The sequence below is a fragment of the Salvia splendens genome, chromosome 12, assembly GCF_004379255.2.
Source record: "Salvia splendens isolate huo1 chromosome 12, SspV2, whole genome shotgun sequence".
Taxonomy (NCBI): Eukaryota; Viridiplantae; Streptophyta; class Magnoliopsida; order Lamiales; family Lamiaceae; genus Salvia; species Salvia splendens.
This window is the reverse complement of record NC_056043.1, coordinates 5539279-5611367: the sequence shown is the minus strand read 5'-3', so window position 1 is coordinate 5611367 and position 72089 is coordinate 5539279. Positions and strand designations below refer to the sequence as shown.

Genomic DNA, 72089 nt, shown 5'->3' with positions numbered 1-72089 from the left:
AATTCTATAGAGTGGGAACCTAACTTATATTTTAAACATCAAAAAACTCAAACAAACAAACAAAATCTCATCATAAACTAAAATCCAACTTATTCACCAAAGCATCCTTTTCAATTATAGCCTTAATCATGAAATATCTCCCAACCACTATCCATTTCATCCCAATCTTCACAACTCATCAAATTCATCACAACATTTCCAATTTGATTCAATTTCATAATTAAACATGAACTAATTACAACTAACTAAAACTAAATTCAATGAAAACAAGCATACCTTGAAGCTCGAGGTCGGAAGCATGGGTTGATTTCTTGGCGTAGAGATGAGAAACGACGCAATCGGCGGCCATGGTCATCAAGTATCCGGCGCAGGTGAGCATGAATGCGAAGGGGTACTCGCTTTCCGTCAATTCGGCGAAAGTCTCGTTGGAATCGCTGAGGAAATGCATCAGGGCGGTGCCGAGGAAGACGCCGGCGGCGAACTGCGTCCCCATTATCAGAAAACCCTCGTTCCATTTCATGAAATACGGCGACATTCCGCCGGCGAATGTCGCCGCGAACACCAGTATCAGGCACCATAGCTTCGCTGAGATCAGAGAGCGAGACCTCAGGCTCGGCTTCTCCGACGGCGAGTCGGAGTCGCCGTGGGCGGAGGCGGCGAGGACGAGGAGGAGGAAGAAGAAGAAGAAGAATGGGAGGGAACGAGACATGAGAGTGATTTTGTGTGTATTATTCTGGCTTTGGTGTATAAATTAAATTTCTTTTAAGAATAAAAAATTAAATATGGAAGAATTATGAGTTATCAACATGTCATTGTGACGTTGTCAGCGTGAAGGAGACTTTGATTAGAGCATCTCCAGCGGTGCTCTTCCGCAAGGACGGCGTCCGTGCCGTAGGCACGGCACACCCATGTCCGCCACTGTGCTCTTGCCAACGGCACGGCTCGGCTCTGCTCGATACATCAAGCACGTCTGTGCCGCTGAGCAGGGTGACGTGGCCTGTTTCTATTGGTTGTTGACATTTTCTTTTTCTTTTTTTTAAAAAATCAAAAATAATACCAAAAATTTAAAAAGAAATATTTTCGGATTCCCAAAAATATAGCCGTTTTATTATCATTTTTTTGAATTTTTTTTGAAATTAAAAAAAAATAATCCAAAAATCATCTATAAATACACACATTCATCATCCATTTGGGAGAAATTCGGCCACGAGTAGTGGTTTTTTTAATTTTATGAATTTAATTATGTAATTTTTATTTTTTAGGATTTTAATTAGGTAATTTTTTATTTTTGTAATTTGTAATAGTATTCCGGGTATTTTTAATGCATTTTAATATTATGAAAATGTTTTTAGTAATTGAAGTATTTAAATTAAATAATGGAATGGTGGGACCCTTTAGCATGTCCTTGCGAAAGAGTATGGATGTGGGTGTTGTGCTCTTGGGGAAGAGTAGGGAGTAAAAAAGTAATAAAGGTGGGTCTGGGCCCACATCCGTGCTCTTTGGCAAGAGCACGGATGGACATGCTCTTAGTGAGATAAGAGAGACAATATGGGAAGTTTAGAATAACAATTCAGTAGTCCGGACATATTGTTACACGACACAATTGCAGCTGAGACTGGTTTTTTTTGTTCCGAAAGTTTCTAATAATTATTTTTTGCAAGGAAATTTACACATAAAAAGAAGAGGATGGAAATGGAAGATGAGGAACATAGGAGTAGTATCAAATGACAAAATGTTCAGACTATTGAACTTTTATTCGAGAAGTTTGTAATATACATTTTTTGCAAGGAAATTTACATATAAAAAGAAGAGGACAGAAATGGAAGATGGAGCACGTAATTCATATCACATGACAATATGTCTAGACTATTGAAATAGACCACAAAATAGATAGAGATTTATGGTCCAAGCATATTGTCACGGGAGGTAAACAATATGAGAAATCCGAATAATTCTGGACATACTGTTAGGTGATGTATGAGTTAATTATAATTGCAGTAATCACTGGATTTTTGTTAGGAAAGTTAGTAATATTCATTTTTTACAAGAAAATTTACAGATGAAAAGAAGACGACGAAAATGGAAGATGGAGGCATGGAGCACAGGATTCTGTATAGGTAAGGCTTTGAAGGGAATCATAAAAATATTGACCAAATAATGTATATATATAACCAATAATGTGTTCGAAGCATAAGATACCCAGACACTAAAATAGAGTATGAAAATAACGGATATCCGATGTCATTATCTCATTATATGTCTTTTTAAATTCGATTCGGATTTTAAAAAAGGTTTCAATGATACTATAACTACTAGTTTTTTATTTGTAGCTAGTTCCATACCTCCATTTTTTTAATCTTAAAATATCATTTCAATTTTTAACTCCAATGGCAATTCTGGTGAAGAAAATTGGGTTTTTTTATACATAAAAATGATACTACTATATGGTTATCCTATTATTTTCCCAACAGAAATTCAAAAAAAAACTACCTAAGTAGGGAATTTGAATATAAGTACAGTAAATGAAATTGGATACGCATACAAATTAATTGAGTGATTGAATATGAGTCTATAAGAGCATATCCAGTGGTTGGCGAGCGAGCGGCTCGCCGATTTTTGGCGCTCGCCGAACTATTGCAGCCGGCGAGCGCCAAATCGTCGAGAATTTCGGCGAGGGTACGCCGATTCCCGGGCGCTCGCCGATTCTCTCGTCGATCGGCTCGCCGCTATTGCAGCCTCCCGATCGGCGAGGAACCGGCGAGCGATTTTTTTTAAAAATTTTCGAAACACTATATATACGCGATTTGCACGACATTTTCATTTGCACCACTTGTTTTAACGAGTACTCTCTCTATCTTAATTTCTGTACAAGATCAACAACAACGCGAAATGAGTAACGCTGGTGGTAGTAGTAGTGGTAGTGGTGGGGATGCTGAGGAGTACGAACGGCGTTTGAACGAACATTTGGATACCTATACGTCCCGAGAGATAGACCGGCTGCTACAACGGGCCTCGCAGCCGGCGGTACCTCAACCTCGACCCGTTGTCCACCGCCGAGCAGTGATTGACCGGGATCACGTAGCTGCACATCAGCGGCTATACGAAGACTACTTCGCACCGGAGCTGTGGTTTAACGCCAACCTTTTCAGGCGGCGTTTTAGGATGACCAGGGCCATGTTTATGCGTATTGTCGACGCTTTGGAGCGTCGATATCTGTGTTTCCGCTTCAGGCATGATGCGGCTGGCAGACCCGACCACACACCTATTCAAAAGTGCACTGCGGCAATCAGGCAGCTGCCCTATGGAGGCGCGGCAGACATGTGGGACGAGTACCTCCACATCGGCGAGACGACTGCCCTTGAATGTATGAAGTATTTTTGTCAGAGCGTGGTTGAAATATTCGGTGAGTAGTACCTTCGAAGCCCAACCCCCGAAGACTGCCAGGAGCTGATGCAGATGCACGGGGAGAAGCATGGGTTCCCCGGTATGTTAGGCAGCATAGATTGTATGCATTGGGAGTGGAAGAACTGCCCTGCTGCCTGGAAAGGGTTCTACACGACCGGCTACAAGGGAAAGAATCCCACGATGATCCTCGAGGCCATAGCTGATTACCGGCTGTGGATTTGGCATGTGTATTTTGGGGTAGCCAGTTCGAACAACGACCTCAACGTCCTCAACTCGTCGCCCCTTTTCAACGAGCAGTGCCGGGGCATCGGTCCGGCCATCAGTTTTGTCGCCAACGGCAACCAACATGATATGGGCTACTACTTGGCGGATGGGATATACCCTAGGTGGCCCGTCTTTGTGAAGACGATCCGATGCGCATCAGATGAGAGGAAGGCCTACTTTGCGGCACGACAAGAGTCGACGCGTAAGGACGTGGAGCGCGCATTTGGTGTGCTCTAGTCTCGATGGGCGGCAGTTAGGGGTCCAATGCGTTTGTGGCATGTAGGGGTGAGTAAAAAAACCAGAAACCGAATATCCGAACTGAACCAAACCAAAATTTTGAAATTCGGTTCGGTTTTTTCGGTTTTTCGGTTCGGTTCGGTTTTAAAAATAAAAAAAATTTCGGTTTTTCGGTTCGGTTCGGTTCGGTTCGGGTGAAGAAAAAAACCGAAAAACCGAATTATATATATTCTATTAATTTAATATATTATATTATATATAATATATATTCTTTTAATATATTCTACTATATAATATATATTATATGTATTATTAATTTTATATTATATATAAATATTCTATTAGTATATATAAAATAAAATAAAATAAAATACACATATATAAATATATATTTATATTATATTTATTTTTTCAGGTTTTTAGGTTTTTTTCGGGTTTTTCAGTTTTGTTCGGATTTTTCAGTTTTTTAAGTTCGGTTTTCGGTTTCAGTTTTTCGGGTTCGGTTCGGTTTGGATTTTGAACTAAATTCGGTTTTTCAGTTTTGGTTCTGTTTTGGCAAAAAACCGAACCGAAACCTGAATGCACACCCCTAGTGGCATGTCGACTGCATTGCTGATATAATGTACGCCTGTATTATCATGCACAACATGATTGTCGAAGATGAAGGTGTACAACTGACTAGTTGGGCCAACGACGATAATGAAGCCGGTCCAAGCCACGACGCGGCCGCCCCCAACGTACGAAGTGAGGTACCTCACGATGAAGCCGACCGCCTCCAGGCACATGCCGACATGCGCCAAGTGGATGTTCATATTCGACTCCAAAAGGATTTAATTGAAGAGTTGTGGGTGCGGAGGACTGCACGACGATAGGTTTTTTTTAATTATGTAATTTTGTTAAATTATGTAATTTTTTTATTATGTCATTTTGTTAAATTATGTACCTTTTTTTAATTTAAATGAAATTATCGAATTTTCCCGTATATGTGGCGTGAATTTAATTCCGTATTTTGTGTGATTGTTAATTATTTATTTTTAGTGCTGATGATGTGGCAAGGCTGTGGTTGGGCTATTGCTTGTCCAGTTGCTTGTCCAGCTGATGTGGCAGGAGGAATTTAGTGCTGCTGATGTGGCATGGCCGGGCTATTGCTTGTCCGCCGACCACTGTGGATGCTCTAATGAGGACGAATTTCTTAGTCCTCATCCCGACCGAGTGAATGGGACCACACTCATCTATTATGTGATAAAGATCGCGATGAAGATCAAACTATGAAGCCACCTGCTCAGACAATTTATCGAACACTTGCTATGCAGCAACCAAACAATCAAGAACAGAGTACAAGAGGGTTTACGTGGAGGTTATATTGATCATGGTTTTGGAATAGATACAAGGCAACACTCAAGCTCAAGAACGAGCTGCACACTCTCACCAACACTAGCTAATCCTCACGCAATCTATTCTATGAAAACTCAATCAAGAAAGATGCAATTTCAGCTAGATGATACAAATGTTTCTCTCAACTCTCTCAATTCACTCAAAGAAGAAAACTCGACTTCTCTTGATGAATCCTTCTCTTGAATTCTCTCTGTGTGTTGTTTATCCGATGAGTAGCCCTTTTATATCTAAGCTTCTCAACTCCAATTCAGCTCTTATAACTAATTCTCCTTAACCGTTTCTGCTTTCAAGGACTTGAAGCTTCATTGAGTGTGGCTGATTCTTGGTCATCAAAACCAGCCTCATTTCCAACATGTTACCCACCCATTTTGTTCTTTGGCTTTCAATTCTTCAACATCAATCTCATCTGTTTTTTGGGTTATACATTAAATTTACACAATTACACATAAACTTGATATGAAATGCAAAGTTTGAATGCTGAGTTTTATTAGTATGATAATGAGGAAACAATTTTGATTGATTTGTGAATAATCGGATGGTACAAGAAAAATAATCTTGATAGGACTATCAATTCACGAGCTTAATATTATGAGTACATCTATAGTAGGAGTAATTCAAGATTATTAATGGGCCCTTTTAAATGGTGGGTCTTGGGCCGTCATTCATGCTAGCCCACTCTCAAGCCCCGCCTCTACAAAAGGATACAATCTCGATTCAATAATCCATTACATGTTAAAAATAATAAACTTTTTCCTCTTTGGGTCTCATTAAAAATGTAGAGTAGTTAGTATCATTTATTTTAATCATAGACGTGTATATATCTATACAAACTTCGTTACTTGAAAATCTAGCGAGATATAGCCTCAAGTCACTCTTGTTTAATAATTTAATGGAAATGAATTTGATCTAATCCAATACAATTAAAGGTGATTAGTATAGTACGTGTAATGGATTACTGATTCTTATAGCAACTATAATTTGCTAAAATAAATTCATAAAATAATCAATATTTGTTCAATTATTTAGGTCCTACTAAAAAAATTTGCTACGACTATTTGTTTAAATTTCACCATGAAATAATTTGTATGAAATCTATTCGATTTGTTTATACTTGCATTCAAACTTCAAATCTATCTTTTGCACAAAAAGATGGAATATGAAAATCCTACCATAAATATCCTTCCACTTTACGTCCAATGTCGCAATCTGGGGGCATATCTGTAAAACAACCTTCCAACTCTTCACCTATAAAAAGGCGCCATTTTCCTGTGTATAAATCACCATGCTTCTTAAAAAATTAATCCCCAAACACACACAATTGGATCAACCCTTAAGAAATGGACCAAAAATATCACCCCACCGGATCTCAACCGTCGAAGAAGATGATCTCTCACCTCCTAATCTCCGTCTCACTCTTCTCCTTCCTAGTTTCCTACTCCTCCTCTCTGCTCCACCCCTCCCCCAAATTCCACCCCTACTTCTCCTTCCACCTCCTCACCCACGCGCTCAGCAAAAACTGCCTCTTCCTCGTCTGCAACGGCCTCCTAGTCTTCCTCGCCAAGACCTCCGGCTTAATTCGGCCTCCCGCCGACGCCTTGATTCAGACGGCTCTCGACCGATTTCAATTGGAAGAGACCGCCGATGCGGATCGCAATCGCGATTGCGCCAGAGACGACGAAGGAGATCAGATCGGAAAAGAAGTCTCCATTTTCATCGCGGAGAGCGAGGAGGAAAGAGGAGAAGATGAGCGTGAATCTTCCACCGACGGAAATCGACCGGATTCGGCGAGTTGCTGGCTTTTCCAGGACGATGTGGAGGAGCTGTACGGACTCGACACCGAGGAAGGAGAAGATGATGATGATGAAGTGGAGAAGAAAGAGGAGATCATGAGTACGGAGGAGCTGAATCGGAAATTTGAAGATTTCATAAGGAAGATGAAAGAGGAGATTATAATTAGTGAAGCAAGGCACAAGGTGCTCATGCTTAATTCACCTAATTAAATTTAATATATTTATTTAAATATATATAAACACACATATATATCGAATTTAATAATTAGTAATGTATATTTTGAATTTCTTGTATAGACTACTAATTAGTAGAAGCCACTTTGTTTGTATAGGCTTTTGAGCTGCTTTTCTTCTTTATTGGATATAATTGTTGTTATTATTTATTTTGTAGGAGTATTAAAAATATATAAAACCGCCATTCTTCGTTATATTCAACTTTTATAATTCATACTACATAAATTGGGACACCAAATTTGCTACACTGAATTTGAAGTAACGAAAATGACAATTAATAATTTCAGTACAAAATATTTTAGTTATTGTTCAAACATATAATTTGTCTGTAGAAAATTAGATTTTTGAACGCAACTCAACTCCCAAACTTTTGATCTTGCTACATGGATATGAACAATTTTTTTTTGATAACCATAAAAGTTTAGGGTTTAAAATTCTACAGTTTCATCTCTACCAAGTTAAACTAATACTACTAGTTGTAGTAATATTTAAGGTATTTAAAATATACTGATGGTTAATACGATGTCATTACTTTGTAATCGATTTTACCTTAACTATGTGATTATAATTAAATTAAGTTTTCGTAGTGGTTAACTTGTCATATTACACAACCATGCCTAAAATGCAACTATAATAGCTAGCACTATCACAATCATAGAGAAAGCGAACGGTATTTTTCTTTAAATTACATGTTTAGTTTTGATCATACACTATAATAAAATTATATTTTTCATTATAATTTTAGAGTTTTTATATACTCCATCTGCCCACAAATTTAAAGATCTATTTTACTCCACGATTTAAGATTGATTTACTTTTTTCCACTTTGGTATACATACCCTACATTACATATACTTTTTTTTACTCACAATTCATCATATCAAAAAATGAGAATGACATTCCACTAATTTTTTTCGTTACAAAATTAATGAATTTTTTAAAACGTATGTTAAGTCAAATTACTTTTAAAATAGTGGACAGAGAGAATAAAAAATTGTGTGTCATCTTATATGTAAACATAACCTAGTAGCTACCTTATTAAAATTGATTCCACATAGCACAGAGATTAGTTATTAGCAAACAAATGAGATTATAAAAGTGAAATTGCCAAAGCTCAAAATAGAAATTGAATATCGGGAGTAAAAAATTGCGTTAGTAGTCATCTTATAGTATTATATTGTAGTAGCATTTATAATTTTGCATTTTAGTGCTACGTAATAGCACGAAGTTGAAAGTATAATTATAACTTTAAAATATATACTTATAAGTTATCACACAATTATTAATTACACAAGTAATTAATTTTTATCTGTAATCTACATTTGCATTATATATCCGCGTCGACCCATCTCCTGCATGGATCATCATGAAGATTCGAACACGCCATGCATGCATAGTCCATGGACCCATTTATTTATCCGATTATTGTTAGGGATATTCTTTTGAAATGAATATTGATGGGGTGCGTACTAAACAAGCCCAACAGCAATGACGGCCCATCAGCCCAAAGCCCAAGGAAGAGTATGAGTTCGGCATTACCAAAGAGTTCGGCCTCAGCCTACAGCTCGGTAAAAGCCAACCTATCAAGCTCTGCTCTCAGGTCGGCATCAAGCTCTACTCTCAGATCGGCAACCAAAGCAGGAGTATGAGTTCGGCATTACCAAAGAGTTCGGCCTCAGCCTACAGCTCGGTAAAAGCCATCCAATCAAGCTCTGCTCTCAGGTCGGCATCAAGCTCTACTCTCAGATCGGCAACCAAAGCAGTTCGGTCTCAGTATTCGACCGAACAAGGAGTTAGTGGACCCATACAGGATGTCCAACACACCCACTACCACGTGGTGTCAACTCAGGCCACGATCGTAGGCCATGACCTACGCTACATCCACGATCTTAGGCCATGACCTACACGACATCCACGACTTAGGGTGGTGATGCAAGCCACGATCTTAGTTCAAGATATAAATAGAACTTAGATCAGATAGAAGAAGGTTAAGCTCTCTAGAGATAAAATCATATAGCAAGTCTGTGTTGTAAGCTGTAATCCCAGATCAAGCAATACAATCTTGCCCTCCCTTCTTCCCGTGGACGTAGATTTACTTCAGTAAATCGAACCACGTAAATTCTGTGTGTTGTAGTTTTCATTCTCTACCAGTTTTTACTAACATCAGAAATTCGCGGATCCATCACTGGCGCCGTCTGTGGGAATGCCCTGACTTCAGCCTCCCCCGTACCCTTTTCCAGAATGCCGAAGTGACTCGCTTCGCCGAAGTGATTCACTTCGCTTTTCGGGGGGGGTAGTGATGGGGTGCGTGCCCTGCGCGTGACTGCATTAAATGCGGCATTAAATGCGACAGTAAAATCCGGCCGTCGAATCCTGAAAAGGTGGAATATGAAACGGTGCGATGATTTGAAATCTTTTCCAAATCTGATAAATACCGCCTTTCTTCATCATTTGAACACCTTTGCTATTGGCTTCTTCTGCACTCTCTATCTTTTGCGTGAAAAATTTCCTTCCGCTTTCAAAAATTCCCTCAGGATTTCTTCAAACTTTCAAAGAGTAAGAACCATGTCTGCTTCTTCTTCGTCTGAGTCTGGTAGCGGTAGAAAAGGGGGTAAGGGGTCTTCTAGCCGGAAAGAATCCGGGGAGAAGACCGTAGAGTATTTTCACAGTATCTTGAGTAAGGATACTGTGATATCCCTTTACGAAAAATACTCTTTTCCTGGGGGGAAGGCGGTGGTACCTGACGGTGATCATAGGGCTGACTCCCCGCCGGAGGGTTACGCCACCGTGTACGAGGCCTACTTAGAATGCGGGCTTCGTTTCCCCCTCCCTTCTGCCTTTATAGATTTACTAGATTTTTTTCAGCTTCCTTTAGGCCAGGTGACTCCGAACTCTTGGAGGCACTTGTCGGCCTTCGCTGTCGAACTCCGTAGGTTAGGAAGGGATTTGTCTTTGAAGGCGATCCTTAAATTCTTTCAATTTAAGAGGAAGGGGTCTTGGTTTTACTTGATCCCTGTACAGCCCTTTAGGGCCTTTTGTAAAACGAAGTGGCCGAAGTGGCAAAACCGCTTCTTCTACTATGATAGGACCGCGGCTCCTAGTTTTCCCTGGAGAGGGCCGAAGTCCGTTATCCGTCATCCTCGGCCTGAACCGTTGGACGAGCTCGATGGCGAGCTCAACAAGATTCCCATAGTTAGGAAACAATACACGGAGTCTGAGCTCGTCAAGGGCGACGTCGTGTTCGACATCTCGTCTTCGGACGAAGAGGCCGAGGGTGAGGATTTCTCTTTATCTTTATGCTCTACTGCTTTAACGAAGAAAACTAACCTTGCTTTCTTGCTTTTTGGCAGTGTACATGCTGAATAAAGCTATCCGAAAGTCCTCCGAGCTTGCGGAGCCGGAGAGGCAGAGAGCCCCTCGCTCGGCGTCTGAAGCCGAGAAGAATCCGAAGAGGCAAAAAAACCTCTTCTTCGGATCCGAAAGAGCCGGAGCCGTCTTCGGCTAAAGGGAAGGGGAAATTTCATGAGTCCCCAAAAGTGCCGGGGAAAGAGCTGGTCATCTCCGAGGTGGTTGCAGACATCCCGGAACACGTCCCTGAGCCTTTTCAATGGCCGACGAATTTTGTGGAGGTAAGCTTTCTGACTCGGCTTCTTTTCCACATTTTTTGATGGCCATTCTGTTGAGTTTTTTTTCCTTGTTCATCTTCAGAGAGCCAAGCTCGTCTCCGTGGAGCTCTCCAAAGCATCCCACGACTACGAGGAGATGCAGAAGGAGTTGCATCTTGCTCGTAGTCTGGCCGAACAGGCTGAGGCCAAATTTGAGAGGGCCCGAGCTGCTAGGATCTCGGCTCAGGATGAAGCTCGGTCAGCCAAAAACCAGCTCATCATCCTGCGAGAGCAGACGAAGCTCCGGGAGGCTCAGAAGGAGGCAGCCGATGTGGCTGCCCAGGGGGAGGCTCTCCGTGTTTACACGGAGAAACTCTTTTTGAGCAGCCAGTTCTCGGCCTTTGTTGGTAGTCTGGTAAGGCTAATTACCGATAAGGGCGAGCAGGGGGCCGACGTCGTGCTGCCTCTGTACAGCCGAGAGATAGCAGCTCGGCTTCAGAATCTGCCGCTCCTTGAGGAGCTCGCTTCATCCTCGGTCCTGCTTTCTGCAGACCGAGTCCGGAGTTGTCGAGCTGATCGGGACGAGAACCTGGAGGCTATCTTTGCCTCCGTGGGACCCGTTTCACCCGCTTCGACTTACAACGGAGAGGGTGAGGCCGAGCCGCTGGAGCGGGAGGCCGAAGTCGATCAGGCCGGGCATCCGGAGAAGGAAGCCGATCAGGAGGCGGAGGCGAGGCCGGCAGGAGGCGAGGCTGAGGCTGAGGTAGCCCAGGAGAAAGAAGCTGTACCAGACCGAGGAGCCGGAGACGAAGCTGGCGGAGTATGATTTCGTCTCCCTTCTCTTAGTCTAGTTTCTTCCTTGTAAAATGGCCTTGAAGCCCTAGTGTAAAAAATTTTCCTTGTGAATGAAAAATTCTCTACACTTGTCTTCGTATAGCTTTTCGTACTCGCCTTTATTCCTGTTGTATTTTACTATCTGCTCGGTACAGCTGCCGAACTAATATAGCTGCTTTGTACCCAAGGAGATGGAGATACTTCACTGGAAACGGCTGTACTCTTCGGCTTTGGACGAAGCTGAGAGAAGAGCTATAGCCGATCAGACGAAGAATGACGAGCTTCTGGCTCGTTTAGTGAAGCTGGAGGCCGATATCAAGGACTTAGAGTCCGATAAGAAAGATCTGGAGGCCGAGCTGAATACGGCCATTGCTGAGAGGACTGCGTATGAGGATTACATCCGTGTGCGCGGGGGAATGACCATATCAGATGTTCAGAGTCGAGTTGACGAACTGTGGGAGGAATATCATGTACTCCGTATGAACAATGTGCTGGAGAGCCCGGCTTGCCAACAAGTTGTGACATCACTGCGGCGTTGGGCTTCTCGGTACAACATTGTTCTTTCTCGGCGCCCCTCCATAGAAAGATTCCTTCGGCATATCGCGCCAACAGATGCTCGCACTCCAGATCAAACCTCTGGTTCCCTTGTTCAAAATCCTACTTCCAGTCAACAACGAACTCCGGAACAGCCGGAAACGTCAAGACGAGAACGGGCTCAGGAGCAACCGGAATCGTCAAGACAGGGACGGACTGAAATTCGCCGAGGAGTTGTGACTATGAGCGAGCAAGATCAGCAGATGCTTATTGCAGAGACTCTTCATCGCCGAGGTGTTAGGACTTCTCGGGCTCGGGGAAGAGGCGTTGGGTCGAGGATAGCATCTCGTCGACCTGCTTATTCTTCATCTGCTCGGAACAACCGAACTCGGCTTCCAGAGGATTTTGCAGATAGGTGGCTTAACTTCAGCAACTCTGGACAGTAGAATAGTCCTTTGTAATAGCGTAACGCCATTTTGTAGGGTAGCTGAGTTGTATGCCGAACAAGATTTGAAAAATGAAATTTTGTTTTCGCTTCTAACACTGTATTTACAGCTTAGCGAAAAAATTTCATCGTACTCGTCCTCGGTCTTATGAAGTAAACTTCTTTGACCGGACTTGGTCCTTGGTCTTATGAAGTAAACTTCTTTGACCGGACTTGGTCCTTGGTCTGATGAAATAAACATCTTTGACCGGACTCGTCTTTGGTCTGATGAAATAAACATCTTTGACCGGACTCGTCTTTGGTCCGATGAAATAAACATCTTTGACCGGACTTGGTTTGTGTTCTAATTTGGCGATTTTTGTCGCCGGGATCGAACTTTCCCTTGTCCTAATTCGGCGAGTTTTATCGCGTGGATCGGACTTTCCCTGTTAACCGAAGTGGTCTTATGCAGTAAACCTCTTTGACTAGACATGGTCGTCCCCGGTCTTATGAGGTAAACTTCTTTGACCGACCTTGGTCGTCCTAATTCGGCGAGGTTTATCGCGTGGATCGGACTTTCCCTTATTGCAGTTCGTTTCAGACGAAGTGCTTATTAAGCTGAATTGCGGTCTTGTATCCTCCTTGGAAGCTTGGACTCACAATCGTTGGCTTATTGCAGTTCGTTTCAGACGGACCGCTTGTTAAGCTGAATTGTGGTCTTATATCCTCCTTAGAAGCTTGGACTCACAATAGTCTTTAATAATCGATCTAAAAAGGGGATCAGTCTTTAAAGAACGATATACCTTGGTACCATTTGTAAGAGACGACAAGCACATAGAGACAAAACACATAGAGAAAAAATGAAAAAGACGAAGGAAAAAAACTTTAAACATTTTTTTTTTAAAAAACGACAAGTAAAAGGTACAAGTAAAAAACAAACAAATAAAAACACATACCCCTATGACCGAACTAGACACGAGACGGACTGACCGGACTTTTGTCTCTTACAAGTGGAACTTCTTGAGGTTGGAGACGTGCCATGTTCGGGGTACTTGTTCTCCTGACATGTGAGTCAATTTATAAGACCCTTTGCCGAGGACTTCTGACACCCGATATGGACCCTCCCATGTGGGTTCGAGTTTGCCCAGCTTTTCTGCTCGGCTTACTTCGTTGTTTCTCAAGACGAGATCTCCCACTTGAAATTGAAGCTTTTTTACCCTTTGGTTATAATACCGGGCTACTTGCTCCTTATACTTGGCTGCTTTTATGCACGCCAATTCTCTTCTTTCTTCGGCGAGATCTAGTTCTGCTCTCAGTCCGTCGTCATTCATTTCTGAGGAGAAATTTAGAGTTCGGGGACTGGGTACGCCGATCTCCACTGGAATTACGGCTTCAGTGCCGTACACCAGACTATACGGAGTTTCACCGTTGGAGGTTTTGGGTGTAGTTCGGTAGGACCATAGGACTTGAGGGAGATTTTCTACCCATTGTCCTTTGGCTTGTTCTAACCGAGCTTTTAACCCTTTCACCAGAATCCGGTTCGTTACTTCCGTTTGTCCGTTTGCTTGGGGATGGGAGACCGAAGTGAACCGCTGTTGAATGTTCAGCTCTTGGCACCAATTCTTGAACGTCTTGTCGGTGAACTGAGTCCCATTATCCGAGATGAGGATGTGGGGTATGCCAAATCGGCACACTATGTTCTTCCAGACGAAGTCCAATGCCTTTGAGCTCGTTATTGTAGCTAATGGTTCAGCCTCCACCCACTTCGTGAAGTAGTCCACGGCAACGATAAGGAATTTCATTTGCCGAGGAGCTTGAGGAAGTGGTCCCACTATGTCTATGCCCCATTGCATGAAAGGCCAAGGGCTTTGCATAGTGTATAGATCGGTCTGCGGCATCCTTGGGACATTTGCATGAATTTGGCACTTCGTACACTTCTTGACGAGCTGCACTGCCTCTTGTACCATGGTTGGCCAATAATATCCCCATCTCAGAACTTTTTTAGCTAAAGCTCTGGCTCCGATGTGGCTACCGCACGATCCTTCATGAACTTCTCTGAGGATGTAGTCCGTCTCTTCTGGTCCTACGCACCGCAATAACGGCTGGAGGTAAGACTTTCTAAAGAGGACTCCTTCATGAAGTTCGTACCGAAGTGCTCGGCACGTGATCTTCCGAGCTTCTCTCTTATCCTCGGGCAATTGTCCTTGATCCAGATACTGCAAGATCGGCGTCATCCAGTTCGGCGAGCTGGATACTGAATGTACCTCGGCTTCATCAATGCTTCGATGCATTAATTCTTCCGCCTTTGAGCTCGGATCTGAGGCCAACTTACTTAAGGTATCTGCTCGGCTATTTTCCGCTCTGGGAATGCGGATTATCCGAAAATAGGAGAAACTTCGGCTGATGCTTCGCGCTTTGTCCAAATACTTCTTCATTCTCTCGTCACGAGCTTCACTTGTACCCAACATGTGATTTACTATGACTTGTGAATCACAATGGACTTTGAGAGATTTGACGAGCAGACTTTGCGCTAACTGGAGTCCGGCCAGGAGGGCTTCGTACTCGGCTTCATTATTAGTAATGGGGAATAGGAAACGAAGTGAGTAGGTTACCTCGTGTCCGTCGGGAGCGACAAGTAAAATACCAGCTCCACTTCCCATCTTGTTTGAAGCTCCATCTACGAATCCGCTCCAGCAGTCCGGCGGCTCTACTTCGGATTCCAAGGGCTGTGCTAGTTCGGCATTGGCAGAATTCTTCTGTTCGGCAATAACAGGAATTGCTTGATCGAACTTCGCTTCTGCAAGAAAATCCGCCAAGGCTTGTCCCTTGATGGCTTTCCGAGGTAGATATTCAATTGTGTGCTCTCCCAACTCTATAGCCCACTTGGCGATTCTGCCTGATGCTTCTGGTTTGGTCAACACTTGCCGAAGTGGCAGATCAGTTAAGACGCATACCTTGTGAGCATAGAAGTATGGCCGCAGTCTCCTTGCTGCATTTACTAATGCCAGAGCAATCTTTTCCAGAGGTTGATACCTGGTTTCTGGACCTCTTAATGCTCGGCTTGTAAAATAGATGGGAAGCTGCTTTGGGCCTTCTTCTCGTACAAGCACCGCGCTGATGGTTTGATCCGATGCCGCTAAGTATAAGAATAGTACTTCGGCTTCGGTTGGAGCAGAGAGAATAGGAAGCTCGGCTAGATAACTTTTGAGCTCGTCAAAGGCCTTTTTCTGCTCGGCTCCCCACTCGAACTTTGGTGCCTTTTTCAACACCTTGAAGAACGGCAGTTGCTTTTCGGCTGCTTGGGAAAGGAATCGATTCAGTGCGGCTAGACATCCGGTTAGCCTTTGCACGTCATGTATGGACTTCGGCATAGCCATGTTCTGAACGACTTGAACTTTTGAGGGGTTTGCCTTGAGTCCGTCCTTTGAAACCCAACAACCCAGAAACTTTCCCGAATCTACCAAAAAGGTACACTTTTGGGGATTAAGTTTGAGGTTGGCTTTCTTGAGCACGTTGAGAGTGGACTTGAGGTTGTGCTCGTAATCCGAGGTGCTTTTGCTCTTGACGACTATATCGTCAACATACACTTCGACCTCCTTTCCAATCAGGTGCCGAAAAAGCTTGTCTACCATCCTTTGATAAGTGGCTCCGGCATTCTTTAAACCGAATGGCATCTTTTTATAAGCGAAAATGCCGAAATCAGTAATGAAGGCCGTTTTTGAAGCGTCAATCTCATCCATTAAAACCTGATGGTATCCTTTGTATAGATCAAGAAAACAAAAAATTTCAAAGCCTATCAGAGCTTCTACTTTTTTATCTATGTTCGGAAGGGGATAGCAATCTTTGGGACAGTGCTTATTTAGATCGGTGAAATCTATGCACATCCGCCATCCTCCTTCCTTTTTCTTGATCATGACAGGATTGGCCACCCACGAAGGATACTTCACTTCGAATAACACATCCGCCTTCAATAATTGACGGACTTCGTCATGGATGACTTGACTTCGTTCTGCCGCAAAGAGTCTTTGCTTCTGTTTTATCGGCCGGACCGAAGGATCAATATTTAAACGATGAGTGATTACCTCGGGGGGCACTCCGGTCATGTCCAACGGAGACCATGCAAAGACGTCTTTGTACTCCTTGAGGAGCTGGATGGTTTTTTTCCCGAAGTAGAGGCGTTCCCGCGAAGCCGATCTTAACCGTTCTGGATGGATCGTCTTCGTACAGCTGAACTGTCATCGAATTCGGCTCCGGTATGACTTCGGTCATTGCCTCTGACTCCGGCTGCTGTGATTGCTATGCTTGGTGGTGCCGATCTGACTGCTCGGCACTTCTAAGCGCAATTTGCAGACATTCCTTTGCTCTCTTTTGGTCACCTCGGATGACCGCTATCCCTCCTTTAGTAGGGATCTTGATGGTGAGGTGATAAGTGGAGCAAATGGCCCGAACTGTGTTGAGCCAGTCTCTTCCCAGGATGACGTTGTACGGGGACCGAGCTTTCACCACGAAAAACTCAATCATCGTACTGGAGCTAGTAGGCGCTTTCCCCACCGTGATCGGAAGGCTGATAATACCTTCAGGGCGGGTGTCCTCCTGGGCGAAGCTCTTCAGGGGAAGCGGAGCCGGGCTGAGCCGAGCTGGGTCCACTTCTAGTTTGTCGAAGCACTCTTTAAAAAGAATGCTGACTGACGCTCCTGTATCCACAAACACCCTGTGGATCAGTTTGTTTGCCACTCCGGCTTGGATGACAATGGCGTCTTGGTGAGGAGAGATGGCCGGGACGGGATCAGCATCCGAGAACGTAATCACTTCGTCCTGCTTCAGCCTTTTATGCGTTGGCTCTTCTCGATTGGAGCCTCTGCGCTCTGACTTCAGGGACGACTTGGTCTTCCCAGCAGGGAGAGCGTCAATAGTCAGGATTACTCCATCATATTGCGGCTCGTCATCGTCTTCGGGATCCGGCTGCCTTTTCGGATCCTGAGGAGCGCAGTTCGCACCTCTCTGCTTCTTATTCTTCTTTGACTGCTTGCTTTGGTATTTTTTCAATGTCCCTGCCCTCACAAGAACATCGATACCTGCAGCCAAGTTTCTGCACTCCTCGGTATCGTGACCGTGGTCTTGATGGTAGGAGCAGTAGTTATCCTGGGGTCGGCGCGCGGCAGATTTCGTCATCCGCTTTGGCTTTTCGAACAGGTCAGAGTGTAGTTCGAAAATTTCCGCTCTCGGCTTGTTCAGCGGTACGAACTGAGCGGGCGGCTTCTCGGGATTGAGACGGGGTCCCAATCTGTCTTGCACCGGAGTCCTTTGAATCCTTTCAAAAGGAGTTCGGCGAGGATGTCCCTGATCGCCAAAAGGAGTCCGGCGAGGATGCCCCTGATCGCTATGATCGGGCTTCCTCCTGTCTCCTCGGGACGATGAGCTGTCTAACGACCGTTTGCGACGGTCTGCCTCATCGGCCCGGGAGTACTGGTCCGCAATGTCCCACATTTCCTGAGCTGTCTGCGGACCGCACTCAACGAGCTTCCTGTAGAGAGCTCCGGGCAAGATTCCATTTTGGAATGCCGAGATGACAAGCAGATCGTTGAGATCGTCTACTTGCAGGCATTCCTTGTGGAATCTTGTCATAAAGTCGCTGATTTTTTCGTCGCGACCTTGACGAATGGAAAGCAGCTGAGCCGAAGTGATTCGGGCTTCCGCTTTCTGAAAGAACCTCCTGTGGAAGGCATCCATTAGATCTCGGTAAGATCTGATGCTGCCCTGGGGGAGGCTATCGAACCACCTTCTCGCGTTCCCGATGAGCAGCTCGGGAAACAGCTTGCACATGTGGACCTCGTTGAGACCCTGGTTCGCCATGTTATACTGATAGCGCCCCAAGAAATCGTGAGGGTCCACGAGCCCGTCGTAAGTCATCGACGGAGTTCGGTAGTTCTGTGGTAGGGGAGTTCGGGTGATGTCGTCCGAGAACGGAGTCTTCAGTGCTCCGTACACGGCGAATCCGATATCTCGTCGGTATGGAGGAGATTGAGTTCTCCTGTGATTCCGGTACCGAGGAAGAACAGGAATATGTCGGGGTTGAGGATTCTTCTTCCTGGAAGACACGGCACTACTGCGGTAGTGACTTTCATGTCTGGATGAGGAAGGAGAATCCTCCGTTTTCGTCTTCGGCTCTTGGCTCTTTTGCAGGAAGGCTAAGAACTCATCCTGCTTCTCAGCCAAGAACAGCTTGACAGCCTCATTCAAATCAGGCTGCTGGGAAGACTCAGTGGGACGATTTTTGGAGCGGCCTGTTCCTTCGCCATGAGAACTGGTGGTGGATTTATCCCTAGGCTGTTTTCCAGACCTATGGGATGGATTGGCTTCCTCCTGGTTCTCACGGGCAGGAATACGGGTACTCTGAGATCTGGTATGCATTTTTTGGGTGAAAAAAAAAATGGATCAAAAATTCGCTTTATCACAAATTTTGTTCTCTGCTTCCCACAGACGGCGCCAGTGATGGATCCGCGAATTTCTGATGTTAGTAAAAACTGGTAGAGAATGAAAACTACAACACACAGAATTTACGTGGTTCGATTTACTGAAGTAAATCTACGTCCACGGGAAGAAGGGAGGGCAAGATTGTATTGCTTGATCTGGGATTACCTGGCGCCGTCTGTGGGAATGTACTAAACAAGCCCAACAGCAATGACGGTGCGTAGTGATGGGGGGGGTAGTGATGGGGTGCGTACTAAACAAGCCCAACAGCAATGACGGCCCATCAGCCCAAAGCCCAAGGAAGAGTATGAGTTCGGCATTACCAAAGAGTTCGGCCTCAGCCTACAGCTCGGTAAAAGCCAACCTATCAAGCTCTGCTCTCAGGTCGGCATCAAGCTCTACTCTCAGATCGGCAACCAAAGCAGGAGTATGAGTTCGGCATTACCAAAGAGTTCGGCCTCAGCCTACAGCTCGGTAAAAGCCATCCAATCAAGCTCTGCTCTCAGGTCGGCATCAAGCTCTACTCTCAGATCGGCAACCAAAGCAGTTCGGTCTCAGTATTCGACCGAACAAGGAGTTAGTGGACCCATACAGGATGTCCAACACACCCACTACCACGTGGTGTCAACTCAGGCCACGATCGTAGGCCATGACCTACGCTACATCCACGATGTAGTGATGGGGGGGGTAGTGATGGGGTGCGTACTAAACAAGCCCAACAGGAATGACGGCCCATCAGCCCAAAGCCCAAGGAAGAGTATGAGTTCGGCATTACCAAAGAGTTCGGCCTCAGCCTACAGCTCGGTAAAAGCCAACCTATCAAGCTCTGCTCTCAGGTCGGCATCAAGCTCTACTCTCAGATCGGCAACCAAAGCAGGAGTATGAGTTCGGCATTACCAAAGAGTTCGGCCTCAGCCTACAGCTCGGTAAAAGCCATCCAATCAAGCTCTGCTCTCAGGTCGGCATCAAGCTCTACTCTCAGATCGGCAACCAAAGCAGTTCGGTCTCAGTATTCGACCGAACAAGGAGTTAGTGGACCCATACAGGATGTCCAACACACCCACTACCACGTGGTGTCAACTCAGGCCACGATCGTAGGCCATGACCTACGCTACATCCACGATCTTAGGCCATGACCTACACGACATCCACGACTTAGGGTGGTGATGCAAGCCACGATCTTAGTTCAAGATATAAATAGAACTTAGATCAGATAGAAGAAGGTTAAGCTCTCTAGAGATAAAATCATATAGCAAGTCTGTGTTGTAAGCTGTAATCCCAGATCAAGCAATACAATCTTGCCCTCCCTTCTTCCCGTGGACGTAGATTTACTTCAGTAAATCGAACCACGTAAATTCTGTGTGTTGTAGTTTTCATTCTCTACCAGTTTTTACTAACATCAGAAATTCGCGGATCCATCAAATATATATAGTTATAGTTTGACTGGATCATTTACTTCATAGATAAAAACTCTTTGGAGGTAAGACTTTGGAAAATGTGTTAAATGGTGGTAATTAATTAATGAGTTTTAAAGAAAAAAAAGGTAAAGAGTATGCTACCTATTTTTAGGATATTTCAAATAGATGATATTCTGATTTTATGTATTGCTAATAATTTTTCATAGTAACTTTTATTCCAGTATAATATTAGGGGTTTAAGTTTTTGTTAGAATTTATGGAAAATTAAAATAGTTGTACCGTTTTTAATAGAGGGATAAATTAATCTAATAGTAATTTACTCTTTTTTCCTTTTCACACCTAGACATGGAGTAATAAAAGCAGTTATATGCATTAATCAGCGATATAGCAAGTTAGCAACAACTAATACAGCAATATATTAGTGCCAATGAGATTTAGTTCAAGTGAGAAAATGTTACACATCATATATGTAAAAAAAAAACAAACAAACATGCACACATTAATATTAAAGCAAAATAAAATGCAAAGACTACATAATTAAAAAACTTGCAATAAATCCGTGTATAGCACAAAATCATTTAAATTTATGTTGGTAAATTTATGGGAAAACATGTGTACAGAAGTATGTAAGTTAGAAATATAGTTGAAATATGGATGAAGGAAAAGCAGTGGCGTATCCACCTTAGAATAAGGGGGTACAACTGTACCCCTAAAATAAAATACTAATACTATTTATTGTGATAGAATTTGCAAATGGCCTTTGTGGTCTAGTGGTTCTGCTGCTAGTTTTCACAGGTATTGAGTTCGAAACTTGGTGCATATTCTAATATCTTTTCCTTTCTTATTTAGTTTTATTCTAACATATAAAAGTCTATATCATATAATTTATGTCTATAAGACATTTGTATTTAAGAGAACAAAAATGATTGTTTGGATTTTTAAACTTCGAGAACTATTTTCGTACCCCCGAATCAAAAATCCTGGATTCGCCACTGAGGAAAAGTTTCAGTTAGGCGTTAGCTGTTAGCAGATGCATTCTCACTTCTACGTAAATCGGTTAGAGAGAACAAAGTAAATAAATAAAATAATTAAAATTGGGGGAGAGTGTTATAATCAAAAAAGCTTCTTTATTTGATATTCTCTTCATATTGGGACGGCGGGAAAAATATGCAATCGTTTAGTATTATTAGGGATCGAAGGAATCTTTATATGTATAAAGAAGAAAAGGATCGATTGGTGGAATCTTTGGCGGCTATCCCTTTTTGTTCTTTTCTTTTTTTACTTTGAATCATATCCAATCACCCTATCTTTCTAATTTCATTCCTATGTTCTTCACAAATAGGATCTCTAGCTTTAACTGGTTAAAATTTTTAATATATATGTGGTTATGTTAGTTTGAAATTTTTTAGCTTAATTGAGAATTAAGATACATTTTTAGCCACTCATCCATAACATTTTTGAAATGTCAACTGCAAGTAGATTATGTCAACTCGGGGGCATTATCGTCAATAGCATGCACATCAAATGACAACAACTTATAGTTGACATGAATTGTATATGTAGTTGACATTATATGTGTATAGTTGACATTACATGTGTGTAGTTGACATGAATTGTATATGTAATTGACATTATAAGTGTGTAGTTGACATGAATTGTATATGTAGTTGACAAAAATAATAATAAATTTAAAAATTAAAAAAATAATAAAATTTTTAAAAAGTATTTATTGAATAAAATATACCATGAAATTACCATTCTGCCCTTTCATAATTAATTAATCTAAAAATATTTTTCATGTGGCAAATTCTGGACCACTCATTTAATAAAAATGAGTGTCTGATAATGCATCTCAATTGTCAATTAGCCTAAAAAATCTCAATTGATCACAACCCATTATATACAATTGAGATTTTTTAACCTAATTGAGAATTGAGATGCATTATCAGCCACTCATTTTTATTAGATAAGTGGTCAAGAATTTGTCACGTGGAAAATATTTTTAGATTAATTAATTATGAAAGGGCAGAATGGTAATTTTAAGGTACATTTTATTCAATAAATACTTTTTTTTTAATTTTATTATTTTGTTAAATTTTTTTTTGTCAACTACATATACAATTCATGTCAACTACACATATAATGTCAACTACATATACAATTCATGTCAACTACACACATATAATGTCAACTACATATACAATTCATGTCAACTACACACATATAATGTCAACTAGATATACAATCCATGTCAACTACACGCATATAATGTCAACTACATATACAATTCGTGTCAACTATACACATATAATGTCAACTATAAGTTGTTGACATTTGATGTGCATGCTATTGACATTTGATGGACAGGCTATAGACGATAATACCCCCGAGTTGACATAATCTACTTGCAGTTGACATTTTAAAAATATTGTGGATGGATGGCTAAAAATACATCTCAATTCTCAATTAAGCTAAAAAATCTCAACCTATTCAGGATTTACCAAATGAAAGAAAAGTACTTTATGATTAATTTCTATAAACAATTGATCATAATAACTTCGTTAAAAATATATATATAACGTTGCCTACTTGCCTAGGCATACACAACAAAAATATTAGTAGACTCTCATTAAAACTATTCTTACATTCAAAGGTAGTACAAGATTACGTTGATGTGAAAACTAATTTTAATTACTTCTTTCTGTTTTTCTCAAATTCATTTTTTTGCTACGAAGTTTCTTTGCCTTTTTGGTTTATACAATTTCAGCCTTTTTATTTATACAACAGTAGCAGTTTGGTTTTCGGTAATGTCAACTTCATAACGATAGAGCATAGGCGACACGAGCGAGGCAAGCTTCGGACTCTGTGGTTTGTTTATTTTTCGTGGTGTATTTTAGGATTTTTTTTATTCAAATTGTGAAAGTTTTTGTTGTGAAGTTTTGTGGTAATTGTAATGCTTTGTAGCAATAGATGGACATTAAACCCCATAAGCCTCCATAATCTATTTATTTGCGTCGCTGCAATAAGTGAGACGTTCCTTTTATGAAAAGATGATAATAAACAGTTAAAGTGAAGAGAAAGTAAAGTAAGAGAGAAAATAATATAAAAAAGAGTTGTATTTACATTAGGGTTGAAACAACGACTGAAAAGAAACGCCTAACTTATAATGTGAGGGAGGGAGTATGTATTATCTCGTCCAATCCTACAATTATCATTTCTAGATCCACCATTTTCGTGTTTCCGACTCTAAAAATAAGATAAACTTGAATGGCAAAACACAAAAGTCATGCAATATCAACTCTCAAGTCATTAATTAAGTAATTACACCTAAATTCCTTATTTTCTTTCCTCTAGGCTCGACTCCTTACTTCTCAAACAGAATCTGACCTTCTTGAGTATATGAACACGCATAAAAAAAACAATATGTAAAGTAAAAGGGAAGAACAATTTTAGAGCTAATAACACTCTTGGATTTCACCTCCTTTAGCTACTTGGGCAAGAGTATTTCAAAGGAAGTATCATTTGCTTGTTACAGAGATACTCTTCGCTAAATTATATAGCGCCGATACAAGTATTTTATACGTTCAATACAGCAATAAAAGTAGAATTCTAGACTCATAATCACCTACTAATACTATTATTATGTGGCAAAATTTTCAAAAGCCTTGTGTCGTGCAAGTGGCCCCTTCAAGGGAGGGCAGATGTTCATATTCCAATTACAAGTCAATATCATAATAATTAGTAGAAATTTTCGTCTTTCTAAATTAACCACGTACATCTTCATCTAGAAGCTTCCTAAAGTTTAGTATATGTATTAATTAAGGTTGAGATTGTGACGGACTTTTCCTGCTAAATTTTGACACGAGGAGCTTACATTAACACATTAGAGCATCCACAACGGTGGCGTCCATCGCCACGGCCGTCCGTGCCACTGGCACGGACGCTACCCGCCGCCGCTGCGCTCGCGCCGTGCCAGCGAGCAGCTGATGTGGCGCGCTGGGATTCGTCAACGGCATAGCCGTTGTGTTTAAAAAAAAATTTTAATTAAAAAATTGGTTTTTAATTAAAAAAACCGATAAAAAATAAAATAAAAAAAATTTCACTTCCCAACAAAAATATATCCGTTTATAACCGTTTTTTTCCACTTTTTCATTTTTTTTTTCATTTTTTTACCCCAAAAATACACACTTTCATCTATAAATACCCACAATTTCACTCCCAAAAATTCACATCAAACTACACAATTCCCATCTTCATTCTCTCGTATCCATTTTCATCTTCAATCTCTCATATCCATTTTCATCTTCATTCTCTCATACCCTACAACATCACTATGTCCGGCCAAGACGATAACCCTACGGGCTCCCACGGTTGGAACCCTGGATGGTTCGGTTCACAACCGTTTCCGATTCGGGCGTTCCGGGTGGCTACCGGCCATACCCGGTCGACGAGCAAGGTGCCTCCGATGGGCGATACGGGTGGACACCGGAGCCTAGGCCTCCCGTCCCTTCCCAAACTCCGACTCCTCCATCTCGCGCCGGTGTCCGCACACCGTACTCACCGGCGGAGATGGATAGATTGTTCAAGGCGTACTTGGAAATCTCCAAAGATGCGGTGGTTGGCACGAACCAATCCGGCGATCACTTTTGGTGGCGCGTCTCTCGGCGGTACAATGCAAACCGGCCGCCGGGAACGATCGAGCGCAACGAGAGTATGGTGCGCAACTGCATCGGCCGAGCCAACGACGAAATTGGCAAGTTCAATGGCTATTTCCTCCAGGAGTCGCGGAATGCTGGGAGCGGCCGGAGCGAGGTCGACATCATCACTGCGGCGCTGAGCACCTACCAATCCATGAACGGTAAGTCATTCAAGTACCTAAATGTTTGGCAGGAAACGAGGACGCACCCGAAGTATCTGGGAGGCGTAACATCCTCCTCTAGCGGCTCCTCCAAACGGTCACGGTCGGCATCCCTATCCGACGCCGGCGAAGAAGTGGCTAGCCAACTCGCCGAAACTAACTTGGGTAGCCCCGACGCCGGACCAAGCGGTTCCCGACACCGACCGCAAGGAAGGAAGAAGGCGGCGGCCGAACGCCGTCGCGCCGCGACTCCATTTGCCCCCGCCCCCGAACCCGCACCCTATGTTCCACCTCCACCCCCAAACAACTCGTTGTGGGCCTTTTTGGCCCAACTCAATATGGTCGATAGGTCAACTATGACCCCCACGCAACTTCAAACGCACGAGGACATGATATTGGGTCTCAAAAAACAATTGGGGTTGGTGCCGCCGGATGCGTAGTCTTCCTCGGGTAATATTAGCCAATAATCATGTAATTTTTAATTTTTAGGAGTTTAATTATGTAATTTTTAAATTTATAGGAGTTTAATTATGTAATTTTTAATTTTTAGTTTTTTAATTATGTAATTTTTAATTTTTATGATTTTAATTATGTAATTTTTAATTTTTAGGATTTTAATTATGTCTTTTTTATTTTATTTGTAATTTGTAATATTTATTGTGGTTTTTAATGAATTTTAGTATTATGGAAATGTTTTTGTGTAATTGAATTTTAAATTAATTGTGCTCGTCCTTGCGGAAGAGCACAACTGTGGGTGTTGTGCTCTTGCCAGAGAGCAGGCAGAAAAAGTAGGGTCGGGCCCACAACCGTGCCGCTGGTAAGAGCACGGTTGTGGATGCTCTTATTGTTGCAACTTCCAAAATTAATTATGTGACTAAGTTTATTAGTAGTATGTTGGTAAGTGTTTTTTGCATCTACGATCGAATTGTTCCTCAACCAATTCTAAATGGGCAGGGTAGGTCAGCCATGGAGACCCCAAAAATTGAAGGCTTCAACATGTCATTTTATACACACATAAAGTTTATTTGTATATACAAAGACAAGAAGTTTAATACTATAGCCTAACATACACGTCTGAATTAGCTCTGTAATATGAGAAATACTATATGGTTCGTATCATCGATAAACAATTAGGACAAAGACCAAAATAATAACCTACCTAAATCAACTAATTGAAAATTAAACTCATATTCAAATTAAATTAATTACAGTTTGAAATTCAATTAAATTGATATGCAGATTTAATTTGATTTAAAAATTAATAATCTACTTCAATTTGCATACTAATTCAATTTGTATACTAATTATATTTGGTTACCTAATACTCCCACCGTCCCATAAAAATATGTGCACTTTCCATTTTCGTTCGTCCCACAAAAATATGTACATTCCATTTTTGGAAAGTTATATCAATTTGAAAATGTAGATCTCACTATCCACTAACACTATTTACTTAAACGGAGTACCATTCTTCTCCTCTCTCTTACTTTAACATATCATCCTCCTCCTTTTCTCTTACTTTATCAATTTTATCTTAATTCACGTGCAGTATCCAATGCTCTTATTTTTATGGGATGGAGGGAGTATATTATGTTCACCGGTATCCACATAGACCAACATACCTATTCAACTATTGGTTCAAGTTCAACTGGGTATGTGATTACAGTAGGCAGGCTAAGTGGGCGTGGTAAGAACATTGGCTGAGAACTGCAGTCATCATAGGCATGTAAAGATGTAAATTAAGCCAAGATAATAGTCAGACAATATTGCCTACTTATAATGCATTATAAAGTGATTTAAAGGTGCACTCCCCTTGCGATCTTGGATGGTAAATATTTCTCCGACAAGAATGTGAGCGACTGTGCTGATAATGCTTCTATCTCGAATTTGACTCCTCTATCCAGCAGCAACTGGAGTTCAGACCTAAACAGGATTTTGTCAAATGCTAATATATCAGTTTTTCATTGTTATTCAAATAACGGTCAACAGTCGAAGTGAGCATATGTAATTCACAATTTAACCTCCAACGTGGGACTTCTCGTTCCATGTAACACCGACATAATACAGCCTCAGCCTTTTTCTTATCTGCCAAGTTGCCAAGTCATTCCACAATTTTGTTAAACAGATTGTGTTTCATTCGAAGGAAAAGATATTTTCCATCTCACCTTCTGCTGTCAAATTTAGCAGGCATTGCTGAGGGAGTTGATAACTATCAGAGTCTGATGGAAAAGCTCCAAGCCAACGAATCTCAGGGAGGCGCAGATATTTGGCATCATAAGCCATTTGCTTCAAGACATCAAAATAGATAATGATTGTATAAGCTCATGAAGATAATTGAAGGACAAACACCCTACAAGTAGTTGAAACATCGCTCAATCATTATAATTGCAACAATGGATCAAGAATGGAAAATCTTACCATAGAACCAAACCTGTAGGTAACTAAGATATCAATACCATATGGGTCACAATCCACCAAGCAATACACCGGCAGATGCAGAGTTCCAACGAGGAGATTCAAAAATCTGAACTAAGAAAAGGTATTATGTGCTGAAAGAAAAAATGTTGCAAACCAACACAAACAAATAACTTATTGTTTACCTCCTGGTGGGAATATCAGGGTATCCTCTACCCTGTAATGAAAATGTTTATTAGACACCATTCTAGTAAATGTCAAACTAACACAGACAAATAAATTACTCATACAGTGATAACTATGGCACGATTTTTTGTACAGAATTGATCATTTGCCAACCTCTGGAAAACTGCACAATAAAGGGAAGGGTGAAATGGTATTTTTTCTGTTTAAGAATATGCACAATTTAAGGAGGTTATATGAGGAAGTGGTATAGAAGAAGGTCACACCTGATTCTTTCTCCACAATTAAGATATAGTCTGCCAAACTGATTATATCTAGTAAAAGAATCGAAGAAATTACAACCTTTTAACAAACAAATGTTGTAAGATTTCCATATTGTATCTAAATATCGTAATACTCCAGTTAAAAAACTCATCTCGTCACTTTCAGTTAGTATATAGATTCAGCTTCATAATCAAAAGAACAGAAGCACTTTAAGTTCGATTTTGAAGAACTGCTGTATATTCAGTAAGGAGCTTCATATGAAATAATTGCTACCTTCCACGTCTTCCACTTGGACAGGAATATGGTAAGTCTGCAGGACGAAGTTTGATAGTATTACATTGTTGAAGTAGTATATAGTATAATCTCAGTTTCACTTTCTTTATTATACCTTGTTAGGCCTGCCAATGCAATCAAATTTTCTCCGGGCCTCAGAAAATCTCAACCAACCCATTACCAATCTGAAAAATAATCCAGAACATCTAAATACTTCATATAAAGAATAAAAAGAAAAAATTAATCAGATACAGGCATCTAACTAACTCTAATGAACAACGTAAACTGCCAAGGGGGCAATGCCAGGAGTTTTTTTAGCATTGACAAATCCATATGGGGGGTTTTGAAAGGAAAAAAAAAGGCGAAGCTAATTCAATTCCATGAAGGGAAAAAGCCGGTATATTAGCAGTATTCTGTTTAAGACAGATATTCAGATTTGGTTGCTAATGACATAACTTGAGCAACTGGAATCGTATATCTAAATGATATGGTAATCTGAGAGACACACATTAACCTCAAGCTCTGTTATATTAATGTGCATTTGCTACTTACCCGTTTCCAACAGATACCTGCAATGGAAGATATAGAGGAAATAATCACAAGTCTGAAGCCCACTTTATAGCATTTAACTGGGGCATCTGAATATTAAGATAACTACTTTCAAATTATTAATACTCCTGGGAATAAAGCAAATGATATTTCCCCTGCCCAAAAACATAATAGCCCTTCATAGACGATGTACTGGTTAGACGTCACATAACCGTATCTACCGATCCAATCTCATAAACAAAAGACTAAGCATATCATACTTATCACTTATGGAATTGCAGACTTTTTACTGGAGTCAGATAAGTCTGTAGATGTATATCGCATACTGACAAGAGTGGCGTGCATACATGTACTAGTTCGTATGGAAAAGTCTGTAAACTGAGATAGTTCAGTCAGAAAATATACCACATTCAAGTTGTGACGACTGCAGTGCAAAAGAATGCAAATGTCGTTTATTGCCCGGTCAACAACAGATTGTTCTGTTTAACAGTAAAAGGAGAATTAGAAGAATCCTTAAAAGGATATGAAAAAGGTCCATCAGAAAATTCCTGATTTGGAACACATTCCCAGTATATCATACTATCATGCCTTGATACTTTCTGGTAGTTTTGCAGTTGGAACTACATGCTTAATTTTCGAGCTACTAGATCCTCTTATCGGTATCATACCATCTAGTATGAATTATGAAAACTACTGCAATAGAACGAATAAAGTGGCATGTTCAGGTGAAGAGATTGATGGTTAATTTACCTTTAAAAGCTGAAGGGTGCATGTAATATATATCTCTTTTTGAACAATGCTTGTTTTCTTGAAGAAGTTGCTGAACTATTAGCAATACCCGTAGCAATAAATCTGAAACCAGAACATAAAATTTTCTTTAAATTGTAAAATAATTCGAACACCACACATGAAGATTTTGGATAGCTAACTTCACCTCAAGTTCAATTAAACTCTAATTTGAGATGTTTCACTCACCCAACCTGCGTACTTGAGTTTCTCTCTGCAGCACGAGAATTTCCTTTCTGTTTGGCAAGTCATAGCTGCAACAGCTACATATTTGCAACAAAAACAAATCAAAGTTAGCTAAATAGAAAATCTCCACCAGTTTATCATTTCAAATTACTTGGGCTCTGCCATAACAAAATTCTAACATACTCCTATTCGATATTGTCGGTCACCGAAAAAAATGCAAAATCCAGAAAAATAGATAAAACCGTCCGATGCAAATTCTCAGAAAACAATGTACAATCAGCTGACCAGTTTCCAGAAACATCGGCGCAATAAGAAGTGAATTGATCGATTCGTAAAATCGGTGATCGACCACCACATATATCTTCAACAATTGATCGCGTGAGCTCTGCAGTTTTTGCGATTAGGTTACCAACTACAATAACTAATGATGATGATGATGATGATGATGATAAAAAAGGTGAGATTATACCCCTAATTTGTTTGAGCAAGTCGAATCGATTGTGGCACAAGTGTCTTCCCGCCATTTTTACAGAGTTGTCTCTTCCACCATGCGAAAATATCAAATTGTGATTTTATAGTTTTCAAATGAAAAATACTACTCCTCATCTAAAACTTTGAAGAAATGACCCTCTCTCTTCTCTTCCTAATTTTATTCCATAAATTTTGAATTATAGTGCATTTTTATTTTTTATACTTGTACGGGGTATAAATCAAATAATTTGGCTGTGATTTAGATATATGTTTGGTACTATATGATTATTTTCATTATTTTATAGATTCATATTAGTATTTAATATTCCATTCAGCAAGGTGACACTCAAAATTAGAATTTTGCACTTTCAATTTATAACTTGTTGAGAATTCAGAAAACAATCTGGTGATTATTTTTTTTCACACGTATAGATTTCCTTATAATGAGAGACGTTTACCCGGATTAACCTATTGTAGAATAATTTTTTCTTCTTTTTTCAAATCTTATTGTAAACTTTAATCCAAAACCGCATATGAAGGGGATATATATCAACAAGATTTACCATTCAGAATAGGATTAATCTGTCTTATAAATAAAATCAGAAGAATAGTTTATCATTTGTTGATAGATGAAGATCATTGAGTCAGATTGTCGGATGATGAATAAAACTGGCCTTTCTGAACTCAGAAGAAGCAAAAGACTGATAGAGAAAGATTTAAGGGAAAAACGGTTGAGATCTTGGGAAGGCTCCCAATTAATAACATTATTAGGTGCAAGTGCGCCTGTAAATCATGGCGCAATATCATAGGAGGGCACAGTTTTGCGATGTCTTATACTCTAAAATCACGCCTACTTTGCGTTCATCGAGACAAGGGGTTCGCAATCTGCCATGACCATTACACACCACTTTTCTGGTTCGGCTTGCCTCATGCTCATTATCCTGTTATAATTGATTCAGCTAATGGTTTGTTTTTGTTGGGGGATGGATGTGCTAATACTCTATTCATATGCAACCCAATGGCTCGTGAATATGCATAGCTTCCTCCTCTGCCCGCACGTAGTTGCTTTTTTGGATTTGTAGTGGGCAAATTAACGGGAAAATATAAGATTTTATGTGGTGATCAATTTAGGTCGTATCGTGTATACACTCTAGGAGAAGAAGAAGGATTGTGGAGAAGCATCACAACACCACCATGCATTACAGTGCCTCGTGATTATGCTGCATTATTGAAAGGTTTGGTTGGATATGATTTTTAAAGAAATCTTCGTATTTGTTGTTTGGACAACCTTAGACTGTCTTGTGATTATGCTGTATTTTTTAACGGAAGTCTTCATTGGTTGGAATATGATTTTGAGAAAAATTTATATGTTTGTTGCTTTGACCTTGACACCGAGCTATTTACCGGTTTTTCTCTACCGGATTATGGAGGCGGAAAATATAGCAATTATCGACTATGTATTTTAGAGGGTAAGCTATGCCTTTGCAACCTTTTAGAGAATCTTGATGTTGTTATTTGATGGATGAACAACTATGGAGATGAGAATTCTTGGATAAAGATATATACCATCTTCACGCGGAACAAATATGTATGGACTTGTTTATCCACTCAAAATTTTTCCAAATGGTAACTTGTTCACGAAGGAGGACTCTGAGACGATATTTATCCACCTCAAAAACATTGAAGATCCTCATAACACTTTTATGTGTCCTAGTCTTCTTGAACGATCTAGTAATTATTATTATTATTATTATTCCAAAATCGTTATTTATACCCCAAGCTTTCTTTCACTCAAAACCATGGGAATTCACAATGTACAGTCGTTAAGTTTATACCCTCTCCGTAAGTCTATAACATCCTAATTGAGTCGTTTTTCCATTCTAGAACGTATTGAGTTATTTTTCTATTTTGGAACGCTGTGAATCTTGATGATTGTGTGCCAACAACTCTCTACTTCTATCCTCACCCTCATTTCAAATTTTTGTATTTTGGATATAATTTATAAATAGTACAATTTCTTTGTTTCAGTAATTTTCTTATTATAACTTATGTCATTCCCTACTAAGGCTTTTTTTAGTTGCTGATAATAGTAGGAGAATGTACAATAACAGAAGAGATGGCAATATGGGGTATTTTTTAATATCGCCATATTTATAATCTTTGCCATGTCAAAATGTCTTTAATATATTAAGTCTTAATAAAGGTTGCATTAATTGTAAATGATCTTTAAAATGTGATTTGTACAATGCTTTAAGGTAGTAAAATAATATATATATGCTTTAATTATTAGTACTATTATTTTGAGCAAACGTATCAATAAATATAGTCTCCTGTCTCCCCATAGTTTTGGAGTTAAAAGATACAAATAAAACGACCCAAAACATGAGCCCGGAATCATGGATGAACAAGGAAGAAGACCTCAATTCTGAGAATGTAAAGGTCACATTAGATAACAAATAGGAGTAGTATATCAGGCTTGAGCTGTTGGGAAAAATGGATCTTGAAAGCACTAGACAAGCATATGTGCCTATTAAGCTTCCATAGCCACCTTCTTCTCTGCCTTTTCCTTCTTCGTTGGAGGCAGAGGCATAGTATTTTCTTGCTTCTCGATCCCTTGTATATCCGTTATCCTTAGTTTAGTTAATTCCTAAAGCATGAGACTAGTTACAGATAGAACAGCACTACATCTTCCATGGGGATGATAAATGGTTAAGAAAAAGGAACATGTATATATTCTCATCTCAATTACCTGGCGGTGACCTTTTGTTCTTCTGTAATTCTTTCTTCTCTTTTTCTTGAATATGATCACCTTAGCGTCTAGCGCCTGCATACCAAAAATTAAAAATCCTTACCTAAAATTGGTACAATAATTTATCTGTTGTTAAATGACCATCTCATTGTTATCATATGGTCATATTATGCCTATTCGTAATTTCAATCACAAGTTGTCGCAATGATCAAATGCCTAGAATTGCAACCAACTTGATGCTTTTCTAAATTGTTTAAAATTATTAGAAACGGAAATAGAAAGCACAACAATTCTTTGCTAGTGCTAGTTCACCTAGTTGCTACCTTTTCAGTCCCCTGCGACTTAGAATCACAAATCCCTTATCTTGAAAAAGAAGAAGAGTGGTATAAAGGGGGTGAAGTTCGTGTTCGCTTAGTTATATGCCTAACTCCAGAGATATGACAGCCAAATATAGCCATACATTCCTAATGTCACCAAAAGAAAGTCGTAGACATTAGACACACGGCCCTTGTATAAACTGTAACTGAAGATAATATAATCTAGAAACAAGTTACAACTTACGTGTTCCTCAACAACAGCATGAACAGCTGCTTCAGGCAAAATTGGCCTACCGATGATTGTCTGTGTTAGTGAACCTAGCATAAGAACCTTATTGAGGACCAACTGCATGAAATGAGAATACAAAGGTTAGAGATTAAATTAGTCCAACATCATTTGCATAACTAGAACCCTTCAACATAATATATAACTAGACAAACAAGTTGTCAACAGAGCTGCTGGACTGATTTGTATTCCTAATGACTGGATTCGCAATGAGTGATGAAGTTCAGTGTTTACTTTATGGGATAGGATATATATATAAAACATATGATTTCACCATTTGAAGGATTAGATGATAAAAAAGTCCAAGATGAGTTCATCCATCAAAGTAAATGGTAAATAACAGATAGTATCAATTTGGTTTATGAGGAATGAAATCACTAAGGAACATGGTTTCCAAGCGGCTATATTGTATAGGTTTACTTGGACAGATGTTTGGGGACTTCATCAGCCTCATCCGAACCGTGATAAAGTAGATAATGCATAGCCTAATAGCACTACAGATTAATCTGATAAAATTTAAACACACATCCAGAATTTATAAGCAATCCTTGTCAAAAGATTCATAGCTTCTCCCCATTAAAATTGTAAACCTAGCAGAATTTGTTGTTAATGAGCATTATAATCAAGCAAACAGAGGATATATAAATTTGTAGCGATTCAAAACCAGCCAAATAGCTACAGTCATCAATAGAATATCTAACAAAATGATTGACCTTATCATTGACGTCGCAGTGCTTCAACCTCTCTGTGTAAATGGTATCCCCATTGCTCACTTTGAATTGATGCGATCCAATCTGAACATGGAAATGCAAACGAAGAAACATTAAAAATTCACTCAATATACCACACTTTTCTATCAGAATCAAATCCACAAACATGTCCAACATTTTCACCTGAACAACTGCGAACACGGGCTCATACAATTTGAAAACCCTATCCGATATCTGGAGAGGGCCAAGGACCGTGTACCCTATCTCATTGGCTTCTTTCTCTTTTTCTTCAGCAGACAAATTAGAGCTGTTTTCTTCATTTTCACTGTAATCCTCTTCTTCTTCTCCACTATCGTAATCATCCTCTTCGTCATCGTCGCTGTCAGTGTGCCTGGAGCAAAAGCTCCGCGCGGGCACTGCGGCGCGTTGGTAGGCGTTAAATTTATTGGCGAAAATGTAGTTTGGGGAAGTGGCGGCGAGCGTTTGGTTGAGAGCGGGGGCGGTGTAAGGCGCTAGGCTTTCTGAGATTGGGGTTAGGGTTCTGATGGATTGGAGACAACGAGTTAGGGTTTGAAAGCAACGGCGATTCGCCATTGATGCCTGCTCCAATTTCCTCACGTTCTTTCTTCTCTGTGAAAAAAACTAAATTACTCGTATATCTGTGAATGAAATGTTTGGGACAAAATTATTACTCACTTCTCAATCTCATGGTAAAATTTTGGGTTTTAAATTTCAGGACAATAAATTCATACATTTTTTTTATAATATGAACTTTAATGGAATATAAAATTTTAAATTTTGATAAGTAATTCGTACTGTATTAAAAAAAATCACTTTGGTATGGATTTAAGGCCATGTAAAAATAACATGGTCATGCAGTAAATAATTCATCATGTCGCTAGATTCTCAATTTCGGATTAAATTTTAAAAGTAAACGAAAAAATAAATTCAAATTTAATTTATCTCAATACGGCTGTAATATAATACTGTCCCATGTTACTCAAACTAATTACGTTCTTCTTCATTAGTTGTAACATTCTAATTTACGTAAATGAAAATATTACTCCGCATTATCTTAATTCATTATCTTGTATTCTTGTTAATTAACTAAAAAACCTAGATAAAAAATTGAGTAAAGGCTAAAAGTGGTCTTAAACATTATCTTTTGAATTATTGCATCATGAACAAATAAAAATAATATGAATTTAGTCTATTTTGGACGGAACCGTCAAGAATTGACGGTCAACTATTATTTAAGTTATTTTGCTAAAGATTTAAGTTATCTCTCTCTTACTTGCAAAAAAAAAGGAAAATAAAGTCAAATAAGTATATTACTCCCGCCGTCCCACGATAATTGTCACTCTTATTGTGGGCACGAGTTTTAAGAAATATATGGAAAAGTTAGTGGAATGTGGGACTCACTTTTTATATTAGTTTTACAATAAAATGTGAGTGAAGTGAGTTGGTGGAATGTGAGACCTACTTGCCATTTATAGTAAAAATAAAGTGTGACAATTATTATGGGACGGACCTACATAGAAAATAGTGACAATTATTATGGGAAGGGGGAGTATGATTCTTGTTCATAGGGTTACAAATTGAAGTATTGGCATATTGCCATTCAACAAACAAGTCTGAACACTGCATTATTGAACACATCACAGAATCTGGTCATTGCTCCTTTCTTTGGCAATACCCTTTCATCGATAATAGGTGTAGATTTCAGTGATAAGGATAGAAAACACGGTGGATCGCGACTAGGGGAGGACTAAAGAAGCAGGGAAGAAAGGGGAAAACAACATAATTCGACCATAGCTCAAAATAAATGGGAATAGCTCGAATAAAATCAGAGTATCTCAACAATACAAAAACTCAAATGAAAGACAACTACTCAGCGGAAGCATTCGAGAGAAGGAATATGTCACGTGTGAAGACATGACACTTTCTGAACACTTAAATTTCTTCAACAGCCTTTTGCTCAACAACCACCGCGCCCGTCACGCTCAACCTGCACATTTTTAAAACATATGCAGGGCTGAGTACTTGATGCACTCAGTGGACTCATGCCGAAAATATTTTATAAAAAATATTTATCAGGCCACCATTGAATGCCCTCGGGGTTTTAACTTTGAAAATGCCCGAGACACTAAAATCATTTCCATTGTAAAATTCAACTGCAGTCATTTTCCCATAGATGTCTACTATATATGAACCATTGATGATCATAAGGAATGTGGCCACATTCCAAGTCACTAGACCGGCCAACTCGAAAGAGATAGCGCACGATCTCCCATAGGTGTACACTAGCCTGAGTAGGGACTCACTCCCTAGTCAGACCCGAATTCGATTTTCTATGGATGACAAAAGCCACATCAGATAGGTTCCATATAATAAAACAAAACACGACATGACAAATATTCATATCATTTTCACATAAAAATATACTTAGGGCATTGCCCTTATTTAAAAAGAAAGCTCACATCAAACGCTTATTTCCCCAAACCACTTTCTGTTCCCACCGTAAACAACGGGCACAAGTTCACCATTTTCAAAATAACATGATATGCAAAAATTAGACTTTGCAAAATAAATAAATTTACCAATACATGAAGTGTGTGCTCAAATTATTCTTCGTTCTCATATAATAAAACAGATTCATCAATTAAACACCAAAGTTCCCGACATAGCTAATCTCTCGGTCGTCAGTGAAAAAAGGTAGTATGTAAATTTCCAAACAAATAAGTCCAATTACTTAGGGCATCCACAATGGGGCGCCCGAAGGCGCGCTCGATGCTTGCCATCGTTCTCGGGCGCGCCATCGGGCACCATTGTGGGTGCCGGACGATGCGAAGCCCTATGCTTCGTCCGCGGTAGAAGCGCGCCTGATAAGCCATCGTTCGCGTCATCGGACGCCATTGTGGGCGACGCGGATGATGGCGCGCCCGATAGCACGCATTTTTTATTTTTTTTAAAGCTAAATTAGAAAATTTTATTTAAATACCCCCTACCCCACCTACATTTGTAACATTTCATTTCACGATTCCACTCTCGAAACTCACATTTACTACGAAATCGATTCAAGTCCCAATAGTCCGATGTTTGGTGGTGATGCGCGTTGGCCGGGTACAGAACCCGACGAATATCGGTCGTTCGATGCCAACACACAGTACGATCCCGAATTCAGTACGGATTCGTATGGTTTGTCTGACATGGAGCCGTCTCCAAACCGACCCGTCGCCCCCTCCTGCCGCCGCCGCCCCCGCTAGAAAAAAGCGATCCGGCACCGCGCGTACAAGTTGCCCCTCCGGCAACGAATGAAGAGTCGTACGAACTACCAGCCGGATGAAACCCTCGTCTTGGCGAGGTGTTGGGTGGATATATCGGAGGACCCGATATTTGCGAACAACCAGAAGCAGCTCGCGTACTGGGAGCGCATCGCCGAGCGCTACAATGAGGTGAAGTCGCCGAGCGCGTACAAGCGCCAACGAGAGAAGCTCCGCAAGCACTGGGATCAGGTGCAGAAGCAAGTCAAGCTATTCGCGGCGGAGTACGAGAAGTGCTCGAGGGAGCAGGGAAGCAGCGAGAGCTTGACCGATGTGCGCGATAGAGCGCTGTTGTCGTACTAGTCCATGTACGGCGACTTCAATCATTTCAACATCTGGGCGCTCTTGAGGGACAACAGAAATTCCAAGACGGGATTCTGCACATCGCCATCGCCATCGCCACACGTCTTCTTCGTCAACCCAAAACAACTCTCTCTCTCTCTAGGTATCAAACTTCACCACTCTCTGTCATCTACAATTCACAAAACAGAAAAATCCCAACTTCCATCTCTTATTGCTCTCTTCCTTATCCAAGTTCTCGCTCACCGCCGCTTCTGCAATTCACAGGCGTCCGTCGGCATCAGCGTCTCCGTCGTTGCCGAGCTCCATTCACAACCGAAGTCACAATGTCCAGTTACGTTTTCCCCTTTCCCCTTTAATTAAGTTTTCTTCTAATTGTTATTCAGAGTATTACATTTTGTAATTGGGAAAAAGGCTAAACTTAAAGGTTGAGTCTTTGAACAAGAATGAATCATTCAACAAGTTTTCAAGAATTTCAAGGCTGTGAACTACTGAAAAAAAATATGCAACTACAATGTGGTGGGATTTCAGAGATTTAGAGGGTATACCTTTGGAGAGAAGAATTGGGTACAAACTACTCGATTCTTTTCTCTCAATTGTGACAAGAAAATATGGTGCTATGAATTTAATATCCAGATATTTGTTTAGACTGAATTGAAGTGGAAGATTATATATTTATTGGAAGGGAAGAAAATTGCAGTAGATTAATGGCTCCTCTCCTAGAAATTCGGATGTGAAAGACCGTAGAAATATGGAATATTTATACTATAGTTGGGAAAAGATATCTATGTATATGATATATCTCAAAGATTTGATTTGATTTGATTTGATTTGATTTGATTTGATTTGGAGACTTTTCGGATATAGGGGAATATTGGATGAAGAGCCGTGGGAAAGGAGTTGGAGATATGTTTGACCGGAATTGAAATTAAGAGGATTGATTTTGGGCTCAAAGGGGCTTTTAACTAAATAAAAGAATTTGGGCTAGCAAAAAGAATTATTTCTTAGGCCCATATATAAATTCATTTTTCATCGTCGAAATCACATGTCTCGTTCTTTGGTCTTCCATTTGCATCTTTTTCATTAGTCGTAAGTCGAGCCCTTCAAATGAATAAAGATCTTGGGCTTTAAAAAAATTTGGTTGAACAAACGACGTCTCCGAGAAAAAAAAGATAAAAAAAATTAGAGTGTTACAGAATTTATAAATAAAATATTTGAACTTATTAAAGAAAAATAACATATAAGTCCTAGTTAGCTAGTTGATAAATTATATCTTTTTTTTTTAATTATTAAAAACAAACCCTCACCTATCGACGGAAAAGCAAAAAGTCAACCCACACTAAAACCTCAACAACAAAGTTTAAATAACACTAGAATACTAGTCTATCACAAAGAAGTTACTATATTTTATACTTATTTTTAATATTGATATAATATTTATTTTAAAATAATTCATTAGCGTAAAATTTATAAAAAAAAGTAACAAACTACAAAATATAAAGCAAAAAAAAAACAACATAAATTCCAATAATTGTAATACAAAGTTGAAGATAATCTTGGCAAAGATTATAGTTTTGGGCTGAATTGATTTTTGGAATTGAAGCGTCGATTATTTTATTCTCATCATCCATGATTTTTAAAAAACTACATTAAAGAAAAAAGATATCATGGATTATTACAAATTTATATAATATATTGTTTGACTCTTTTATTTCATGGAGTATATTATACATTTATAAAAAATCCTATAATCAATTTTTTGTGTCTAATATACTCACGTGTGAGTATAATTGTATAAACATTCGGCTTGTGTGGAGGACATTTCATTTATTATACGTTTGTTGTAATCAATAAAGGTCTATTTCTACCTTTTTATTAAAAGGCAAATGAATAGATCATTTTTTCTAATATAAATATATCAAGAAGACAATAATTACGTGTCAATGTTGTAACGCTGCACATAAGCTTGCTAGATCTTCAAGGGACTTTAACTCGATGTATGTTTGGGATAAACCTTTGGCTCATGTGGTGTGGAGGACTTTTTAATTCATTATATGTTTGTCATGATCAATAAAAGTCTATTATTACATTAAAAAAACAAATCAATTGATACATTTTTTTTACAACGTATATATATCAAGAAGGCGTTACTCACGGGTACAGATGTCAGTTTAACCTGAACCTGATGGGTTGACCTGATTAGCTCGCTAAAGTCAGAGAGTTAGAACTAAAAGTTTATAACCTGGTTAGAAATCGGGCTAATCAGATTGGCCCGCTGGCCCGGACAAAAATTTTATATACTTTTTTAACTTATTTTTTTATATTTTGCGCATGGCACCCTTTCATTCTAATCATTTACTATAGTTTTTTCATTTTTTATCAATGGAAAATATATACCTTATGTAAAAGATGTGTGAAGTTTATAATTATTCCAAACTAAAAAGAAAAAAAGATAAATACGGGTTTTCTATATAAATAAATGCATAAAAGTTAATTATATTACATTGGTTTTTTACAAATTTGATATTTTTTCTTATATCCACCTTATATTTTCATTTTCTTTTTTTATTTGTGGTAAATATATTTTTATTTACAATGTTGATTTTGTTAATGATGTAACGACCCGCTAAGCCGATATTATTATAAACTATATTATTAGCTTGATTATTTATATAAGTGACTTTTATGTGATTTAAATCCGAGCCACGATCGAGTGTCGTTGTTGTTTCTAACGTCAGCCAAGTATATAAAAATATATATATATATATATATTTATAATAAATAAATGAGATCCCAAAATCAAAATTTTAATGTCCGATACATCCAACAAAAGTCCAACAAAATTTAATCTATACATCATGCGTTCTAAAAAAATCGGGTACTTTAGCGCGGGCAGCCACGAACTTGAACCGATTATACCTACACCAAATTAAATGAATAATTAAATAATAATAAAAAAAATAGTGCAGATTCATAGGATCGAATTTTTTTTCCACACAACATTTAATGTTGCATTAATTGGAGGTCAGGAGGGACAAAATTTTTTCTTGAAGGACAAGTTTCATTGACCTCCTCCCTCCTCCATATTATTTGTATATGTATATAGATATCCCAATCATTTTTTTTACCTCCACATTACGTAGAGATCACAATCATCTTCTTCACCCCCACACCACTATCGAACCCAAACTTCTCTTCAAACACACACCAACAAATCGAATGGGGGAACAAGAATCAGAGACGGTGGAGTATGGCAGATGATTATAGGATTAGACTCCACAATCCAACAACACTTTGTTCTCATATCAATAAGGTAAACACCAAGTCCTTTATTTTCTTTCAAATTTCAATATATGTAAGCATATGCATATATAATTTTGAAAGTAGAATCTGCCCATGTAAGATCAGAAACCACATTTATTAAGTAGTGTTTCACCATCAAATCTTCCAAGTAGCAAGATAATTACTCAAAGTCTTCAAATCTATATAATAGACAAACTAAAGTAAGCACAAGTTAGGAAAACTTATCTCATGGGTATGAATCTGCCGGAGACAGATTCTCGACAGCCCAGAGACGATGAGGGCAGCCCGACACCCTAGCAACTGCCAATATCACAACCTTGACGACAGCCCAGAGACGATGAGGGCAGCCCGACACCCTAGCAACTGCCAATATCACAACCTTGACGAATCTACAATTAAAAACACCAAACTTTTAAATCCAAGATTTAATCTTTAGAAAGTATAACAAAGGGGAAAAATGATAAAAATAAAATTGGCCTACCTTACCTATCGGAGAATGGCGAGGCGCGGAGGAGAGGCGGCGGCAGAACCGAGAGATGAGAGATAGGAGAGGAAAGAAGTGATAGAGGGGAAGCGGGACGGCGGAGGCGGATTCGCGGTGACGGCGGGAATCGGAGTGGAGTGGAGAGAGAGATAGATGGAGGAAGCCGACAGAGAGAGAGAGTGCGCAGATCTGCCACTGTTCGGAAACGGTAGGACTGTCGGGAGGAGGCCGGCGAAGCCGCTGCCCCTGCATGCCGGCGGTGAAGAGGGAGAGAAGAGAGAAGAGAGAGAGGGAGAGAAGGGAGAAGGAGAGATGAGGAGGAGGAAGGGACCACCGCCGGAGGTGGTGGTGGCGTGACGGCCGCACCAGAGGCGGAGGCGGCGCTAGTAGGTGGCTTGTCGATGGAAATTCTGATATGAGAGAGAGATTTTCCCTATTGGTGCAATTTGGGGAAGAAGGGTGAAAAGTGTTTGTGAGAGAGAAATCGATAGTGGGGTGGAGTATATGGGTTTTATTTTTATTGTTGGACTAATGAATTAGTTACTTAGGCTAAGGGAGTGGAAGAATTTAAATTTGAGCCCAATTCCTTTAACAACTGGGGCTGCAGTAAATAATTGAAGGGAGGCCCAATTTTCGGATTTAGTTATTGTGGGCTAAAAATGGGAGAGAAACTCGGCCCAGTTTCGAAAATGGTATCCTTTGGGAGCAAATCTAATATTAAATTTTAGCCTAAGTTTTAGAATAAGATTTAATTAATGATTATATTAAATTTTTTTTCTTTTATGATTTCTTCTAATGATGTAACTAAGCCAACATAATTGAGCTTGGGACTTATTTTAGAGTTTTGCGTAAAATTGTAGTAGTGAATGGAATGCCGCTTAATCGGAGCCGAAATAGCAAACGAACTAGTAATAAATAATGTAAGTTCAAATAATGTAAGTTTAGAAATTTCGTAGTAGTAGTAATAATAATATTAATAATGAAGTGCTATTAATTAAATTTCCCAATTTAATTAATATGCAAGTTTCTAAAATTTTCTAACGGTGAGCAAATGATAAAAGAAATAAAGTAGGGGCATGCATTCCTATAAGTATGTGAATTTCTCGAGTCTTATTAGTACGTTGTTTGTTTTCAAAAAGGTTATCTCCGCAAGTAAGGTCGGAGTAAGAATTCAAGATAAGAAAACTAAGCGATCAAGGTGAGCTTTCTTATACTAAAATACAAATCGTATTTTATGAAAACAAGAACACATGTTCGTGATTTTAATGATGTTGTCATGCCATAAATGTTTTGTGTATGATGCCTATCTGTTGGCTACGGCCAAGTGAATTATGAATGATGATATAAGTCGAATTCGGGTCCCAGTGAGGGTGGTGTCCCCGCTCGGACTAGTGTACACAAGCTCCCTCTGCATGTTGGGCAGAGCAGGTGACCGAGGAAGGTGGCCACCTTCCCGGCACAAGAATACCTCTGACATGTTGGGCAGAGAAGGTGACCGTGCGAGAACACCATCTCGACGGCACAATGTGATCAGATATGGCTAAGTACAGGAAAAAGGGACTGCAGTCCAATGTGAATATTTTTAGTAAGCTCGGGCCTTTTCAATAAATCCCCGAGTGTTACTGTGATGATGGCTTGACAATATTTTCAAATGTATATGTGTAATTTTCGGCAATGTGTTCACTAAGTACTTTTGTACTCAGCCCTGCATATATTTCTAAATGTGCAGGTTGAGCAGCGAAGTGGTGGAGGAAGTGCTATTGAGACAAGACATTTAATTCAGTCAGATTTTGACTCTCGGAGGTTCATGTCTTCATACATGGAACCGCGTTCATTTGTTTCCGTTGTGCATCTTAAAAGACTCAGGTCTATTTTGTTCAAAACTCTGATATATTGAAATTTTTACAAACAATTACTCGAGTTTTCATGATCGAGTATCTTTTCTTCTGTGTATCAGCACTTGATTAGTCATGTCTCGCAACCAATGCTTGATTTTATTTTCCCCTTATTTATTTCACCGCTTCTTTAACCCTCCCCTAGTCGCGATCAACCGTGTTTTCTATCCTTAGAAAATGCGGTCGTGACAAATGAAGTAGATGTGTATACAATATTTATAAAAAAACATAGAATCTTTACAATTAAAAATAAAAAAGATAATTTTAATAAATACTTAGTTTGTAGCCCGATGAGCCTATTGGGCTAATTTTAAACCTGAGTACTTAGGGTTAAGATTTTAAAATTTTATCCCGATAAAACTTCAGCCTGATTAGCCCACAACCTGAGTAAGATTGACCGTAACCCGCTGGGCTAGCCCAATTGACATCCTTACTTGAGTGTCATAGCGTCGTAATGACACATAAGCTTGCTAGATCTTCAAATGATTTTAATTCGACGTATGTTTGGGACAAACCTCCAGGCTCCCGCTTATGTGGACGACTTTTTCATTTATTGTACGTTTGTCGTGATCAACAAAAGTCTATTTTTTTCTTATTTTAAAAAGACAAATGAATGGATATTTTTTCTAACTTGGTATGAAGAAGACAATACTCACGTCAGAGTGTCGTAGCACGCAATGACACATAGGCTTGTTATATCTTCTAGGGACTTTAATTCGCCGTATGTTTGGGATAAACCTCCGGCTCATGAGGAGGAATTTATCGTACATTTGTTGTGATCAATAAATGTATTTTTACTTTTTCTAAAAGGACAAATGAATGGATATATTTTTTCTAACATAAATACATCAAGAAGACTCACGGACGAGTGTCATAGCGTTGTAATGACACATAAGCTTGCTAGATCATCAAGGGACTTTAATCCGACTTATGTTTGGGATAAACCTGTTGCTCATAAGGAGGACTTTTTCATTTATTGTATGTTTGCCGTGATCAATAAGTGTATATTTTCACTTTTTTATTTAAAAAAGACAATTACACATTTTTTCTAATATAAATATAGCAAGAAGACAGTACTCACCACGAGTGTCATAGCGCCGTAATGACAGATAAGCTTGCTAGATCTTCAGCAGAATTTAATTCGACGTACATTTGGGGTAAACCAAAGGCTCACGTGGATAAAATTTTCAATTATTGTACGTTTGTCGTGATTAATAAATGCTTATTTTTACTTTTTTTAAAATAAGACAAATTAATGGATACATTTTTCTAACATAAATATATCAAGAAGACAATACTCACGAGCGAGGGTTATAACACCGTAATGACACATTGGCTTGCTAGGTCTTCAAGTGACTTTAATTCGACGTAAACTTGGGAAAAACTTCCTGCTCATGTGGAAAACTTTTTCATTTATTGTACATTTGTAGTGATCAATAAATGTCTATTTTTACCTTTTTTTGAAAGACAAATTCATGGAAACATTTTTTTCTAACATAAATATACTAAGAACATACTCACATGATATAATAGCGCCGTAATGACACATAAACTTACTAGATCTTCGAGGGACTTTAATTTGACGTACGTTGGGATAAACATCCGGCTTATGTGGAGGAATTTTTAATTTATTGTACATTTATCATGATCAATAAAAGTCTATTTTTATTTTTTTCTAAAGAAAGGCAAATTTATAGATGTATATCAAGAAGATAAATTTATAACAAATTCTATCGAGTCTTATGTTTATTATTTTGCATTCTTTATTAAAATAAAAGTTCGAGGACCTACTAAAATATTGCAATATAATCATCTATGGCACATAATATCATCTTTCCTTTGATTATGCTAAATTTATTAATATTAATATAAGTTTATTGCATCACTATAGGATGAAGTTGATACTTTTCCTCCTTGCTACCGTATGTATAAACTATGCCGCATATACGTGTTTTTAGCATATATAAGTAATTAATAATAATTGTAAGATTATGTATCCAAATTATTTGAACATCTACCTCACCATGTATATTAATTATTACACGTTTTATGATATTCAAACTTTTCACGAGCATAAACATTTCTTTGAGTGAAACACAGTTACAATTATTTAAAAGAATTCATTTGATAATTAAGCTAAGTCCTATATTAAAATAATAATATGAGAACTATAATATTTTAACAAAAATATAGTACTAGGGCTACCGAAAAACTGAGCTGGATTTTAACGAAAATAAATAAAAGTGAATCTACTCATCAAAACAACGTTACTTTGATATGAATATAACTTGACGTGGACTCATTTTTAATATAAAAAGGGCAATATATTGTTAAACTGAACCTTCACTAAAAAGTTTTGACTTTTATATTTAATTGTATTTCTAGATATGCCATCATCATAGTATTAATAATTATTCCATCGCGCACAAATAAACAGTGTTAAAAGGGAATGAATTTTTAAGAACACTTAACTTAACACCCCTAAATCAGTGAAATTCGAATGAGAAGATATCGCACTTGCTAATCATAACCGTATAATCAAACACTAGGTTTATACAACATCATCAATCAAAATCCGAATAATTTATTTTTGCATGGATAATACTGTATTAAGAAAGTAAAATTGAACTGACTGAATACAATCCAAATAAACCAATAATAATTGTTTTGAACTATAACTAACGAGTGATGCTAAATGGCCATAATGTGGCCGGCCATAAAAAATTAATTTAGTCCATTTACATGTATACAAAAATTAGAATTACCGATATAAACTTATATGTGTGTGAATGAACTTGTGAGTTGATACTTATCTTTGAATTTCATTACGTAAAACACATTAATATCACGAATTACTGTATACGCTGAGCAACAATCAAGAAATGACAGTAGTAATAAGTTGAGCAAAAATTACGAAAGAGCAACACTAACATGTTGAACAACATATAATGAAGATGATATAAAATTAAAATCAAGTAATATTAAACCAAAAATTTGAAAAAAAATTAATTTTTTTATTATTTTATTAATTTATGACTGGCCATAATGTGGCCGCATAGCTTTATTCGTAACTAAAACACTGAAGCCAAAAAAGGAAATATTGTAACTCAAAATCCAGTAATGAATAACAATATTAAAATTATTCCGCAGATTTAAAATTCAGAGCCTGTCTAACGGCGTTAATGCGCCGTCACAGTTTCTCCTCCTCCTCCATCTTCCGCCAACAGCTGCTGCAAATGCTCCGGCTCGCTTGCCACGTAAGCCAACAGTCCTTCGCCGGTTTTCTCGACGGAATCTTCCGTCACCAGCGGAGAAATCCTGCCGATAACGACGATTGCGACGAGGAAGAGCGCCGTCGAGACGAGGAGCGGAGAGAAGTAGTTCAAAATGCGGATTAAGTTAGGCGCGAGGTAGAAGAAGGAGAGGATTGCGAGGACGAATCCAAAGAAGGAGAGGATTTGCAATTTGTACTCGAGAAGCTTCACCGGTATCTCCATGGCGTCGGATCGAAACCTCTCTCGCTGCGCGAAGATGCTCTCGAGAGAGAGAAGAAGGTTTTGTGTATGCTGCGAATGAATAGCTATGGTGAGAGATTTGGGGTTCGCATTTTAATGGGGTATTTATTTAAGGCGGTTTCCCCAAAATACCCATCGTAATTACATGTGACAACGGTGAGATGAATGTGTATATTTTTACCTATGCCGTTACAAGTGAGTCAAATGCGGATGATTTTCATTTTGAACTTTAACTGCTTTTGTCGCCCATCCTTATCCCGACCTCCTTTATGATGATTTTCATTTTTCAGTTTTTAGTCCTGTATTTTAGTCCGTCCATCAAAATTAGTTTTAGATTCTCTTTTATTATTCATTCGTTCTGTAATTGAAAATTTATTTGGTTATGACATAAGTTTTAAGAAATGTAAAAAAATTAAAATGAATAAGTTAGTTATATATGAGTCTCACTTATTTATTTATATATATATATATATAGAGGGATGTATTCATTTCCTTTTTGTATATTTTATCTTTTTAATCTCAGCCCCACGATTCTGTTATTAACATGGCTTCTGTGTGTAGTTGACATGGCTTCTGTGTGTAGTTGACATGGCTTCTGATTGTTGTTGACATGACTTATGATTGTTTTTAACATGACTTATAATTGTAGTTGACATCGTTGTATGTGTTGTTGACATAGTATGTAACATAGTTGACATGACTTGTACATGTAGTTGACATGACTTGTATGTGATGTTGACACGAGATGCACCATAGTTGACATAATTATATTACTTGCTGACATGGCTAGTATACATATTTGGCATAATTTTAATTGTAACTAACATGAATTTTATTGCACTGATAACAGATTGTTGTTCCATTATTGGAGATTCCAGTGTCAAAAGTCAGAGTGAAAAAGTCTCATACTGAGACGCACTCTGGCCCATTCATAGGCTATCCACTTGACATAAGAGTTGTACATACAAAAACATACCTGGAAGCTAATGAAAGAGATGTCTACTACTACATACTAGAAACAGAAGGAGTAGACAAGTATCCATCATTTAATTATTTCATTGCTCTAAAAAATATTTTTAGTTTTCCGTGCAGTTAACATGATTGAAGAATGTTGTTCTTGTGTCGTTTGTATAACTTCATTTCAGAGATGCATGCGTTTATGAGGATGATTTTGCTTGGGCAACCAAGGAATTGTTTTCGTCACTGAAGCCCCATGAAGAAATTAATGCTGGTGTAATTAACGCATGGGCTTCACACCTGAACAACAGAGAAAAAGAAAGGCCCACAACATCACTTTCACGCTTTTTTCTGACTACATCTCCATGTGTAAGTAATCTTAAATTATAGCTAAACTGTTTGAATCAGACGTCTCCTTAACCAAACATGTTAAGTGCAGAATTTCAATGTAACAAATCGGCCGGATAATTGGGATGCTTCGAAAGCAAGGAAGAATTTCATTTCTCAGATAGATAATGAGATTCAAAGAAGACCAGATTTCAACTGGAGAGAAATTGATTTGGTAATAACATCTCACAATGACATTTACGTAAGAATATGAACAGGTGTTCTTTGGATATAATTTTATCTTTAATGGCATTTTATCTTTCATGTCATACAGGTCTTCTTCCCAGTTTGTGCAAATTTCCATTACTATCTTGTAGTATATTGGATGAAGAAAAACACCATTGAGATAATAGATAACAGCAAGCCACATAAAGATATGGATCCGTTCGAGAAGTATGACATTGATATTGGTTTAATGGTATGCTTTTATCTATGTTATTGACATATTCTCTACATTTGGTTAACATAATTTCCACATCATGTTAAAATGCTTTGTTTGTGTAGTTTGATTTAGTTATTTATATATTTTGCAGAAAGATATGTTTGAAGCATACTTCATAGAGAAGAAAATGTTAGATATTTCAGAAAATATAAACAAGTCTTCACTCAACTTTCTGCATTTAGAATGGGCCACAAGCACGAACAAGAAGGACTGTGGTGTCTATTTGATGAGGCACATGGAGACCTATGTTGCAAAAAGGGCAGTAAATGGGATATTGGCTTCTCTGCACGTAGTGTAAAGATTCCCAAGATACTCAGAGGAAGGTATTGCTACACAATGATTTCATCGATTTACAATAACCAAAGGTCGCCGATGTTACAACTGGCGCATGATTGGATGGAAGCAAACATGGAGAAATTGCTTGAGCTAAACAACAAGTACAAGAAGTTGTTTAGTTGTAGAAAGAAGTAAACAAAAAGTGATATTAATGTTAAATGTTGACATTGCTTTGCGTGTAGTTGACATGGCTAGTGCGTGTAGTTGACATAGCTAGTGCGTGTAGTTGACATGGCTAGTGCGTGTAGTTGACATGGCTAGTGCATGTAGTTGACATGGCTTGTAACACAGTTGACGTCGCTTGTACGTGTAGTCATATAATACATTTCAATAGACAACAAATCAAATGTTAAAAACAAATAAGAAAATGTCATCAACTTAAAAATAAATCTTATAATTAAAAAAAACAAATATTTTACCCCCTATTTGGCACATGTACATGAATTATGGTCATATAATACATGTCAATAGACAGCAAATCACATGTTAAAACATATAAAAAAATGTCAATAAACTGTATAAAATGTCAACAACTAAATAATTCTCATATCAATAGCCAAAATTAAATATCAACTACTAATAAGAAAATGTCAATAACCTGTAGCATATATTAAAAACTCAAAAACAACTATGTTTGTTAAAAAAGAACAATTATGTCTACTTTCTGCCACAACTCCTGGCATTATGATCAGTCACTTTATGACACTTTCCACAACGCCTATGAAGTTTACTTGCTTTTTCAATTGCTTTCTCTATGCTCGACTTAATCCTGCTTTTCTTGTCACTTGCACCTCCCTTTGTACTAACCACATCTGGAGCATGAGCAGTTATGTCTTCAGGTACAACAATACCATATATGTTCATGATGGAATCATTTTTATCAACTGATGAAGATCCAGTAGTGTCATCAGTAAAAATTTGAGGAGCAATACCCGCAAGCAAATTATCCAATGCAATCAGATGATTTTTATTCTTAAAAGCGCGTTGATATAGACCAAAGTAACGTCCATGACACCTGTTCCCAATCTGTAGCTTGTCATCTTCGTTAGAACCTGCAAACATATAACATGTCAATATCCTATATAAATTATATGTACACTAAATCTGTAATATGTCAACAGCCTATACAGTTTATGTCAACACAAAATTAAAATACTCTAAACATGAGTGTTTTTTGTTAGATACAGAGAATGTTGGCGTCTTGTTTGAGCAACATATGACAAATCAACTGAAATATCTATAGGAAACAGTTCACATACCTTTGCCCAACGCACTTTCATCACTCGTGAGACCATGAATTGCCTTCAATAAATCACTTTTCAGCCACCGGTTACCAACATACTTCTCTGGAATATTGTTGACATCTTTGTTTCTGAGGACGAAGAAAAGGTGGCTGCATAGGTAACCACACCTTTCAAACAGTTTACACTCACAATCAAATGACTCAGTCTCTTTCTCATGTGTAACTGTGAAGGTCTTCTTTCTAGCATCAGAAACTTTAAAGACCTCGATGTTCTCCAAAGTAGACATGCTAATCATCCGACAACTCTTATCAGCCTCAGAAATCAATTCTTGTACTACTCTAAACATCCTATCCGTGTATACAGATGCCAATTGCTTCTCAAATGCTAAATCAGTGGCATATTTTGGAGAGATTACAGAATCATAATAGTCAAGCCTTTCAGTTTGATTCCTTTGAGCATCAATGGCGTTGTTATACTGAAGAGTGAAGTCAGCAAAATTAAACAACGGTTTCGAGTACCTCTTAAAAAAACTATTTTCAGATTCTGAAAAAGATGTTGTTCTCATTAAAGAACCCATAGGAACATCTCTAAAGTAGGCTGGGATCCACATATGTCTAACAGCAAACATGTCCTTAAACCATTTATGATCTTCCATACCATATTTTTCAACAATACCAGTCCATAATATGTCAAACTCTTCTGGATCTAACAATTCTGACCAAACACAAGCCTTAAACTCCTTACTAAACTGTTCTCTGTTAGAAATAGATTTAGGTATTTTCTCGAACAACTTGCTCATAATATGCCACATGCACAAACGATGCCTTGTATCGGATAATACCTTCTCAATTGCAAGCCTCATTCCCCAATCTTGGTCTGTGATTATGATCCTTGGAGCAACACCCATGCATTCAACAAACACAGTAAAAAGCCATGAGAATGCATCACAATTCTCACTGGATACAAAACCAGCTCCAAATGCAATAGGACACCCGTGATTGTCTTTCCCGGTAAATGGACCAAACACCATACGATACCTATTGAACAAATAGATCAACACAAAACATCAACAAAATTTTCATAATAACCAATGTCAACAAATTTTTTCATAATTACCAAGTATAATAAATAAACTACCTGTTTGTCGAATATGTTGTATCAAATGCTACAACATCTCCAAACATGTGGTAGTGTTTTCGAGACTCTGCATCAGACCAAAATAAGCTCACTAACTTATTATCATCGGGTGATAATTGATATTTGTAAAAAAAGCCTTCACAAATTCTCTTCTTCTCTTGCATCTGATTTAGGATCATTTGAACATCCACTTCTTTCAGTTTCTCTTTAATATCACGAGAACAATTCCTAACATCATTCAACGTACACCCAACAACATCATAACCACCAAAAAACTCCTTTAATAAGTTGAAAGTTGAAGTAGGACCGATGTTAGCTTTGGTGCAATCTTCAACAAACTTGTGATGAACATCATTCATACTGCGATTTCCTTTCATAAATCGCTTATGATCTTTGTCAACCATAGCATGATTGTGTTCCTCAATGAATTGATGCACAAGATAATATTTAACACCACAATCAGAATAAAACCTGAAACTGATCCTTGCTCCACATCCACACCTTTTTGTGCCACGTCTGCGTTTCTTCTTTGAAGTAACTTCATCGTCATCTGATACGTTCACATCGTCAGATATAATTACGTCGACATCCAACGGATCAACTGTATGAAAACCTTGTCTGTTGCAGACAACATACTGAAAAGTAATAACACCACCACTACCACTAGACCTATTTCCAAATCTTCGAAAATCAAAACAAGCCTCTTGAGCATACTTTTCATAGAAGCAAATTCCCTCCTCAAGTGAAGAAAATTTTTGACCTTCATAAGGCCTCAACTCAGCCTTGCAAATTGGAATAACAGGTCCTGTAATAATGGAGTGCTCATTTCAGTTGGAAGAAGCTCGGCTAGAAAGGAGTTCGGTAAGCTCGGCTTACCGAGCTGGAACTAGCCGAGAAGAAGAAGGCAGAAGTCGGTAAGCTCAGCGGTAAGGAAGCTCGGTAAGGAAGCTCGGTAAGGAAGCTCGGCGTTGAGCTGGAATGAGCCGAGTAGGAAGGAGTTCGGTTGTAAGCCGAGGAAGGAGTTTGGTCTTGAACCGAGGAAGGAGTTCGGTCTTGAACCGAGAAGGAAGAAGCAACCTAGCCGAACTAGCCGTTGGAGCAGCAGTTAGTTAGCTGAGATGTAGCGGTTATTCTTCTTGCTTTCTTGATTCTTCTTGTAGTTAGTTAGTAGCAGTTGCTACTTGATTATAGAGCTTTAAAATAGCTCACCGTGTATGTAGTTTAGAGTAGAGTTTAATCAATAAAGAGTTTTCCAGTTTTCTCTCCAAGATTATCATCTTCAATACTCAAAGTGTGAGTGTGTGTGTTTTCTGCATTGTGTGATCTCATACAACAGTGAGTGTGTGTGTGATCTTATTGAGTGTGTGAAAGCCTTGTGTGTGCGAATCCTAACAAGTGGCGCCGTCTGTGGGAAAGGGATATTGAAACTGATTTGCAGAGGATCAAACGGTTTCAGAGATGGCAGCAAGGCTTGATGCAGAAAAGTTCACAGGCAAGAATGATTATGGCCTGTGGAAGATGAAGATGAAGGCGGTTTTAATTCAACAAGGCTTGGCGGCAGTTCTTGCAAAACCAGAGGAGAAAGGAAAGGCTCCAGTGCTTGATGAAAAAGCTCAGGCAAAGATGGAGGAAATGCAGCTCAAGGCACATTCTGCAGTGATTCTGTGCCTTGGAGATAAGGTCTTGAGGGAAGTTCAAGAAGCCAAGACTGCGGTGGAGATCTTGGACAAGTTAGATGAAGTTTACTTGGCCAAATCCTTGGCTAACCGGCTGTATCTCAAGAAGAGGCTGTATGCCTATAGTTTTTCTGGAGATAGGTCCATCATTGAGCAGCTAGAGGAGTTCAACAAGATCATTGATGACCTAGGATCTGTTGATGTCAAGATCTCAGATGAGGATAAGGCCATTCTCACCTTGAATGCCTTGCCTAGCTCGTATGACCAGCTAAGTGATGCAATTATCTATGGAAGAGATAAACCTATCACCTATGCAGAAGTCTATTCAGCCTTGATGGCCAAAGAACTCCAGAAGACAGCCAACAGAGGCTCTGCAAGCTCCAATGTTCAAGCTGCAGAGGCCTTGAATGTGAAGAAGTTCAAGAAGCAGAACTTCAAGAAGAAGTTTGAGGGCCCTAAACCCTCAAGTTCTGATGCTCAGAAGGAAACCAGAGCTTGCTATTGGTGCAAGAAACCTGGACATTTGAAGAAAGATTGTCATGCATGGAAGAGAAAGATGGCCTCTGAGGGACACAATCAATCTGATTGTGTGGAGAGTGCTGATCCCCCGGCTCAACTCATGAATATCAGTGATAGTGGGGTCAGTCATAGGTGGATAATGGACTCGGGGTGCAGCTTCCATATGTGCCCCAATAGAAGCTGGTTTCATGATCTTCAAGAAGCATCGGGTACGGTTGTTCTTGGTAATAATCACATTTGTCAGATCAAAGGAATAGGGAAGGTAAAGCTAAGCCTACAAGATGGCTCTATAAAGATCCTAACTGGGGTGAGGTATATTCCAGAAGTAAAGAGGAACCTCATCTCATTGGGAATGCTGGAACAGAACATATTGATGAGTCAAGGAAAATTGTTTGTGAAATCTGGAGATGCAGTGATGATGGAGGCTGACAGAGAGCATATTCTCTATTATCTGAAGGCTAAGGCTGTTGATGGAGAAAGCAATGCAGTGTCAGATGATTCCATAATGCTATGGCACAAGAGATTGGGCCACCCAGCTGAAGGAAGCTTGAAAGAACTCATCAAGAAGGGTCTGATCTCTGGAGATTTCAACAAGATGGACCCCTGTGAGCAGTGTATACTTGGAAAGGCTAAGAAGGCACCCTATCCTACAGGTATTCACTCTTCTACAGCCCCTTTAGACTACATACATAGTGATCTTTGGGGGCCTTCACCGGTGTGTTCAATTGGTGAAGGAAAGTATTATCTAGCTATCATTGATGACTATACAAGGAAGTTGTGGGTATATATTCTTAAAGAAAAATCTGAAACACTCACAAAGTTCAAGATATGGTGTAAGGAGGTTGAGCTAGAGAAGGGTAGAAGTGTTAAATGCTTAAGGACAGACAATGGCCTAGAATTCTTGTCTGCTGAGTTTGATCTGTTTTGTAAAGAGAAGGGTATGAAGAGGCACCGGACTGTTCCTGGTAATCCTCAGCAAAATGGTGTTGTGGAGAGGATGAATAGGACAATCCTAGAGAGGGTGAGGTGCCTACTTCTTGGTTCTGGTTTGAGCAGCAGATTCTGGGGTGAGGCTGTGTATACAGCAGCCTATCTCATCAATAAATGCCCATCTACTGCCCTGAAATCTGAAACTCCTGATTACATGTGGTATGGAGCTCATAGTGACTACTCAAAATACAAGGTGTTTGGGTGTGTGGCCTATGCTCATGCTAGGCAAAGTAAGCTTGAAGCTAGGGCTCTGAAATGTATCTTGCTGGGGTATCAGAGGGGTGTTAAGGGGTATAGGCTCTGGTGTATTGAGCCCGGTAAGCAGAAGGTCTTGGTGAGTAGGGATGTGGTGTTCTTGGAGGATCAGATTCCATACCTGAAAGATAAGCTGGACTCCAGTGAAGATGAGGGTGATTTCTTCAAGGTGGAGCCTGTGGGGGTTGGCCTAGGAGCAGGTGGAGTTATTGACTCAGGGAGTGAGTCTGATTCAGATAAAGAAGAGGCTCCAACTCAGGGCAACCAGGCTGGTGAGTCTATATCAGACTCTATCAGAGACTATCAGCTTGCAATGGACAGAGTTAGAAGAGAAACAAGGCCACCAACAAAGTTCTCTGATGTTGTGTATTATGCTCTGTGTGCAGCTGAAGGTATTGATGGTGCAGATCCACTCACATATAAAGAAGCTATGCAGAGTAAAGATAAAGAAAGATGGATTGAAGCCATGAATGAGGAAATAGAGTCTTTACTCAAGAACAAAACATGGATTTTGGTGGACAAATCCAAGCTGAATACAGTTGAAAATGGGAGAGTGAAGGTGATTAAGATTAACACCTTGCACAATCCGGCTGACATGCTAACAAAGTCTCTAGGTAGAGACAAGTTTGATCATTGCAAGAAATTGATCAATGTTTGTGCAAGAACTGAGATGAGCCCTCAGGTGGAGAATTGTAATAATGGAGTGCTCATTTCAGTTGGAAGAAGCTCGGCTAGAAAGGAGTTCGGTAAGCTCGGCTTACCGAGCTGGAACTAGCCTGGAACTAGCCGAGAAGAAGAAGGCAGAAGTCGGTAAGCTCAGCGGTAAGGAAGCTCGGTAAGGAAGCTCGGTAAGGAAGCTCGGCGTTGAGCTGGAATGAGCCGAGTAGGAAGGAGTTCGGTTGTAAGCCGAGGAAGGAGTTCGGTCTTGAACCGAGGAAGGAGTTCGGTCTTGAACCGAGAAGGAAGAAGCAACCTAGCCGAACTAGCCGTTGGAGCAGCAGTTAGTTAGCTGAGATGTAGCGGTTATTCTTCTTGCTTTCTTGATTCTTCTTGTAGTTAGTTAGTAGCAGTTGCTACTTGATTATAGAGCTTTAAAATAGCTCACCGTGTATGTAGTTTAGAGTAGAGTTTAATCAATAAAGAGTTTTCCAGTTTTCTCTCCAAGATTATCATCTTCAATACTCAAAGTGTGAGTGTGTGTGTTTTCTGCATTGTGTGATCTCATACAACAGTGAGTGTGTGATCTTATTGAGTGTGTGAAAGCCTTGTGTGTGCGAATCCTAACAGGTCCTACTACATGATGGAAAAATATGTCAACAACCTAAAACAGATAATGTGAACTACGATATCTTAACTGACCAACACCTGAATCCAGAATCAAAATGTCAAAATAAGCAGCACCAACATATCAGTCATCCTATCATGGACTATCAACCATAGCCATAACCCCTTCCTCCAACAATAAACACCACAGCAGGGGTTCTTCAGACATGGGAGGGTGCATTTTGCATTTTGCATTTCAGCAGGGGTTTTTCGTATGTCAAAAAAATGTTAACAACGAGTACAGCTAAATAAAATATTTAACATGTAACAGACATCATGTCAACATATTTGCATTTATATCAATAAAACTTCAATTCAAATCAGAACATAATGTCAACTATCATATCTTAAATGACCCACAACAGAATCAAAATCTCAAAATATGCAGCACTAACACAACAACACCAACATCTTAGACATCCTATCATGAACCGTCAACCCTACCCATAACACCTTCCTCCACCAACAAACACCACAGCAGAAGCTCTATAGCCAGGGGAGAGTGCATTTTGCATACAACTATTGTGCATGTTAACAAAGCGTATATCTACATACAATATTTAACAGGTAACATACATGATATCAACAGATTTGCATTTATGTCAACAGAAAGTCAATTCAAATATCAATAACTGCGGATTTATGTCAACAGAGTATAATTCACCAACAAATTACAAAAAAGGCATGTTAATGAAAACCAATCCAAATTACCTTCACCATTAGTCGACATCGACTCGGAATAAGATGAAGAATCCATCAGATAACACCTTACCTTTTGATTACGAATTGAACTCGAAGCTACATATGAAAAAAATAAAAATAAAAATGATTAGGAACAAATTCGACTGGGCATCAACAAATAAAGCATAAAAACAGAATCAAAGTCGATAAAATCAACCTAAAAACTTCAGATTCAACCAAACTGCGTCGAATTGGTCGTTGAAACCGTCGAAGCAGAAATCGTCGAAAATTGATATGCTGAGGAATCGTCGAAGCAGAGATCGTTGAAATCGTTGAAAGCGTCTGTGTTCTAATTTTCGACTCAATTGAATCAGAAAACGTTGGAATCAATGGCCTCAGAGAGATCTCTGAGAAATCGCAAATCGCCAAACGCTAATCTCACATAACGCTGAAGAACCCTAAATTAAACCGCGAAATGACCATTATACCCTTTCGTATTAAATTAATTTAAAAGTATTTTTTGTGTGGCAAAATCTGGACCACTCATTTAATTAAAATGAGTGGCTGATGTTGCATCTCATTTCTCAATTAGCAAAAAAAATCTCAATTGATCATGGACCTATATATATATAGTCGTGATCATATGATAACCCCTAAATATCGTAGTAACCCTATAACCAAATCTGGACCACATATTTCTAATCATGCGGTTGAGATTCAAACTTAGATTTACTTCATAAAAAAAAGCGCGGGGTAAAACTGTCATTTCTCTCATTTAATTTCTGAATTTTGCCAAATATCACGTAAAATGATAAAATGATAGGTTTATTGCATAGAATGATAGTTTTGAGATTCAAACTTAGATTTACTTCATAAAAAAAAGCGCGGGGGTAAAACTGTCATTTCCCTCATTTAATTTCTGAATTTCACCAAATATCACGTTAAATGATAAAATGATAGGTTTATTGCATAGAATGATAGTTTTGCCGGATAGAATGATACTCTGAGTTGATAAAATGATACTTTTAACTGACTGATAAAATGATAGGTTTATTGCATAGAATGATAGTTTTGCCGGATAGAATGATACTCTGAGTTGATAAAATGATACTTTTGACTGACTGATAAAATGATAAAATGATAGGTTTATTGCATAGAATGATAGTTTTGCCGGATAGAATGATACTATGAGGTGATAAAATGATACTTTTGACTGATTGATAAAATGATAAAATGATAGGTTTATTGCATAGAATAATAGTTTTGTCGGATAGAATGATACTCTGAGTTGATAAAATGATACTTTTAGCTTATAAATGTTAGGTTTACTGCATAAAATGATAGTTTTGCCGGATAGAATGATACGTTCAGCAGATAGAATGATAGTTTTGCCGGGTAGAATGATACTTTCAGCCGATAGAATGATAGGTATTTTTGGTGTATAAAATGACATTTTTGTTTAATAAAATGATACTTTTACCTGATAAAATGATAATCTAAGCGGATAAAATTACAGAAACCTTATAAAAATGATAGTTTTTTCCGGATAGAATGATACTCTGAGTTGATAAAATGATACTTTTAGCTTATAAATGTTAGGTTTACTGCATAAAATGATAGTTTTGCCGGATAGAATGATACTTTCAGCCGATAGAATGATAGTTTTGCCGGGTAGAATGATACTTTCAGCCGATAGAATGATAGGTATTTTTGGTGTATAAAATGACATTTTTGTTTAATAAAATGATACTTTTACCTGATAAAATGATAATCTAAGCGGATAAAATGACAGTAACCTTATAAAAATGATAGTTTAGCTGAAGAAATTGCATATAAGCTGATAAAATGATACTTTAACGTGACAAAATGACATAAAACTGATAAAATGATAGTTTTGCCGGATAGAATGATACTTTCAGCCGATAGAATGATAGTTTTGCCGGGTAGAATGATACTTTCAGCCGATAGAATGATAGATATTTTTGGTGTATAAAATGACATTTTTGTTTAATAAAATGATACTTTTACCTGATAAAATGATAATCTAAGCGGATAAAATGACAGTAACCTTATAAAAATGATAGTTTAGCTGAAGAAATTGCATATAAGCTGATAAAATGATACTTTAACGTGACAAAATGACATAAAACTGATAAAATGATAGTTTTGCCGGATAGAATGATACTCTGAGTTGATAAAATGATACTTTTGACTGACTGATAAAATGATATATGTTAGGTTTATTGCATAGAATGATACTCTGAGTTGATAAAATGATACTTTTGACTGACTGATAAAATGAGCGAAATTCAGAAATTAAATGAGCGAAGTTTGGATACGTAAATTTTATCATGAGCGAAATGACATATTTACCCCCGCGCTTTTTTTTATGAAGTAAATCTAAGTTTGAATATCAACCGCGTGATTTTAAAAATGTGTGGTCCAGATTTGGTTATAGGGTTATATATATATATATATATATATATATATATATATATATATATAGGGTAGTGTTAATCTCCTTTTCTCCCCTTAGATTTAAGTTCCTTCTCAATATAGAGCGTTGGATTAGATTGATGGACGCTCCGGATTATAAGCCTAGATATGATCTCGTAGGTTCATTATTTGGTGCATTTCGTGCATCATGGGGGTGAATTAGTAAATTTATACACTCAAAAACTCCCGAAAACGGCATGTGCGAGATTTAAGCGGGATATACCCACGACCTTCCATCTACTCTACACATCATTCACGCCAAACGTATTAACGAATCAATCTCTCTACCCGCTTCTTCCCCCCAATTTCCATCCCCTTTCAAAACCCTAGCCGCCTTTTCTCAAGGTTCCGCCGTTCTCTCTGAACTTCAATCGATGTCGGATTTACTGTCCAACAACCATTCCGGTTTTGTGCAAGTTTCTTCTGCGGGTCGACGAGGAGGTAGGGTTTTTCGAACTTTAATTTACTGGTTTACTTTCTGAGTTCCATCAAGCGTTATCCCTGATTTTCCCATCATAACACACCACCCACACGACGATTCAACCGTTTTTCACCATTCAGTTGTAGTGAGGGATTTTGTAGATGAAATCTTATAAGGTTATGTTTATTTGGTGTCTTTCGCAGATTTAAAATTTCTAAAAGAGGACGTCCGTCAATTTCACAACAATCGCAGAAGGAGGGTGAGCAAACAATTTCATTTGCATTTTGAATACATGGACTGTTGGACTGATTCTGTGCTTGATGTATTGGGTTTATATCAAATTTCATATGCGTATTTTTTAATCGCGTTTGTACAGACTGTTGGACTGATTCTGTGCTTGATGTATTGGGTTTATATCAAACTTCATATGCACATTTTTTAATCGCGTTTGTACATTATTTACCTAATCGTGTGCATTAATAACTCTTAAGTAGCCATTATGTGTCTGCTGCTGGAAATTAGTCTATGAGTGAATGCAATATTAGTGTGTTCATTACTCTAATGGATCTGCACATTATATCAGTATTTATATGCATTACAGTATCATGTATCATGCATCATGTAACTGCTGTTTTTAATTGTCGAAGATTTAATGGAATATGTGTATGTGCATTACTTGTTGTAATCTCTGCATTATATGCCTATATGAATGCATTATATTCACTGGTACAACCTTCAACCAACTGTCGTTGGTCATTGGTTAAGTAGTGAATGCAATAGTTTTATGCTCATTAATTCAATGAGTCTGCTCATTAATTGCCTATTTTTATGCATTATATATCATGTATCATGCATCATGTCACTGATGTTTTATATTGTCAAAGAGTACACGGAATATTTGTTTGGTCATTACCTGATATAATCTCTGCATTATTTGCCTATATGAATGCATTATGTTCGCTGGTAGAACCATCAAGTGACTGCTGTTGGTATGCATTATATTTCATGTTTCATGATGCATGTTGCTGTTGTTGTATAAGGTCAAAGAGTCAATGGACTATTTGTATGTTTATTACCTGATTTGCAAAGTGCATTGTTTGCCTGTTTGAGTGCATGCATTATTTGTTTGATGTGAGACATTATTGACCAGATTATTGCAGGACCCTGTTTTGGCATATTTCAAAATTTGCAGTATAATAACTACTGTTTGATGATTGAGGTCTTGTTCTTGCAATCTGAGTCCATTATTTCTGTTGTATTGTTGCATTATTTGGTTGGTGTGGTACATTATTGTAGTATGAGCGAAGGCTGAATGTTTATTTTCTAAATGTACATTACTGGGTTAATGTTATGCATTATTAGGTTGATGTTGTGCCTTTTTTTAACTATTTCTATGCATTATATACATGTTTCATGCATCTAGTGTCTACTGTTGTACATGAGTTAAAGAGTGAATGGAATATTTTTTATGTTCATAACTAGCCTGAATCTGTACTTTATGTAGCTATTTCTATGTATTATTTATCTTGTTTTATGTATCATTTGACTGCTGTTGTACATGAGTCTAAGAGTGAATGGAATATTTTTATATGTTCATTACTTGAGTGATTCTGTTCATTATTTGGCTATTTGAATGCATTTTTTATCCTGTTTTATGCATCATGTGACTGCTGTTGTACATGGGTCAAAGAGTGAATGGAATATTTGTATGTTCATTACTTGACCGGATATGTATATTATTTAGTTATTTTAGTGCATTATTTATCATGGTTTATGCTTTATGTGACTGTTGTTGGACATGAGACAATGGGTGATTGCAATATTCATGGTGCATTTGTTGATTTATTCTGAACATTATTTGATTATTAAAATGCATTATGTATCAGTTTTTAGGCATTATTTTGATGCTTCTGTACAATAGTGTATAAGTGAATGCAGTATAATTGTCCACATTATTTTATTCAGTTTGTACATTATGTAACTAATTATATGTTATTATTCTGTATGTTATACAACATCAAAGCAGCTAAGATTGGACATCGACGAGGAGGTTGATGATATACTACCAGTAGGAATTGCCCAGAAATTCCGGGAGCGAGTATCAGAGGCCGGGACTAGTACAGCTCCGAAAGAGACGGAGGATAGGAAACCAAGGGGTAGGAACGTCGACCATCTGTATTTTCGACGAACCCCTACCGAGTTTCTGAATTGTATAAAGAGTTTAACTCCTCGGCAGAAGGAAGCCGTCACGGAACTTGTACATGAGTCCAACAATGAATGCAATATTTGTACATTATTTAGCTATTTCTATGCATTATTTATCATGTTTTATGCATCATTAGATTGCTGTTGTACATGAGTCTAAGAATGAATGCAATATTTATATGTTCATTACTTGAGTGATTCTGTACATTATTTGGCTATTTGAATGCATTATTTATCTTGTTTTATGCATCACGTGGTTGTTGTTGTACGTACTAGACCCTAGCCCCTAGGCTTGTTAAACCCTTAGGGAAAACAAGAAACGTGCGCCAAACATCGAAACACGGCACACCTTAAATGAAACGGGGCAGGATAAATGTTCATTACATATCACAAATAATGCATTACAGAAACTAAAACTATGCATTACACTACATAATATGTACATAATATATCTGTTTTAAAAAATACCGACGCGTTATGCATGTGCAACCCCAGACAAATTACTGCAGCTCGTGTATTTGGACAACGTTTTTTAGACTTAAAACATACTACACCCTAGCCCCTAGGCTTGTTAAACCCTTAGGGAAAACAAGAAACGTGCGTAAAACATCAAATCACGGCACAACCTAAATTAAACGGGTAAGGATAAATGTTCATTACATACCACAAACAATGCATTACAGAAACTAAACTACGCATTATACTACACAATATGTACATAATGTATATCTGTTTTAAAATATACCCGCGCGTTATGCATGTGCAACCCCAGACGAATTACTCCAGCTCGTGTATTTGGACAACGTTTTTTAGACTTAGAACATACTACACCCTAGCCTCTAGGCTTGTCAAACCCTTAGGGAAAACAAGAAACGTTCGCCAAACAACGACACACGGCACAACTTAAATTAAACGGGTCAGGATAAATGTTCATTACATATCACAAATAATGCATTATAGAATCTAAAATACGCATTATACTATACAAAATATACATTATGTGCAACCCCAGACGAATTACTGCAGCTCGTGTATTTGGAAAACATTTTTTAGACTTAGAACATACTATACCCTAGCCCCTAGGCTTGTTAAACCCTTAGGGAAAACAAGAAACGTGCGCCAAACATCGAAATACGACACAACTTAAATTAAACGCTTCAGTATAAATGTTCATTACATATCACAAATAATGCATTACAGAAACTAAACTACGCATTATACTATACAATATGTACATTATGTGGATCGACGACCGAGTTCACGTTCACCAGCACTTCAAAGTCCCCGAGTTGAACTATTCAACTCACCAGCGCAACCTCTTCTACCACTGTGTTTCGCTCTACCTCACCTCCCTCCCATCGCTCGAGGACTCCGATTTCACCAACCTCTCCGTCGGTAAAAAATCAAACGACATTGTTTTATCGCTCGACGACAATCGGACGATCCACGACGATTTCCTCGGCGCAAGAGTCTGGTGGTTGAATTGCTGCAACCCAAGACGAATTTCCTGCTAAACAACGTTTTGGATCGGCGACTGATCTGAAAATAATTTACAAAATAAAACGTAGACTGATGGAGAAGGAATGAAACGAAATCTGAAGAAAATTTGTTGAAAACCCGCAGAGATCCTCAACGGAGGAAATCATGGACCATTTACAAAATAAAACGTGGACTGATGGAGAAGGAATGGAACGAAATCTGAAGAAAATTTGTGGAAAATTGATAATCGAAGTCGAAATATGGAAAATTGAAAATTTGTGGAAAAAACTTGAAAACATCCAAATCAACAAACATGGGCATAAATTACCTTCTTCCATTGATAATCGAAATATGGTGGAAAATCAAAATCAGTATGCGTTTGATTCAGATACGATGAAGCTGTGAAAAACGAATTTATCGTCGTGTGATCGAAGCAAAATAAATCGCAGCATGATGGAGACGATGAAGCTGTGAAAAACGAATTTATCTCCATGTGATCGAAGCAAAATAAATCGCGTACTGATGGAGACGATAAATCGCGGACTTATGGAGAAAGAATAAAACGAAATGTGAAGAAAATTTGTTGAAAAACTGGAGAGATCCTCAATCGGAGGAAATCATGGACCATTCCATAACTAACTCCAATAGTGATTCTCTATTTTGCCCTTTTGACGTAAAAAATTGATTCAATTTGATAAATTCAGTCAAATATTTAAACCATTGGATCATCATAAATCAACGCATGAGATTAAGAAGGAGAAATGATTAGTAAGGGGAAAATGATTTGAATACAACTATATATATATATATATATATATATTAGTTTCATAATAAACTGCAAGGGGAATAAATTTATAGAATGTGAGATCCACTTACCATTTATAATAAAAGTAAAATAAGACTCTTATGTGTAACGAACCAGAATGATAAAACATGACTCTTATTGTAGGACAGATGAAGTATTAATATTATTTTAATGATTATTTTTAATTATGTATTATCGCTTTATCAATTTTGCATGAAAATTCATGTAGTTTATTAAAGGTAGAGAGAGTATTGCTAGTAAATGTGGAATATTTATTTTAGTAAATCCGGTCTTTAAAAATTTGTCGTTAAGTGTGTACTGCAATTATTATATTTTTGTAATAATCTTCCGCTCTGTATGGACAATAAAATACGAAACTCGATGTCTTCATTCGTTAAGAGAAATTGTCGTTAAGTGTACACTACAATTATTGTATTTTTGTAATAATTCTCCTTTTTGTACATAAGCGAAACCAATATAAGAATCTCAATTTCTTCATACTTTAAAAATCTTGTCGTTAAGTGTTTACTACGATAGCTGTATTTTTATAATATTCCTCCTCTCTGTACGGACGAGAGACCAAGCTACGAGTCTCAATTTCTGCATTCGTTAAAAAGTTGTCGTTAAGCGTTTACTATAGTTATTGTATTTTTTGTAATATATCTCATTTATGTACGGAAGCAAAACCAATAAGCGAATCACGATTTCCTCATTCTTTTAAAATTTGCCGTTAAGTGATACTATTGCAATTACTATATTTTTTTGTAATATTCCTCCTCTTGTATAGGGATGTCAATCAGGCCGGTCCGTCGGGTTTCGGGCCAACCCTACTCGGGTTGCGGGTCAATCGGGTGCGGGCTAATCGGGTTGTATTTTTTTCGGGTTATAAAAGCTCAGCCCTAACCCTAAAAGCTCGGGTTTCGGGCTAGCCTAGCGGGTTAATCGGGTTGCTACCGATAATATTAACATGCGATCAATCCAATAAATAATTATTAAAATTACTAATATTCATGCAATGTAAAACAATTAATTATGATATATTTGAGATATATGCTTAGACTCAATCATAAACATGATCAAATACTAATATTTGAGATATTTCGTAGAATTTTAATGCATGTTTTAGAAATTTAAATATTTTTTCTTGTGAATTTGAAGTTTTTAATTTATTTATCAATTATTATATTATTAAAAATTCAATATATAATTTGTATATATAATAATATATTGAAAGTTATTTTATTAGTTAAAATTAATCAATAAAATGTCGAATTAGGAGTAAAAAATAGAATAATAGAAACTTTATCTGGTTTTCAGGCCAGCCCGTCGGGTTTTCGGGTCTGGCCCTAATGGGTTGCGGGTTAATCGGGTTTTGATTTTATCGGGCTAGAAATTTCCAACCATAACCCTATAAATTTGGCGGGCTATTCGGGCCAGCCCACGGGTTACGGGCTACATTGACATCCCTACTCTTGTATGCACGAGAGACCAAGATACGAATCCCAATTTCTTCATTCCTTAACAATTTGTCGTTATATAATTACTGCAATTATTGTATTTTTGTAATATTCATCCTCTTCGTATGGATGAGAAACCAATATATGAATCTCAATTTTCAATTCATTAACAGTTTGTCGTTAAGTGTTTACTGCATTAGTGCATTTTTAGGGTATTCATCCTCTGTGTACGGACGAGAAACCGAGATACGAATCTCAATTTCTTCATTCCTTAACAATTGTCATTATATATTTACTGTAACTATTGTATTTTTGTAATATTGATCCTCTTTGTCGGACAACAAACTCAATAGTATATAAATCTCATTTTCTTCATTCTTTACAAAATTATTATTCAGTATTTACGGTTATTATTGTATTTTTGTAATATTATTTGTATGAGCGAGACCAAAATACAAACATCAATTTCTTCATTCTTTAGCTATAAAAGATTGTGTTTTTAAATTAAAACATCATTTCCAAATGAAACACATTATAAACTAAATTTAATTAATATTTGAATTTGTTTAGAAAGTGCAACAATTCCCAAATGTATAAATACAAAAAACTCAACTAAATTTAGGTGAACCCAACTAATCATTATAATAACCTCATGATTTCATTTTTTTTTCTTGAGGACTGGGATCGGTGGAATATATGACATTTCAAGAATGTGTGAGACTGTAATAACTAATTAAATTTAATTAAGTGAGAGATGAATGAGGATTTACATGGTAAAAAATGTAAATGAGAGAGAGGAATAAAAGTGGGAAGTGTGCAAGTGAAAGTTTGAATGGAATGGCTGTCATTTAGTGGTATGTAATTTAGTGTGAGAGTTGGTGGAGGCTGAGGATTGAGGATGTCCTAATCTATAAAAGATACCATCCCATGAAACAACAAAATCTTGTCATGTGATAATGCCCTAGTTCATTCTATTCATATCTTCTTCGTATATGTCCATGATTAAAAGTCTCTTTTAATTGATTACAGATTATAAAAGATATGTATAAATTCATTTACATCCGGTATATGATTTAAAGTCCCTTTTAATTGAGTGCAGATTTTAAAAGATATAGAAGAAAGTTGGTGAGAAAATAAATGGAAAGTGAATCTTATTTTTAAATTTTAGTTTTATTGACGTCCTTTCTTTAATTATGTACATCTTTTATAAAATATAAAGAAAAGTGCGTTAAAAAAATCAACGAGCTTTACTTTTATATATTAATTTTATAAGAAAATGCGAGAGTAATAATTTAGTGAATGAAAAGTTTACTATAATAAGTATATTATAAAAAATACTTCCTCCGTCCCAAGATAAGCGAATCATATTCCATTTTGGGATGTCCCACTATAAGTGAATCATTTTCTTTTTTAGCAAAAATTCATCTCTCTTACTTTATTCTCCATCTACTTTATTCTCTCTTTACTTCTCTACTTTTCCCTCTCTCATACTTTACACTCTCTACTTTAACTTTTTAAATATCAATTTTTTAAATCTTGTGTCCAAAAGAAATACTTCACTTATCTTGAGGCGGAGCATAGTATAATTTTAAATTGTGAATATTGAAAGAGCAAAACTAGACATTATTTTGTAGTAAAAAGAAGTGTTATATTGTCTTTGGATTTGCTCCACTTCAACCTCTAAGAATTCACATTTTCCACTTATTTTCTTATTATAACCCTGTCTAATACATATAAGAAAATGCCTTTTTAAAATCAAAACAAAGAAAAAGGAAAGTATCCAATTGGTACAAAATTTAAAATACCCACTTCTATAAGTTCATGAAGAATTCACTATACAACTTTTAATTTGGTACTTAAAACTTTCATATACACAATCGGTATAAAATTGTTGACGAAATCATGAAAATTCTTCGACTTGTTTAATTTAATGCTGACATTAATAGCAGTAATAACAATGAAAAAATGGGGATGAAATCAGGAAACTAACGAACTAATTAATGTTGAAAATTAATGCAATAAAAATCCTCAAACGGCAACTCTATGCAGAAAATTAAAGACAGAAAATTAAAGACAAATCATCTCCAACTCAACAACACCAAATTCCTTAATATCTTGTGAATAGTGAAATATATTTTGAATTCACCAAGTGACAACATTGCTTTATGTTTATAAAGTTTTTCGATTTTTGCGTCTTGAGTTTAATTTTGTACCCTAATATAAATAAATAAAATACTGCAAGTACGTCCCTCATTTTTTGACTTGTACGTCCCTCATTTACATTCTCAAAATACATAATAGTCTAAAATGCACCGTTTGTAATTTTAAACAAAGTTATATCACATTAATGTTAAAAATATTGCATTTGTATATTCTAAAATATAGTAATATCCAACATTTATAGGGTTGCATATTTGCCGAACGCTCGAAAAGAAGACGGATTTAGATTTTTAGTTTAATGGTTATATCAATATAAATTAATACTGTATTTAATTAGGCCATATATCAATGTGTGGCGTGCCTCACAACATGCTACATAAGTGCATCTGCATCGGTGCTCGATGCGGAGGACAGCGTCCGTGCCGCTGGCGCGGCACCCCCTGTCTGTCTGCTGCTGTGCTCTTACCGACGGCACGGCGCTGCTCGATGCATCGAGCACGTTCGTACCGCTAAGCAGGGCGACGTGGCGCGTTTCTATTCACCAACGGCTTAGACGTTGGATTTTCTATTTTTTTTAAAAAAAATTGAAAATAATACCAAAAATAAAAAAATATTTTCGGATTCCCAAAAATATAGTCGTTTTATTACTGTTTTTTTTATTTTTTATTTTTTTAAAAAAATTTTAATCACAAAATCATCTATAAATACACACATTCATCATCCATTTTTCACATTAAATTATCTCTCATTCATATTTTTGCATACAACTCATCTACATCTTCCTCTCTCACTCAAACCCTCTCAAAATTCAAATATGGATTTCAATGATATCATTGCGGAAATGGAGCGCGAAAAACAAGAATACTATAAACAATATCATGCCGCCTATGAAGCCTATGTCGCCGTCTACCCCTGCCCCTCCTCCTCGACCAACTAGATCAAATCGCCGCTACATCCCTCGTGACCGAGAGGGAGCCCACGAAAGGCTCGTTGCCGACTATTTTTCTGACCAGCCGCGGTTTCCGGAATATTACTTTCAGCGTCATTTTCGCAAGTCAAAACGGTTGTTTATTCGTATTGTCAACACATTGTCTGCCCGTGTTGAATACTTTCAATCACGTAGAAATGCAACCGGTCGGCAAAGTCTCTCGGCATTGCAGAAGTGTACTTGTGCCCCCCGACAACTTGCTACTGGGCAAACGGCTGACCTCTTCGACGAGAATTTGCATGTGGGTGAGTCAACTGGAATTCTATGTCTTAAAAATTTTTGCAACGGCGTTCGTTCTGCTTTCAGTGAGGAATTCCTTCGGGCACCCACTACCGAAGATTGTCAACGGTTGCTTCATCTTCACAAAACAGTCCACAATTTTCCCGGTATGCTTGGCAGTATTGACTATGTTGGGATTTACGCACACAAGGCTTTCACACCCTCAATAAGATCACACACACACTCACTGTTGTATGAGATCACACAATGCAGGAAACACACACACTCACACTTTGAGTATTGAAGATGATAATCTTGGAGAGAAAACTGGAAAACTCTTTATTGATTAAACTCTACTCTAAACTACATACACGGTGAGCTATTTAAAGCTCTATAATCACGTAGCAACTACTACTAACTAACTACAAGAAGAATCAAGAAAGCAAGAAGAATAACCGCTACATCTCAGCTAACTAACTGCTGCTCCAACGGCTAGTTCGGCTAGGTTGCTTCTACCTTCTCGGTTCAAGACCGAGCTCCTTCCTCGGCTCAATACCGAACTCATTCTCGGCTTACAACCGAACTCTTCCTTCTCGGCTTACAACCGAACTCTTCCTTCTCGGCTCATTCCAGCTCAACGCCGAGCTTCCATACCGAGCTTCCATACCGAGCTTCCTTACCGCTGAGCTTACCGACTTCTGCCTTCTTCTTCTTCTTCTCGGCTAGTTCCAGGCTAGTTCCAGCTCGGTAAGCCGAGCTTACCGAACTCCTTTCTAGCCGAGCTTCTTCCAACTGAAATGAGCACTCCATTATTACAATTCTCCACCTGAGGGCTCATCTCAGTTCTTGCACAAACATTGATCCATTTCTTGCAATGATCAAACTTGTCTCTACCTAGAGACTTCGTTAGCATGTCAGCCGGATTGTGCAAGGTGTTAATCTTAATCACCTTCTTTTTAAACAACCACTTGCAACTGATCAGCTTCCTCTCCTTTCCATCTGTATTCAGCTTGGATTTGTCCACCAAAATCCATGTTTTGTTCTTGAGTAAAGACTCTATTTCCTCATTCATGGCTTCAATCCATCTTTCTCTATCTTTACTCTGCATAGCTTCTTTATATGTGAGTGGATCTGCACCATCAATACCTTCAGCTGCACACAGAGCATAATACACAACATCAGAGAACTTTGTTGGTGGCCTTGTTTCTCTTCTAACTCTGTCCCTTGCAAGCTGATAGTCTCTGATAGAGTCTGATATAGACTCACCAGCCTGGTTGCCCTGAGTTGGAGCCGCTTCTTTATCTGAATCAGACTCACTCCCTGAGTCAATGACTCCACCTGCTCCTAGGCCAACCCCCACAGGCTCCACCTTGAAGAAATCACCCTCATCTTCATTGGAGTCCGGCTTATCTTTCAGGAATGGCATCTGATCCTCCAAGAACACCACATCCCTACTCACCAAGACCTTCTGCTTACCGGGCTCAATGCACCAGAGCCTATACCCCTTAACACCTCTCTGATACCCCAGCAAGATACATTTCAGAGCCCTAGCTTCAAGCTTACTTTGCCTAGCATGAGCATAGGCTGCACACCCAAACACCTTGTATTTTGAGTAGTCACTGTGAGCTCCATACCACATGTAATCAGGAGTTTCAGATTTTAGGGCAGTAGATGGGCATTTATTGATGAGATAGGCTGCTGTATACACAGCCTCACCCCAGAATCTGCTGCTCAAACCAGACCCAAGAAGTAAGCACCTCACCCTCTCTAGGATTGTCCTATTCATCCTCTCCACAACACCATTTTGCTGAGGATTACCAGGAACAGTCCGGTGCCTCTTCATACCCTTCTCTTTACAGAACAGATCAAACTCAGCAGACAAGAACTCTAGGCCATTGTCTGTCCTTAAGCATTTAACACTTCTACCCTTCTCTAGCTCAACCTCCTTACACCATATCTTGAACTTTGTGAGTGTTTCAGATTTTTCTTTAAGAATATATACCCACAACTTCCTTGTATAGTCATCAATGATAGCTAGATAATACTTTCCTCCACCAATTGAACACACTGGTGAAGGCCCCCAAAGATCACTATGAATGTAGTCTAATGGGGCTGTAGAAGAGTGAATACCTGTAGGATAGGGTGCCTTCTTAGCCTTTCCAAGTATACATTGCTCACAGGGGTCCATCTTGTTGAAATCTCCAGAGATCAGACCCTTCCTGATGAGTTCTTTCAAGCTTCCTTCGGCTGGGTGGCCCAATCTCTTGTGCCATAGCATTATGGAATCATCTGACACTGCATTGCTTTCTCCATCAACAGCCTTAGCCTTCAGATAATAGAGAATATGCTCTCTGTCAGCCTCCATCATCACTGCATCTCCAGATTTCACAAACAATTTTCCTTGACTCATCAATATGGTGAACCCTTTCTGTTC

General features: G+C 38.4%; 5 protein-coding genes and 1 long non-coding RNA gene across 8 annotated transcripts in view; 2 read left to right on the top strand and 4 right to left on the bottom strand.

Annotated features, from left to right (window-relative positions):
• Window positions 1-732, bottom strand: part of LOC121756884 (zinc transporter 11-like) — a 1766-nt gene extending 1034 nt beyond the window's left edge. The window contains exon 1 of the mRNA XM_042152306.1: window positions 277-732. Coding sequence (XP_042008240.1) covers window positions 277-709 — 433 coding nt within the window. The 5' untranslated portion in view covers window positions 710-732. The remainder of the gene's footprint in view (window positions 1-276) is intronic.
• A 5866-nt stretch (window positions 733-6598) lies between these two features.
• Window positions 6599-7519, top strand: LOC121757980. The gene has a single exon (XM_042153423.1). The coding sequence runs from the start codon at window positions 6639-6641 to the stop codon at window positions 7299-7301; it is 663 nt and encodes a 220-aa protein (XP_042009357.1). The 5' UTR covers window positions 6599-6638; the 3' UTR covers window positions 7302-7519.
• A 19559-nt stretch (window positions 7520-27078) lies between these two features.
• On the bottom strand, window positions 27079-30717 carry LOC121757349 (meiotic recombination protein SPO11-1). Of its 2 annotated transcripts, none has more exons than XM_042152898.1 (15): window positions 30595-30717; window positions 30411-30510; window positions 30129-30202; window positions 29904-30005; window positions 29559-29632; window positions 29157-29173; window positions 28720-28789; window positions 28605-28641; window positions 28334-28381; window positions 28175-28233; window positions 28070-28101; window positions 27888-27993; window positions 27635-27755; window positions 27491-27554; window positions 27079-27392 (listed from the first exon to the last, which is right to left on the bottom strand). In XM_042152898.1, exons 1-15 carry the CDS (start codon window positions 30647-30649, stop codon window positions 27266-27268), a joined length of 1086 nt encoding a protein of 361 aa, XP_042008832.1. In that variant the 5' UTR covers window positions 30650-30717; the 3' UTR covers window positions 27079-27265. The 2 variants fall into 2 exon arrangements, with proteins under 2 accessions (XP_042008832.1, XP_042008833.1); XM_042152899.1 differs by having other exon boundaries at window positions 30129-30193.
• A 2154-nt stretch (window positions 30718-32871) lies between these two features.
• Window positions 32872-39070, bottom strand: LOC121758501 (50S ribosomal protein L21, mitochondrial-like). Of its 2 annotated transcripts, XM_042153886.1 has the most exons (6): window positions 38830-39070; window positions 34842-35288; window positions 34662-34742; window positions 33907-34008; window positions 33346-33420; window positions 32872-33243 (listed from the first exon to the last, which is right to left on the bottom strand). In XM_042153886.1, exons 2-6 carry the CDS (start codon window positions 35250-35252, stop codon window positions 33127-33129), a joined length of 786 nt encoding a protein of 261 aa, XP_042009820.1. In that variant the 5' UTR covers window positions 35253-35288; window positions 38830-39070; the 3' UTR covers window positions 32872-33126. The 2 variants fall into 2 exon arrangements, with proteins under 2 accessions (XP_042009820.1, XP_042009821.1); XM_042153887.1 differs by lacking the exons at window positions 32872-33243; window positions 38830-39070 and adding an exon at window positions 33669-33809 and having other exon boundaries at window positions 33392-33420; window positions 34842-35372.
• A 2085-nt stretch (window positions 39071-41155) lies between these two features.
• LOC121758454 lies at window positions 41156-43851 on the top strand. Its single transcript, XR_006041467.1, has 3 exons — window positions 41156-41594; window positions 43208-43266; window positions 43798-43851. It is a non-coding gene; the product is annotated as an uncharacterized LOC121758454 (long non-coding RNA).
• Window positions 43852-50190: 6339 nt separating this feature from the next.
• On the bottom strand, window positions 50191-57474 carry LOC121757439 (protein FAR1-RELATED SEQUENCE 5-like). Its single transcript, XM_042152987.1, has 6 exons — window positions 57456-57474; window positions 57198-57291; window positions 51982-52650; window positions 50860-51881; window positions 50332-50652; window positions 50191-50198 (listed from the first exon to the last, which is right to left on the bottom strand). The coding sequence occupies exons 1-6, from the start codon at window positions 57472-57474 to the stop codon at window positions 50191-50193; spliced, it is 2133 nt and encodes a 710-aa protein (XP_042008921.1).
• Between the last annotated feature and the right edge of the window lie 14615 nt (window positions 57475-72089).

What these genes read in the sequence shown, in the direction of transcription:
- LOC121757349 (XM_042152898.1), bottom strand. Translation starts at nt 30,649, where the DNA reads ATGGCGGGAAGACACTTGTGCCACAATCGATTCGACTTGCTCAAACAA. An exon ending in CTTGCTCAAACAAATTAGGG is followed by an intron (nt 30,511 to 30,594) that starts GTATAATCTCAC and finishes CAAAAACTGCAG; the next exon opens with AGCTCACGCGATCAATTGTT. An exon ending in CCAAGTGGAAGACGTGGAAG is followed by an intron (nt 28,382 to 28,604) that starts GTAGCAATTATT and finishes TTCTTTTACTAG; the next exon opens with ATATAATCAGTTTGGCAGAC.
- LOC121757439 (XM_042152987.1), bottom strand. An exon ending in GTGTTTGTTGGTGGAGGAAG is followed by an intron (nt 52,651 to 57,197) that starts GTGTTATGGGTA and finishes ATTTGGAAATAG; the next exon opens with GTCTAGTGGTAGTGGTGGTG. An exon ending in ACAACATATTCGACAAACAG is followed by an intron (nt 51,882 to 51,981) that starts GTAGTTTATTTA and finishes TTTGTTCAATAG; the next exon opens with GTATCGTATGGTGTTTGGTC.
- LOC121758501 (XM_042153886.1), bottom strand. Translation starts at nt 35,252, where the DNA reads ATGGCGAATCGCCGTTGCTTTCAAACCCTAACTCGTTGTCTCCAATCC. An exon ending in CCGTGTTCGCAGTTGTTCAG is followed by an intron (nt 34,743 to 34,841) that starts GTGAAAATGTTG and finishes TTCCATGTTCAG; the next exon opens with ATTGGATCGCATCAATTCAA. An exon ending in ATGCTGTTGTTGAGGAACAC is followed by an intron (nt 33,421 to 33,906) that starts GTAAGTTGTAAC and finishes TTTGGTATGCAG; the next exon opens with GCGCTAGACGCTAAGGTGAT.
- LOC121757980 (XM_042153423.1), top strand. Translation starts at nt 6,639, where the DNA reads ATGGACCAAAAATATCACCCCACCGGATCTCAACCGTCGAAGAAGATG.